Source organism: Humulus lupulus, chromosome 9, assembly GCF_963169125.1.
Source record: "Humulus lupulus chromosome 9, drHumLupu1.1, whole genome shotgun sequence".
Lineage (NCBI taxonomy): Eukaryota > Viridiplantae > Streptophyta > Magnoliopsida > Rosales > Cannabaceae > Humulus > Humulus lupulus.
The window spans coordinates 145,548,215-145,620,303 of record NC_084801.1 but is presented as its reverse complement, the minus strand read 5'-3'; the positions used below and the strand labels follow the sequence as shown (position 1 = coordinate 145,620,303).

General features: G+C 38.9%; 4 protein-coding genes across 7 annotated transcripts; 3 read left to right on the top strand and 1 right to left on the bottom strand.

Annotated features, from left to right (window-relative positions):
• Window positions 1–27,316: 27,316 nt before the first annotated feature.
• Window positions 27,317–34,201, top strand: LOC133800518 (D-amino-acid transaminase, chloroplastic-like). Of its 4 annotated transcripts, none has more exons than XM_062238499.1 (5): window positions 27,317–27,379; window positions 31,420–31,482; window positions 31,956–32,131; window positions 32,550–33,223; window positions 33,864–34,201. In XM_062238499.1, the coding sequence occupies exons 1-5, from the start codon at window positions 27,323–27,325 to the stop codon at window positions 33,962–33,964; spliced, it is 1,071 nt and encodes a 356-aa protein (XP_062094483.1). In that variant the 5' UTR covers window positions 27,317–27,322; the 3' UTR covers window positions 33,965–34,201. The 4 variants fall into 4 exon arrangements, with proteins under 4 accessions (XP_062094483.1, XP_062094486.1, XP_062094484.1 ...); XM_062238502.1 differs by lacking the exon at window positions 27,317–27,379 and adding an exon at window positions 31,173–31,306; XM_062238500.1 differs by lacking the exon at window positions 27,317–27,379 and adding an exon at window positions 31,182–31,306 and having other exon boundaries at window positions 31,424–31,482.
• A 6,231-nt stretch (window positions 34,202–40,432) lies between these two features.
• Window positions 40,433–41,776, top strand: LOC133800137 (uncharacterized). Its single transcript, XM_062238102.1, has one exon. The coding sequence runs from the start codon at window positions 40,433–40,435 to the stop codon at window positions 41,774–41,776; it is 1,344 nt and encodes a 447-aa protein (XP_062094086.1).
• Window positions 41,777–42,855: 1,079 nt separating this feature from the next.
• Window positions 42,856–46,279, top strand: LOC133800136 (uncharacterized). Its single transcript, XM_062238101.1, has 2 exons — window positions 42,856–45,879; window positions 46,199–46,279. The coding sequence occupies exons 1-2, from the start codon at window positions 42,856–42,858 to the stop codon at window positions 46,277–46,279; spliced, it is 3,105 nt and encodes a 1,034-aa protein (XP_062094085.1).
• A 1,069-nt stretch (window positions 46,280–47,348) lies between these two features.
• Window positions 47,349–48,156, bottom strand: LOC133802116 (uncharacterized). The gene is made up of 2 exons (XM_062240365.1): window positions 48,011–48,156; window positions 47,349–47,918 (listed from the first exon to the last, which is right to left on the bottom strand). Exons 1-2 carry the CDS (start codon window positions 48,017–48,019, stop codon window positions 47,490–47,492), a joined length of 438 nt encoding a protein of 145 aa, XP_062096349.1. The 5' UTR covers window positions 48,020–48,156; the 3' UTR covers window positions 47,349–47,489.
• Between the last annotated feature and the right edge of the window lie 23,933 nt (window positions 48,157–72,089).

Sequence of the window (72,089 nt, the reverse complement as noted above, 5' to 3'; positions counted from 1 at the left end):
TCAGATTATTATCTCCCACTTAAATAAAGATATTTAATTAATTCTACTAATTAATTAAAACCAATATAAATTTCAAAATTAAATATTTAATTTATTATAATTTTGAAAATTATAATTAATTAATTATTTAATATAATTTCAAAATTAATTTAATTATTTAATATAATTTTGAAAATTACATATTAATTAATTTTGTTAATTAAAACTAATTTGTAATTAATTAATTAATCACTATTATCACATAATTGCATATTTTGCCCGAAGAACAAATTTCTTCTTAAATATGTCTTTTAACCATTTTTCCCTTTATATCAACTCTTGCATTGAATAGTATTGATAGAGCCGTTGTGGAGACCTATGGACATATAATTTCAAGCTCCAATAAATTTGAGATTATTAATTAAACTCTTTAATTAAATAATATTAATTTATTAATCTCATGATTACTCAACTATAAATATGAGACTGCACTCTTGTAATTATAGACATTTCATTTACTGAGTACTTTATAATGATAAAGCGTCCATTGATATAATCATTGCATACAAATTAACCCTCTAATAATGGTTCATAATTAATCGGGAATAAAATTACCGTTTTACCCTTTTAATTATATCTTGTTTCCTTAAGTACTATTGACTTTACTAGTGAAGGTTAATTCATAACTAAATTATGAATTTGAGCTCAATAACCTTTTCAGTCCCAAAAATCAACCCTTAAGAGAACCATTATTCAATATCTTATGAGAAGGTATAGATTCCATATCTATATACTATGTCCCCAACCATTTACATTAATGACTTCCCAAAACAAAAGTTTCTAGCCTGATCATTCTGACAGACCCTAACGAGTGTATCAAAGAACTCATATAACATAAACAGGAGTTCATAGTAACTTCAGGTTTAAGAACTATTTGTATATGATCATCAGTTGATATATTTAATTAATATTTCGAAATGGTATTTAACTAAGTATTAATAAACATATCTAGTCCAATTCTATATATTCTCTAATATATAAAGCACATCCACTAAAATGTCCTACTACACTAGTGATATGGATCTAGATCACATGTATTCATAATATTAGTGGATTGTACTTGCAGTAATTAATCTAAAGATTCCATAACTTTATTTTACTGCGAACTATTCAAGTTCATTTATCTCAAACACAATCCTCCCATACCAATACATGTTTGAGATCACATATATGAACTTAGGAATTTTTCTGATATTTACATAATATAATCACAGAATAATATAGTCCATAAAATATATGCATAAAAAATTCAATTTATTTATTTCTTTCTTAAAACAATGTCTACTACATATGCTTTCAGGGCACAATTCCCAAAAATGCTTATTATGGTTTGATAATGTATTATTAACTGCTTATGAGCATGTTTAAGTTTTCTTGCTTGGCCTTGGCTCACGGGTGCTATGTGGTGCGGGCAAAGGGAAAGAAAAGTTGGACCAACCATGAGTTGGAGAGCTTGGGTGGCGATGTGTACATATGCGGCTGCTTGACCACCACGACCAAGATTTCTCAAAGGAACTAGGGTTAATCCCCTTTTTTTTGCCACTTAAGTTAGCGGGTTGTAATTTTGAGTTATAATGACCTTTTTTTGGAACTGTAAACAACTTTGTAAACGTTTATTATGGGATCTCATGTACAGCTTAACATTTTATTGAAATATCCATTCCTTTTGAATGAAATTTTTAACCCTGAACCATTAATCACATTTAGATGTACGTTTATGGCCTAATGACTCATTTAACGAGTTAAGTCCTATTTAAATTACACAGTGTAATGGTCTTGGCTAACCAGGACGTTATAGTAACAGTTCTAAAATCTGTTGGGATCCCATGTATTGCACTCAAACTCTTTTAATGAAATTGTTGACTTTTGACCGAAACTTTTAGTACCTAAACCTGCGGTTAGTTTCAATTACACGTTTTAAGTCCAAATGACTTGTTTAGCAAGTTAATCATTGTTTAATTACACAGTGTAACAGTCTTGGATTAGGAGAACATAACATGTTGTGTCAAATGTTGAAAACTTTTTTCATTTTGGGAAAACTTTACAGTAGTTTGGCATGGGTCCACTGGTGTCTTTTACTACGCACCCTGAATTACAAACTTTTTGCATTGTGTATGCATGACAAAGCCTATCTTTTTTACATTGTAATACCACTCGTTTATGATAGTTTTAATTTAACCTATTTTCCCTACAAAGAATGTGGTAGTTTTTCATATGTTTCAATCAATATTTATTTAATATTGAATAAAAAGAAAATTAGAATATTTGAAACAAATATCTAATTTGCTTCCCATTCTAGTATATGGAACTAACTCTTTTTAATTATGCATCTTCTAAAGATTTCGTCCATCCACTCGAGCACTTCAAGCATTCGCCGGTGTTCATCATGCCCTATTCACATATCTTGTATGCATTCTACTTGTGAGCACTTCTGTGGAACTTTGATTCTTGGACTAGTCATATGTTTTCTCGAGCGAGTGGTGTCTTTCTCCCAGATGAATCATGCTCACCTTTCTTGTGCTTGCAGTCCTAGTCTCCTAGAAAAACCACTTGTCATTTTGGGCGTGCAAAAACTACGCCCAACACAAATAAACTCTCACCTCACATATATTAAGCCTTACACTAGTATCAGCTCTTAAGAACAATTGGAAGATATTTTTTTAATTTCTTTCATTATTAGGATAACATCTTTTGGCGAAAAAGTATTACACATTTTTTGACCAATTTTAAGATTTCAATCTTGCTTTATCCGAAGCTTCAATTCAAGTCCCCAAATTCTACATAGGATTAACTTTCTGCAGGCATTGTTGCAACTGCTTCATTGTTGCAACTGCATTATTAGCATTTGAAGTAAAAGTTTGGTGTATAAGTTAGTGTGTCCTTAGTAAGGACTTGAAAACAAGTAAAAGAACAATAGAAGTGAGTGAGAGATTTAATAATAATGTGTAAACTAATAAGGCATTGGATATGTCTTATGTTTTGTCACTATTTACCTAAATAAGTGTGACCTACCTATATGCTCTACTTTATTGTTAGTATCCACAAAATAATGAAACTTCAAGTTAAAAATAATGGTGACAAATGCTAAGATCCACATGCGCTCAAAGAATGGGGAATATTTTGTTATTATCATTATGCAAAATTATTTATTTTTCTTTTCTTTAGTCCTTCACCTAAAATTTTGTGTATTATTGTCACCACCATATAAGTCAAAACCGGACTCCCCTTCTCACTGTCTTCAACCCAAAAATTTTAAAATAATAAGTTTAAATAAAATATTTATATTTATATGAAGAACAATTAGTGGATTTGTTCTCCAATTTTTGTTAGTAATACAAGACTTTTGACATAGTATTTTTTTGCCCTCTAAATAGCAAGGTCAATATTTTTTTTTACCCCTTAGCTTTTGACACACTATTTTTTCCCCATAAATGACAAAATAATTATTCTTTTACCCCTTAAGTTTAACACCATTTATAAAATATTAGTTACTAAGGGATATAATGATATTTTTCAAGATTTATTATATAGCAATTTTTTTAGCAAAATAATTATGTATACAAGATTGATTATATAGCTATTTTTTTTACCAAAATAATTATGTATACAAGATTTATTATATGACAATTTGCATACAATTATCAACCCATTACAAAATACACAATACTTTTAATATATATTTTAACAAATTAATATTATATAAATATGACTACACCTTAATGTCATGAAATATATTGGTAAAATATAAGTAAAATATTAGTTTTTAACCCATCATATGTAAAATTATTATATTTTAACTCATTTTATTTTGTTAAAAAAATAAATAAATCATATCACCAAAAATAAAAAATTATGTTACCAAAATTATTGACCACGATTTTGGCTAACTGCGAGTAGACAGGACAAATTACGATAAACCTTGAACAGAAGATAAGTGACACAAGTAATTTTATAGTGGTTCAGCTCCAATTCGTTGGTAATATCCTATTTCACTCAGAGTAGTAATATATTTGGCCTACACTTCAGATTAGATGAGCCTGAGTCAACTGAGTTTCTCAAGTACAAGTGAAAAGATACAATTTTTCTCTCTCTAAACTTTCAGTAAAAATACTCCTAGAATCCCATCCCCTCAAATGATGACATGAGCCATTTATTTATAGGCTCATTGATCGTACATGAGAAATATCCCGCTTTGACGGGGTCCTTGATTGTTTCGACAACTTTAATTAATGAATAAGAAACAAATTACATCAATATAACAATTATTCCGGGATGTTTTAGATATTCATGCGGCAGTTGCGAATGATTCGGATTGAAGTTGTTACTGAGGCCTTACCGAAGAGTCACTTAGATGATAACTTCATAGATAACTGGTCAGCTAAGACAATGCCAAACATACCACCGGTCGTGATAAAGAACATCACTAATCGGCATGGAACATTGTGGTCGGCATGGGCACAGAGTTGAGCATGGAACACTCTAGTCGGCATGGGCACAGAGTTGAGCATGGAACACTCTGGTCGGCATGGGCATAGAGTTAAGCATGGAACACTCTGGTCGGCTAAGGCAAACATACCTCTGGTCGGCCATGTTTCATCCCTAGTCATGCATGACACATTTCTGGTCTCAACCTTTCTCATTTCCTTAGTCAACACATTGATAAAAGTGTGTTATCAACTGGCATGTATCTATCCAATTGCCACATCACTAAATACAAATATTTGGGGATAACATTTGCCCCCCAAGTTTATTATATGATTTTCTCATATCATAAACTTTTCCTACTCTTAGCAAGGATCCGTAGTAAATTTAGCAATTACTATGTTCCAAATCTCCCAAAATAACCTTTGACATTCTCCTACCTTTTTTAAATAATAAAACGTCTCAGTCATGAAAATGCCAGTTACTTGCTTTAAATCGCGGGAGAGAGAATACCAAGGGTTTTCAGGTGAGTAGAATACCAAAGGTTATTAGGTGTGTGAGGAGTCTCCCTTCTCCTCCTTTAAATAGACCCACGGTTTGATCAAGACTCCACAAACAAAACAAAAAACAAAAATTCCTTCATCTTCTTCTTGGCCGAAACCTCCTCCTTCTTCCAAGGTGTGTCAACTTCCTCAAGCAACTTTAGGCATTCTCAAGGAATCAAAGGCTTTTCAATATTGGGTAAGCCTCCTCTGCTTCATCTTTATATTCAAGCTTTGTAAACTTTTTTTTAAAAACAAATTTACACAAAAACTTGACTAAAAAGCTCAATGCCGAAACCCCATTGTGAAACACATTCTTGGATTTTTCATGATGAGTCTTGGTAGGATAAAGACTTTGTGGCTAATATAGTGTAGTTTAGGCTTTGGGTTAGTCAATTTTTCTTTCAATTTCATGAAATTTTGCAAGAAAAATGATTTCCCACTACACATTTTAACTCTAGGTTTATGGGTTTAAGAAGAACATATGAAATTCCTATGAGACTTGTTGAACTCTTAGAATTCCACTTTTTGATCTTTTTTGCATAGTCTAAGATTAGGAAAATATGTTTATGGACCATACTCCTTAACCTCTATCCCATCAACCCGTGGCCTTAATTACCCCTAGCTGATCAGACACTTATTCGGTCTTCGGGACCAAAAAATTTCTGAGTGCTTTGTTTCTTGCAGCTTGGATGCCCGCCTTGCTCCTCAGGAATGCCCTCTCCGTTTGGGGTACACAATCTCCTCGGATAGCATCCCTCGGCATGCTGGTTCCTCAACATCAGGGCGAAGCTCCTCAGATGTGCACCTACCAGCTCCTCGGATGCGCACCTGCCAGCTCCTCGGATGCACGGCAGCAGCTCCTCGGATGCATTCAAGCAGCTCCTCGGACGCACCTGCAGTAGCTCCTCGAATGTGCACCTGAATCCTCGGACACACACAAATCTCCTCGGACACATGGCTCCTCGGACGCATGACACATACACTCGGATGCACGCCCCCTCGGTTTTCTTGGCTCCTCAGACACACACAGAGCTCCTCGGACACCTAGCTCTCCTAATCCCTCGAATATGTAGCACAGCTGCTCGGGCCTGCAGCTCATTTGCTTGGATAGATGGCATAGCCACTCAGGGGCACGCGGCACAACTGCTCGGGTATGCCTAAACCTTATGCTCTGAATACTTTGTTTAAATCTCTCAATAGTATTTTTCTTCCCTAAATGTTTTTCTTTGGGGAAAAATGATTCCTCTTCTCAAAAAAATTATTTTCGTAGTGCATATATTTTTTGTTTTCATTCATTCTCTATTTAGCTTACTCACCTCCCCTTATTTTTTTGTAGATGAATCGCTTCGGCTATAGGGGAGGTGACAACCAGACAGATTCTGACACCTCAGCTCCCACTTCAAAGGACACTCTTTCAAGCAATGATTCTTCCTCCAAATCTCCTAGCAGATGAACTCCTGAGGACCGCCTTCGTCGCCTTAAGAAAATCCTCCCACGGTCGGCTTTGTATTTTCTTAATGAAGATCAGTTTCTTAAGCAACAACACAAGCACCAACCAATGAGGGTAAAGAAATCTAATCGGCTCCCTCAAGAACAAGATCCTCAGGTTGCTCGTAGAGCAACACAAAAGGTGGTAGACAGCACACCTCATGTGGGAGAAAATTTACTAGGAGAAGCCAAAACTGAAGCCTCTTCAAGACCTGCGCAAGCTCAAAAAACTGGAAAATCCAGGAGAAAAGATACCCAAACATTCACCACGGAAATTCAACAGACCGCATCACGTAGGCTGAGGAACAAAGAAAACGCTGCGCCTTTCTAGTTTGTAGCTAAACCTTCTAAGCTACACTCTAAAATGTTCAATAAACATATCGAAGCTTTGGGTCTGGAAGGAGTGAATGCGATATGCCCACGCCCGAACCAAAGAGCCAATAATCATGGTGGAGCCTATTGCGCCTGGTCTAAGTATCATATATATGCAGGAGCTACAATCCCTTTGCATCCTTTCTTCAGATCAATAGCAGATTATTTCAATGTGTCCCCCTTTCAGATTGCTCCGAATGGGATACAAGCCTTGTCTGCTCTATACATTCTCTTCCACTTCCAGGGTTGGAACCCGCCTAGTCTTCATGAGGTACACTATTTGTTTGATTTTAGGACTAACCCTAGCCATAAGAACACAGGTTTTTTCCACCTCTTTCACAGGAAAAAAGGGGTTAAATACCTCCATGGTATAGCCCATAAATCAAATCCTGGAAAGTATTATATAGAATACTTCCTTACTACAGACATTAAAGCCAACAATCTGGCTTTCACACATGTCAGTCCTTTCGATCACCCTCTCCCAACCAGAGAAATGCACGCTCGAGCAGAAGAACTTGCTAACATGCCTCTAAATGAAAAGGATGTCGAACAATTAGTCTCCTTGGAGAGTCTCCGGCTAGTGGGGTTGTTACCAAACAGTCAAGATGTCGCTGTGGGTAGCACAACTAATGAAACAGAGACAACTGATCAGTCCAATGCCGACACTGAAGTAGTGACCGACCAGTTTTCTCCTATTCCATCCCCTCATCCACGCCGACCAGGTGGTCCTCTTATTAGAGAGCCTCCTTGTGAACACCCTCGCCAACCCGCCTTCCCTGTCAGGCCAGGCAAAGGCAAAAGTATTGAGTCTGATAGAGAGGACAGCTCATCGTCAAAAGATGAAGACGAGTTTCTTAACAAAATTCTGAACTCAGGTCTTGCTGATAGTAATCATAATTGGATTTTGGGTTGAATATGCAAAGTTTTACTTTCCTCATGCATTCACTTGTTGCCTCTACTAACTCACTTTATGCTTTTCTTTTATGCAGATCCACAATGTTTAAGCAATTCAACACCCCCGCTCAAAAGAGGAAGACTGGAGAAGGTAGCAACTCAACTCCTCCAAGCAAGGCTATAAAGACCACGCCACACATCCAGGGAAATCCATCCAACCAGCCAGTCGTACGTTTGGCTCCTTCGTCACTTCCCCTTAAGTGAGCCTCTTCGCGTTGTTGGTGAATGCGACAAAGAGTTATTGGACCATACCCTTCACCATGCAACTACAACTCAGACATTCGAGACTTTACCCCAACAGAGCGTCGAAGTCTTCCTCCGTAAAGGCCTCGCTCAGATTATGAGTGTAAGTATCTTATCAAAAACATTTACCTTCTCATTGATCATTCTTATTTTAATATGTTTTGGCTATTTATTTCAGGGTCTTGTCACTGTCAGTCATGCCCAACGTCGAGCAGTTGACTATAAGGAGTTTATCAAAGTCTTGAATGATCAATTGGTAGAAGCCCAAGTGAATCTTTAACCACATCTAAAGAGGATCTTCGATCCAAGGTCGAGCAGGCGGGGAAGACCATTGCCGAGCGGGATGGATCTCTAAGAGAGTTGGCCGATGAGAACAAGAAACAAATCCAAACCAACAAGATGTTGAATGATCAGTTGGAGAAAATAACTCACGAGAATGAGGAACTGAAATGAGAAAAGGAAGCTGATCTTGCTCGTTATGAGGAGATTTGTTTCAACCGCTTCTACCAGATATGGAAGTTGAACAAGCCCCTCAACCTCGACTTTCTCTCAAAGGAGACTAGGGCATAAGAGCTTGCCAAATGCGAGGCAAAGGTCGCTGAGGAGGCAGCCAATCTATCTGGGGTCATGCTTGCTTCTCCTGCTTTATCATTCCGGCTGGAGGATGTCCCCAACGCCGAGGACGGTGTTGATCAACTTGGTAGCAGTTTTCTTTACTAGTGACCATGATTTAGCCAACTAGATAGTCTTGTATCCGACCAACATAAACTTATCTCTAGCCCACAATTTAATTATTTTACTTATACTTTTGCGAAGACATTTTACTATGCAATAGTTATTATATTTTGCTCGTACGGCCGATTTGTTGGCATTTATACTTTACTTTTCTTTGCTAACATTCTAAGCCTTTTTAAACTTAAAACACTATAAGTTTTTTGTGAATAGTAAAGTCACTCTGATATATGCCTTATATTTTCGCATGAGTACATAGTTTTCTAACTTAGAAATTCTAGACATTTCGTAAGTCCCTACTAAGTATACTTTCTCGCACTCGTATTGCTCTAACATTTTATGAGCTTAATGTTTTATTTCACATGAATATTTTCTTTTTAACTTGGTGATATTTTAAAATATTCCAAGTTACTTAAGCTTTGATAAAAAAGTTAGCTTAATGGCCCTTTCTGACTTCAGAAACTTACAAGTCAGCCTAAAAACAAATATCTTAATTCATGCTCTCATTGCATGTCTTGAATTAATTACCAGTATACCCCATGTGCCCCCCAAGTGATCGAGGGTTGTAAGATCCTTGGTCATTTGATACTTGACCGGATCTATTTGAGCAGTTACTGCTCGTGAACCACATTGAATATAAAGAAAATATCCAAGCAGTTGAACACTGTTTGAACATACCGAGCAGTTGAACACTGCCCGATTTTGCTGATCAGTTAAACATTGTTCGAAAAATTAACACATAAGCATATTTGTAGCAAGAATCAACTATGCTGCGCATAGTCTCTTTTATTTACTCATCAATTTGAAAAATGACAAAATGTGTCTAGTAATGAGTCTCAAACAAACAAAAACTGTTTAAAAACAAACGACTGGTCAGCAAATAACCACCCCATAAACATACTTAAATAACAAGTAAAGCACTTGAAAATAAGCTACCACTATGCAACTAATATTTATTGATAATATTTCCTAAGGTGCTCGCCATTCCAGTAGTTTCTGATCAGTTCACCATTTAGCCTGGAAAGTTTGTAAGTGCCTGGCAGCAAGACTTGCTTGATCTGATACGGCCCTTCCCAATTTGGTCCCAGCACTCCAGCTCCTGAGTCTTTGATGAACACTCTTCTGAGAACCAAATCTCCAACCTGGAACTTTCAATCTTTAACTCTGGAATTGAAATAACGGGCCACCTTTTGTTGATGAGCAGCAACCCTTATGTTCGCCATTTCTCGCCTTTCCTCAATAAAATCCAAAGATTCAGCCAGTAATTGATTGTCTTCGTCCTGGTTGTAAGTGCTTCTTCGATGGGACAGAGGGTCGGTCTCGACTGGTATCATAGCTTCATAACCATATGCCAAGGAAAAAGGAGTATGGCCCGTCGCTGTCTAAGCAGTGGTTCTATACGACCAAAGAACTTCTGGTAACTCTTCCGCCCAACATCCTTTAGCTTGTTCGAGACGTTTCTTAAGGGTATCTTTTAATGTTTTATTCACAGCTTCCACCTGTCCATTTGCTTGTGGGTGAGCCACCGAGGAGAAGCTCTTCGTAATACCATGCCTAGCACAAAAATCGGTAAATAGATCACTATCAAATTGTGTACCATTGTCAGATACTATCTTTTTCGGTAGTCCATAGCGACATATGATATTCTTCACCACAAAATCTAACACTTTCTTTGACGTGATTGTGGCTAATGGTTCAGCTTCAGTCCACTTAGTACAATAATTTGCGAGATGCAAGCACCAAACAATACGCTAGCTTCTCGATCATAGGGTACCTTGACTCTGCCCCTACTAACCGTTTCCTGACGTAGTAGACCGGATGCTGCACTTTATCTTCCTCTCGTATTAGAGCAGCACTGACAGCATGCCCTGTGACTGCTAAATAAACGAAAAGGTCTTCTCCATCAATGGGCTTTGATAAAACTGGAGGTTGAGCCAAATGTCTTTCTACGGCTTGGAATGCCTACTCGCATTCTTCTGTCCAATCAAACTTCTTGCTTCCTCTTAGTAGGTTAAAAAACAGTACACACTTATCCGTTGATTTGGAAACAAACCTACTTAGAGCAGCAATCTGCCCAGTCAAGCTCTGTACATCTTTGGTTCTGGTTGGAGACTTCATTTCCATGAGTGCCTTAATCTTCTCAGGATTGGCTTCTATCCCTCGCGAGTTAACTATAAATCCTAGAAACTTTCCAAAACTTACTCCAAACGAGCATTTGAGGAGGTTCAGCTTCATGCGGTACTTTCTAAGTACTACAAAGCATTCCTCCAAATCTCGTACATTCCCTTCAGCTTCCTTTGACTTGACCAGCATATCATCTACGTACACCTCCATGTTTTTGCCGATTAAGTCGCGGAACATGCCATTCACTAAACGCTGGTAGGTGGCCCTCTTCAAGCCGAATGGTATAACCTTATAACAATACAATCCTACGTCTGTTTGGAAGCTGGTATGCTCCTCGTCGGGAGGGTGCATACTTATCTGACTATAGCCCGAGTAACCGTCGATGAAGGACAAAGTTTCATGACTAGAAGTTGCATCAACCAACTGGTCTATCCTCGGCAAGGGAAAACAGTCCTTGGGACATGCTTTATTCATATCGGGGAAGTCCACACAAGTCCTCCACTTCCCATTGGACTTGGGCACTAATATTGGGTTAGAAACCCAGGCGGGGTAATAAGCCTCCCTTATGAACACGTTTTCCTTCAGTTGCTCGACTTCTTCTTTCAGAGCCTTCGCTCGTTCCTTGTCAAGCAATCTTCTCTTCTGCTGCACTGCTGGGTAGCTTTCATCCACATTGAGCACGTGGCTAATCATAGTTGGTGAGATACCCACCATATCCTTGTGAGACAAGACGAAGACATCTTTATTCCTTTGCAAAAATTCTACCAGTTGTGCTCTCACTTCTAACTTTAACTTCTTCCCAACTTTGACCACTCTGGTCGGTTTGTTTTCATCTATTGGGACCTCCTCTCAGTCCTCCATTGGTCCTACTTCACTCTCCAAATCCCCAAAGCAAGGATCAATGTCCATTCCCTCTCTTTGGGAAACACCCTATTTGGTGACATCATCACCGGATGGGGTATGTTGCTCATTGAAACCAAGAGTACTTTCTTGGTTGGTAACTTTTAAAAATTTCTCCTGGTCAGCTAAATTCACAATGCTATGTTGGTCGATATCCATCTCATCTACTACTTCTTCTCTGTCTACACACACAATCATATTATTCTCCTTAGCTCCCTTTCGTGCCTTAACTACCGAAGCATTATAACACTCTCTAGCTTCTTTTTGGTCTCCCTGGACACAACCTAGTCCTGCACTGGTCAGGAACTTCATGGAAAGGTGCCATATAGAAACTGCCGCATGTAAGGCCGTGAGTAGTGATCAACCAATCACCACATTGTAAGCCGACGAACAATTTACTATCGAAAACTCTATCATGACTGTCTCGTGCCTAGGAGCATCTCCTGTTGTGACCAGCAATTTGATTGTTCTGGCCGGTGACAATCCTTCTCCAGTAAATCCGTAAATAACTTGAGAGCATGGCTTCAAGTCATTAATGGATAATTTCATCTTTTTGAAAGACAACTTGTAAATAATATCCATAGAACTTACCAGACATCTCTTCACCTTCATGTTTGCAATTTGGACTGTAATGATGAGCGGGTCATTATGAGGATACCTTACATGTCGAGTGTCATCCTCAGTAAAAGTGAGAGACTCACTTTCGTACCGTGGATTCTTTGGAGGTTGTTCCTCTATAGTCATGACCTCTGATGTTGATGTTGCATCCAACTCATGTCGAAGTGTCAGGGCATATCTTTCCCTCGCTTTGTTACTATCCCCAGCCAAATGTGGTCCCCCGCATATAATGTCTAAAGTGAAGTCCACAGGCTCAGGTTGCAAGGGTGGAAACCGTTGTCGCTTGAACCCAAGATTGTTGTCGCTTCCTTCTTCTTGGGTTTTCTCTGCTCGATACTTTTTTAACTTTCCCGACCGGAGAAGAAACTCTATCTCGTCTTTGAGATGATTGCATTCATTTGTGTCGTGACCATAGTATCCATGGAAATGACAGAACTTATTCATGTCTCTTTTACTCATCTCCTTCCTAATGGGTGGGGGTTTCCGGTAGGGAACCTCTTGATGACTTGCGAGATATATTTCTGCCCAGCTGGCCAAAAGAGTGGTATAATTGGTGAACCGAGGTTCATACTTGGTTGGCTTTGTTTGTTTAAATTGATCAAATCAGAGATTATGCGCAGCGGAACAACAATCAAATTGTCAGATTAATCCCATAAGATTTCTAGATCTACTTCTTCACACTCATATATATATTGAATCAAGGACAAGAATAGAAACATTACCTCAGGTCCTTCCTTGCTGCTATCTTTTCGTATTGCTGAATCCTTGAGATCTCACACCAAGATCTTCCAAAATGTTCTCAGTCACACAAAGAACGAGTGTGGGCTCGCTATACAAATAATAGGCAATAACTATTTATCAGATATTCTCAACACATGAGATCTGATAAAGTTTTGACCTAGGTTTTGTGAAGAACAATGACATTTGTTTTTGTCACTGATCTTTTTCTTTGAGAGAATCCTAGATATTTTTCTATCCCTGAAAACTTACGTTCTGTGAAAACTGATATCCAATATTTAATAATATCCAATATATTAAAATATTTGTTATTTTAAACAAATTCAAAATAACTGATCAGTTATCAGATTTTTGTTTAAATAATAATATTTTAATCATATTAAAATATCTCATTATTTATTTAATATTTAAATAACTAAAATTGTGGAATCAAGAGACTCAGTCCATCTCTTATGCGTGTAGCACAGTGCCTGTGCACTGTGCCTGTGCACTGTGCCACACGTGTACCACATGCATGTGCAGGCATGTGATTTTTCCCAATTTTATTATTATTTAAATACCAAAAATCCCAAAAATAAATTAATTCAAAATTAATTATATTTTTGTTAAATCAAATAATTAATTAATTAATTACACATAATTAAACAATAATTATGTGTGATACGTAGAAAAATATTTTACTTATCACATAAGTCCTTTTTGCCCAAGTTTTTGTATTTGCCTTTGACTGTGATTGTTTGAGCCATTTTGGGGACCATGGACCTATAACATTAAGCTCCAATAAATTGAAACTAAATAATTAAACTCTTTAATTATAATAGTTAATTTATTAATTCTGATATTACTCCACTATAAATTCAGAATTGCACTCTTTATGTTATAGATATACTTTTACAGAAATCTTTTTCTTAAGTCGTCCATTGATATAACCATCTTACAATAGTTCAACCCTCTAATTAATTAGTTCATAAATTAGAATGGAAGAATTACTATTTAACCTTTCTAATTTACTTCTTATTCCTTAAGTACCATTAATTCACTAGTGAATAATTAATCTATAATCTAATTATAGATTTGAGCTCAAAATCATTCAGTTCCAGAATTAACCCTTAAGGGAACTAATATACGATCCGTTAGGAAAGATTAGATTCCGTATTGTTGATACATGTTCCCAGCCATCCATGATATTAAATCTCCAAAACAAAAGTCATTAGCCTCATTCTTTGAAGAGACCTTAACGAATGAATCAAAAGATTTAATAAACATGAACAGGAGTTCATGAACACTCAGGATTAAGGTTGATCTATAAATGATCATCAGTTTTGATATGAATTACAAGTCTTTATTGTTAAATGGTTTTTGGATAAAGACTTTAATTCACATCGGTCCATGTCATATATAATCATATTATATAAAGCACCTTTACCGAGATGTCTTTCCACATCAATAATCTGAATCTAGATTATTTGTATCATAATGATACTCAGTAAACCGTACTTACAACTCCAATTAAAGAATTCCATAACTTTAATTTGTTGTTGTTGAGTATTTTTATTCATTCATGTGATCTTAATTCTCTCGTACTAATACAAGATCACATCCTCAATAATGAATATGGAATTTTTCTGATATTTACAAAATTATTCAAACAATGATTTAACAATCTAAATATAACAATAAGAATTAAACCATTGTATTTATTTATTCACAGAAAAAACAAATGTCTTTACATGCTTTTAGGACACACTCCTAACAATCTCCCACTTGTACTTAAAGCAAGTGAGACATTTTTCTCAATCCCATATTACATACATGACCCTCGAATTGCTTTCCTGGAAGCGTCTTTGTGAACGGGTCTGCGAGGTTGTGTTCTGATACGACTTCAGAATGGACACATCTCCTCTATGTACGATTTCTTTAACTAACTGGTATTTGCGCTCTATATGCTTTCCCCTCTTGTGGCTTCTTGGTTCTTTAGAATTGGCCACTGCCCCACTGCTGTCACAGTAAAGAACAAGTGGTTTCTCCAATTCTGGAACAACTTTCAGATCAGAGTAGAACCTTTTGAGTCACAGAGCCTCTATAGCTGCTTCACAAGCCGCTATATACTCGGCTTCCATGGTGGAGTCTGCAATGTTGGTTTGCTTAATGCTTCTCCAGACTAATGCTCCTCCTCCAACAATAAACACTGATCCAGAAGTCAATTTCTGACTATCTCTTTCTGATTGAAAATCAGAATCAGTGTAACCAGTGGGGTTCAGGTCTCCACCTGAATATACAAGCATATAATCTCTAGTATTTCTAAGATACTTGAGAATATTCTTCACTGCAATCCAATGACTCAATCCAGGATTGGATTGATAATGGCTGACTATCCCTACTGCATAACAAATGTCAGGTCTTGTACACTACATGGCGTACATTAGACTGCCTACTGCTGAGGCATAGGGATACTGTCTCATGTCTTCCTTTTCCTGAGGTGTCTTGGGACACTGCTCCTTGGAAAGGAATACTCCAGAATGGGTTGGCATATCACCCTTTTTGGAGTTTTTCTTATTAAAGCATTCAAGCACCTTATCAAAATAAGTTGCTTGAGACAGTGCCAAAGTTTTGTTCTGTTTATCTCTAAGAATCTTAATGCCCAGAACATACTTGGCTTCTCCCAAATCTTGCATTTGGAATTGTTCAACTAACCAGTTCTTTACATTTGATAATGTCTCTACATCATTCCCAATGAGTAGGATATCATCAACATAAAGAACGAGGAATACTACTATACCATCTTTGATTTGTTTATTGACACAAGGATCATCAACATTTTTGTTCAACAACCAAAAGTTTTTCTTGTGTCATCAAATCTAAGATTCCAAGATCTAGAAGCTTGTTTGAGTCCATGAATGGACCTAAGAAGCTTGCAAACCTTTTGCTCTTGATCTTTTAATTCGAACCCTTCTGGTTGAGACATGTAAATGGTTTCGTCAAGGTAGCCATTCAGAAAAGCTGCTTTGACATCCATTTGCCAGATCTCGTAATCCATGCACGCGGCTATGGACAAGAGTATACCAATGGATTTTAGCATGGCTAATGGAGAAAAGGTTTCTTCATAGTCAACCCCTTCTTACAGGAGAAAAGGTTTCTTCATAGTCAACCCCTTCTTTCTGTGTGTAACCTTTTGGCTACAAGCCTTGCTTTGAAAGTCTCTACTTTCCCATTCGCTCCTCTTTTCTTCTTGAGTATCCACTTGCAACCAATGGATTTGATATTCTCAGGTGGATCTTCAAGAACCCAGAAAGAATTGGAATACATCGATTCCATTTCTTGGTTCATGGCTTCTTGCCATTTTTCCTTGTCAGAATGATTCATTGCATCTTCCAATGTCAATGGATCGTCTTTGTTTGTGTCAAACACAAGCATTTGAACCTCGTGTTCACAGTACGTGGGTTACTTACTAACCCTCCCACTATGATGAAGTTCTCTACTATTCTGACTAGAACTAGCAGTTTCCTCTTGCCGTTTTTCATTGGTTATTACTGTGACTTTGCGACTTTATTTGAAACCATCTCCTCCAGTACAATCTTACTGCGAGGTTTGTGGTTATTAACATAGCCATATTCAAGAAAAGTAGCATTTGTCAATACAAATGTTTTATTTTCTTTTGGACTATTGAAAATTCCACCTCTAGTCTCTTTGGAATATCCCACAAACATACACACTTCAGAGCGCGTTTCCAACTTCCCGATCTTCCTTTTAAGCACGTATGCACGACACCTCCAAAATCTAAAATGGTGTAAACTAAGTTTACAACCATTCCACAATTCTATGGATGTCTTTTGGATAGACTTAGGTGGAACATCATTCAATGTGTATAGAACACATTGAATCGTATAGCCCCTGAATGACGGTGGTAATGATGAGAAACTCATCATTTATCTAACCATATCTAATAACATTCTATTCCGACTTTCTGAAACATCATTTTACTGTGTTTTTTCAGGTGTAGTAAGTTGGAATTGAATGCCATGCTCACGTTGATGGTTCTTGAATTCACAGTCCAAGTATTCTCTTCCTCGATCAGATCGAAGTGCTTTTTAGTGATTTACCTAATTGCTTTTCAGCCTCTGCTTGAAATTCTTTGAACTTTCCAAAAGTCTCAGATTTTCTTTGCATTAAGTATAGGTAACCATATCTTGAATAATCGTCAATAAAAGTGACGAAATATTCACAACCTCCTCTTGCTTGTACATTAAGTGGATTGCTAACATCCATGTGTACTAGCTGAAGTGGTTATGTGGCTCTTGAACCTTTTAGCAAAGAAAGGTCTCTTGGTCATTTTGTTTTCTAGACAAGATTCATAAATAGGGAGAGATCCAATTAAATGGTTCTCTTAAAGGACTATCCTTTACAAGCCTATTTATTCTGTCTATACCAATATGGTCCAATCTCAAGTGTCACAGATATGTTTCACTATCGGAATTAGTTTAATAGATGTAGGTTTTAGTTGTTTTTAAATAATTCAAAATTATAAAAATTTGTCATTCATTATAAGTATGTAAACTTTGTTTATCCCAACGCATTTGCATAACAAGTAAATAGATAATTTCTTTAAATAATAACTACTTTATTAATAAAAGAAATAAATGTTATGCAAAAATAGAAATAAGTTTCCAAACATTAATAATCAAAATTATTAACAATAAACTAAATTTCTAGACTGTAGTTTTCTTTGTTTAAAGAAATCTAAAATTTCTAAAACAAAATAAAGAAATTTAAATTGTTCAACTAACAATAAAATAACTAAATAAAAACTACTGCTTTCCAACTACTCCAGCTCCTTACTTGCTACCAAAATCCTCATCAGTCTCTTCCTCCTTTTCAGGGTTCTGATTCTGCAAAAGGAAAGACAAAAGAAAAATAGTTTAGTGGCATATATTTTTGAATCTACTATCCAAAAATTTTGAATCTGATATTCATAGTATTTGAATCTAGTATTCAAAGTTGAAAAAATATATGTGAATCTTATTCACCTTTTTCGTTTGAGATAAACGATGACACTGAGCATAGACTTCCTTTGTCATTGCTCGCCACATCTCATGAGCTGAGTCATAGTGTATATATTTTTCCTTTGTTTCGTCAGGCATGGTGGAAAGCATGCAATAACGTGCCATACGATCGGATTTCATCCAATCTGCATATTTTTCTTCTGCTTCATAGCTAGTAGCCAGAGGTGGTTCTGTTGGAGGTTTTTCACAGACTGTTGACATCATCTTCTTATAAGAAAAAATAGTCAACATGCCTCGAAACCAGTATTTCATATTTCCAGGTTCAAAAACCAAGGATTTGAGAAAGGCATCGGTGTGTAATTCACCAATAGACATTTTTCTGGTAATAAATAAGTACAAATAAATATTATTATTATATTTAGAAAAATAAATATCAAAGTTTTGGAAATTAAACGTGATGCAAGAGCACAATTAAAACACATAAAATAAAGATTAATTTCCACGATAAAATTTTCTAACAATTAAAGTGCCGCCTTAGGGTCGGTCAAATTAATTTTAGAGAATTTATAAGACATTCTTATCTTTATTGTTTAATACTTAAAATAACTCTTTATTTTCTCTTTTAAACATTAAAGTACCGCTTAGTTTGGTCAAGTTATGATTATCCACTCTCAAGCTTAATCATAACTTTGTGAGTGTAACCCATTATTTCGGAGTTCATGACTTAACTTAGGACATGCCGCCTTAGGGTCGGTCAAGCCTAAAATACATCATTAGTTCCTATCTATGTAAGAAATATAACCTTGCTATTGATATGTCCAGACACCTTCCTTAGGGGGGACGAAAACAAAGCCGTCGCGAGGCACTATTCATATCTCATGGTGTCATATTAATAATGGAGACCATGGGTTATGTTTGAGATATCAACCCTCTCCCACTCACTATTTTGAAATAAGTGTTTTTAACCTAATTAATTCCAAATTAATTATAGTTTCTTTAAACTTTATGAACACAATTAAAATTGGAAAGAAAGCGAATTTCTAGGTCCATGTCCAATTTTAAATTACCAATCATGTTCATCTAAACTTTACTAAAAAAACACTTTTTAAAATAAAGTTGGTTTAAAGAAATTAAGTCATAAAGACTTAAAAAAAATTGATGTGATATTTTACAAAGTTTTCAAAATAAAACTAAGTAATTTACATGCAATTGGTTTCACAAAACAATTCATATAAACATATAGGACAATCCTAATAATCATGTTTCTACTAATGAGATGCATGATTATAACTGTGTGGGTTTTTATGTATGGCAAACAATGCATGAACATGTTATCAATCACATTAATCACATGAATATAATTATTTAAATAAATAAATAAACAATAAATGTTGAACCGGGTGCTTTTTGGGTATTTCTAATTTTACAACCACTTTATAAAATTAAAATAAATAAAATAAAACTACCTTGATCTCCATCGGGCTTCTTTACTTTACTGTCGGTAGGATTTGTGGCATTGTTGGTCCAGAACAATAATGAGAAAACAATTTTCAAATTATTTTTTATTAATTAAAACAAACTTTTAAATAATCATTCTTTTTATTTTTCTTTTTAATTAAAACAACTTTTAATTAAAACTGAGATGAATTTAAATCTGTTATTTTGAAAAAATAAATTTTAAATAAGATATTCAAAAAAGTTTGTTAAGAAAACAAAATATCTCATTGTTTAAATATCAAATTTCAAAAATAGGATATTTAAACATTTTAAAATTTAAAAAAATAACAGATTAATTTCAGGAAAAAAAAAATTCTGGACTGTCAAGCGGGGCCACACGGCGTCAAAACGGGGCTGCCGGGGCCAGACCGTACGGACATGTCCGTACATCCGTCCGTACGGTGTCCGTACGACGTCCGTACGACGTCGGGCAGTGGCTCGGAGGTTGGCCTCGGAGGTGCGGTGGCTGATTTCTGAATTCCGGGCTCCGTTCAGACTTTTGTGTGATCAAAATTATAATTTTATGGTATCGAAAACCAAATAAAATTACATAAATCATATGCCCTTTAATGGCTGACACAATGATCTAATCATAAACAAATCCTAACCCAAAAACACCATACAATTAACGATTCAACATTCCCACGCATTCAATCACATTAAGCCATCCATTCATAAATAAATGCATAAAATTAAACCCACACAGATTCAATACATATATATGTGAAGATGGCTCTGGTACCATTTGTTGGTTTAAATTGATCAAATCAGAGATTATGCGCAGCGGAACAACAATCAAATTGTCAGATTAATCCCATAAGATTTCTAGATCTACTTCTTCACACTCATATATATATTGAATCAAGGACAAGAATAGAAACATTACCTCAGGTCCTTCCTTGCTGCTATCTTTTCGTATGGCTGAATCCTTGAGATCTCACACCAAGATCTTCCAAAATGTTCTCAGTCACACAAAGAACGAGTGTGGGCTCGCTATACAAATAATAGGCAATAACTATTTATCAGATATTCTCAACACATGAGATCTGATAAAGTTTTGACCTAGGTTTTGTGAAGAACAATGACATTTGTTTTTGTCACTGATCTTTTTCTCTGAGAGAATCCTAGATATTTTTCTATCCCTGAAAACTTACGTTCTGTGAAAACTGATATCCAATATTTAATAATATCCAATATATTAAAATATTTGTTATTTTAAACAAATTCAAAATAACTGATCAGTTATCAGATTTTTGTTTAAATAATAATATTTTAATCATATTAAAATATCTCATTATTTATTTAATATTTAAATAACTAAAATTGTGGAATCAAGAGACTCAGTCCATCTCTTATGTGTGTAGCACAGTGCCTGTGCACTGTGCATGTGCACTGTGCCACACGTGTACCACATGCATGTGCAGGCATGTGATTTTTCCCAATTTTATTATTATTTAAATACCAAAAATCCCAAAAATAAATTAATTCAAAATTAATTATATTTTTGTTAAATCAAATAATTAATTACACATAATTAAACAATAATTATGTTTGATACATAGAAAAATATTTTACTTATCACATAAGTCCTTTTTGCCCAATTTTTTGTATTTGCCTTTGACTGTGATTGTTTGAGCCATTTTGGGGACCATGGACCTATAACATTAAGCTCCAATAAATTGAAACTAAATAATTAAACTCTTTAATTATAATAGTTAATTTATTAATTCTGATATTACTCCACTATAAATTCAGAATTGCACTCTTTATGTTATAGATATACTTTTACAGAAATCTTTTTCTTAAGTCGTCCATTGATATAACCATCTTACAATAGTTCAACCCTCTAATTAATTAGTTCATAAATTAGAATGGAAGAATTACTATTTAACCTTTCTAATTTACTTCTTATTCCTTAAGTACCATTAATTCACTAGTGAATAATTAATCTATAATCTAATTATAGATTTGAGCTCAAAATCATTCAGTTCCAGAATTAACCCTTAAGGGAACTAATATACGATCCGTTAGGAAAGATTAGATTCCGTATTGTTGATACATGTTCCCAGCCATCCATGATATTAAATCTCCAAAACAAAAGTCATTAGCCTCATTCTTTGAAGAGACCTTAACGAATGAATCAAAAGATTTAATAAACATGAACAGGAGTTCATGAACACTCAGGATTAAGGTTGATCTATAAATGATCATCAGTTTTGATATGAATTACAAGTCTTTATTGTTAAATGGTTTTTGGATAAAGACTTTAATTCACATCGGTCCATGTCATATATAATCATATTATATAAAGCACCTTTACCGAGATGTCTTTCCACATCAATAATCCGAATCTAGATTATTTGTATCATAATGATACTCAGTAAACCGTACTTACAACTCCAATTAAAGAATTCCATAACTTTAATTTGTTGTTGTTGACTATTTTTATTCATTCATGTGATCTTAATTCTCTCGTACTAATACAAGATCACATCCTCAATAATGAATATGGAACTTTTCTGATATTTACAAAATTATTCAAACAATAATTTAACAATCTAAATATAACAATAAGAATTAAACCATTGTATTTATTTATTCACAGAAAAAACAAATGTCTTTACATGCTTTTAGGACACACTCCTAACAGGCTTATCGTTCGGACCCGAATTAGCCTTCTTTTCTTCATGGTGGCTAGACCCGTTATTGCCACGTTTCTTTCCACCATTTTGACCATTTCCTCCATTCTTAGGAGGATCAGTTGATCCGCCCAGATTGTTTATGTCTTTCTCCTCTTTCTCAATCGCGTCATCCAATTTCATATATTTTGTCTGCTCGGTCCAGAAATTGTTGGAGTGTTGAAATTGGATTGCGATGTATACTATCCCACACAAGGGCTCCCATAAGTTATCCCAGAGGATATGGCAACCATCTTCCCCTTGTCTCCAACAGCAGTTGCTCGGTTGGCCTCTCTCATGAATCTCTGTACATAATTCTTTAGGGATTCATCCTTGCCTTGTTTGATGTCAGCCAAGTGGTTGGCTTAAACTGGAGGAGTCCAATCAGCATTAAACTATCTACAGAACTCTTTCCTGAAATTTTCCCAAGAGGTAATGGAATTTGGCTTGAATTTTCAATACCATTCATGGGTAGTATCAGACAACATAGTAGGGAAAACTCTACAACGATAATCGTCACTCACCCCGAGCAGCTCCATTTGGTCTTCAAATTTCCCAACATGCCTTATGGGATCTGCATTTTCTGTATATATTGGCAGCACTGGTGCTTTATACTTTGTCGGTGGCTGGGCTGCTCTGATTCGAGCACAAAATGGACTGCCACTCCTGTGGTCTACCAGATCCATTGTGGAAGGTCGTTTTGACAAACCTTGAACTGCAGCCATTAGCGCATCAAGTTGGGCTTGGATGGCTGGGGTGACCGTCGTGGGCTCAAGGTCTTAACCACCTGGTCGGGCATTCCTATCTAGCGCACTGTCGTTAAGTATTTCTACTTGACTGGCAGGGCCATTCAGATCTCGCCCTTCGACCAGGACGGTCCTTCTCTTGTCACTGATGACATCCCTTAAATCATTCCGAGAAGTGTGTCCTCCTAACCAATCAAACACTATGCTCTTAGGCTTTTCAGAAGGCTTACTGCGCGAGACTTACTCTCTCCCACTATGCTGCTGGTCAGGATGTAGTGGAGGCTTTTCGGTACCCAGGCAGTCTTTTCCTCCTTATGGGTTGTTTCCTTCTTTATCCTTTGACCAATCAGTATGATGGCTATTTTCCTCATCATGACCATGTCCATCTTTAAACTGCGAAGTCTTCTTATCTCGAGGAATCATGTTCTGATCCTGCCTGGGTGGAGTCTTCTTACTGTCCGACTGGTGACTTCCTGATATAGAAGTTTCTGATTGGTGGCTTCTAGAAGGAGTTCTAGAGTTCTCCCTTTGTGTTGAGGCAGTTCCTGAGCGGACCCCATCATCCTCCCGACCAGGGGGGTTACTCCTACTTCTGTCCGGTCCCCGAGAATTGGCTCTACCAGCGATCCTCCGTCCCGCATTATTATTCCTTGCTCCCTATGTGGTTGTTCCCTGTGCTGCGATCTGGGAATTGGCCTGGGTCAACTGAGTGGCCGCTTCAAGAGCAAGTGCAGCCTCACAATGTCGCCGATCAGCCTCCTCCTTTCGTTGCCTAATCTCTTCACTCCTGGCCTCTATCTCATGTTTTTGCTACTCGAATGCAGCCTTCTGCCTAATCATTTCCTCGGCAAAAGACTCATGCCGAGCATTGAATTGCATCATCTCCTCTTGGAAAGCGCCTATTGCTTCCTGGAGTTGTTCTACTTCCGGAGTGGTCTCCTCGAGAAAGACCCTGGGCTCAGTCTCAAGGTTATGAGGTCCAAGACCTTCTGCTCTAGCAGGCTCTTTTGACGTACTTTGCTTTTTGGAGGCCATACTGGTATTCTTGGGAGCCATATTGGTAGGGTCGCAGTGTATTTCTTTTATTCAGGCTCTCAATGAAAGCACCAAAAATGTTGGCCACGATTTTGGTCAACTGTGAGTAGACGCAACAAATTACGATAAACCTTGAACAGAAGACAAGTGACACAAGTAATTTTATAGTGGTTCAGCCCCAATTCATCAATAATAGCCTAATCCACTCAGAGTAGTAATATATTTGGCCTACACTTCAGATCAGATGAGCCTGAATCAACTGAGTTTCTCAAGTGCAAGTGAAAAGATACAATTTTTCTCTCTCTAAACTTTCAGTAAAAATACTCTCAGAATCCCATCCCCCCAAATGATGTCATGAGCCATTTATTATAGGCTCATGGATCGTACATGAGAAATATCCTGCTTTGACAGGGTCCTTGATTGTTTCAACAACTTTAATTAATGAATAATAAACAAATTACATCAATATAACTATTATTCCGAGATGCTTTAGATATTCCCGCGGCAGTTGTGAATAATTCGGGTTGAAGCTGTTACTGAGGCCTTACCGAAGAGTCACCTAGATGATAACTTCTGAGATAACTGGTCAACTAAGACAACGCCAAACATACCACCACCGGTCGTGACAAAGAACATCACTAATCGACATAGAACATTGTGGTCGGCATGGTCACAGAGTTGAGCATGGAACACTCTAGTCGGCATGGGCACAGAGTTAAGCATGGAACACTCTAGTCGGCTAAGGCAAACATACCTCTGGTCAGCCATGTTTCATCCCTGGTCATGTATGACACATTTCTGGTCTCAACCTTTCTCATTTCCTTAGTCAACACATTGATAAAAGTGTGTTATCAACTGACACGTATCTATCTAATTGCCACGTTACTAAATACAAATATTTGGGGATAACAAAAATATTTCATCACATTAAAGTATTATTATATATTAACTTATGTTATTCTTTCTATATATTAATTTTTTAAAAATATTATCTTTTTTGTAATAGGTTGATAATTGTATGTAAATATTCATATCATAAATCTTCTATATAGATAGTTATTTTTTTGGAAAAATATATACATAGTTATTTTGGTATAAAAAAATATTAGTTTAATAAATCATGTAAAAGATCATTATGTCCTTAATTAACTAATAATTTGCAAATTGTGTTAAACTTAGGGGTAAGCGAATACTTATTTTGCCATTTTAGCGGCAAAAAAATATTGTGTCAAAAGTTAGGAAATAAAATAATACTTTGCTATTTAGGGGGCAAAATAATACTATGTCAAAAGTCAAGGAGTAAAATTAGGGATGTTCATTGGATCATATCAAATATTTTTAGGCCAATCTGATCCGATCCAATTATCCATTAGATGTTGGATTTTTACAATTGGTCTAATTCAATTAACTTGTCTCAACCAATCCGATCAAATCCAGTTATCCATTAGATTTGATCGGTTCTATCATTGGGTGTGCCCCCTACTTATGTATTTGATTGAATTGGATCCATGTGATAATTTTGAGCCATTTATTTAGCTAAATTTGTTCAAAAAGTACATAATATTATAAATAGAAATACTAATTTGTTCAAAATGATACACATCATACAAATACAACATAAATCATAAGCATAATCTTAAATAAATATATATTTTAAAATACATATATACAATTGGAACGGTTCTATTGTATTGGATTTTCGCATATATCATCCAACAACTGTCCGATTTAATTTGGATTTTCAAAATCCGATCCAATCATAATTGGATATACAAAATTTAGTGGTCAATTGTAATTGGATTAGATAATTTTTGCACATCCCTAATTAAAATTATATTAGGGTAATTGCGGTATAAATACCTAATATTTTCAGTTTTATACACTTATATACCTAATCTTTTTTTTTCCGTTGTTTTCCCACTTTTGTAACTACGAGTTTCATTAAATAAATCTAGAACTGATTAAGTTGTCACGTATGTCCACCTCATAATTTTCAATTAAAATATTATTAATTGATTTTAAAATAATAAATAATAAAAAATAAAATTTTAAAAAGTTATCTTTTTTCTTTATTTTTTTCTTTCTCTCCCGCTCCCTCGCCTTCTTCTTTTCGATACATCTAACCCATATTTTTTTCCTCTTTTTCTCAAAATCAAGCAACTCCTACTCAAGCATTCAAGCAAGCCAAGAACAAATCTAGATCCAAACTCAAGCATTCAAAATCCATAATCCCAAATCAATTCAAAAATAGAATTTACAAACAAAATCTAAAAATCTGACTCTTCCATCACAGGCAACCTCCATTGACGAACCACCCCCAACACTTTGAAGGTGTCACACCTCATGGCCTCTTGCCCAGATCTGGATTTTGGTCATAGTTCGTCGATTTGGTGGAGGAATCGTTCGCCTGACTTTTTGACCCAAATATTTGAGTGGGTTTCGTGAACAGATGAAGAAGAAAGTTCGTGGGAGAAGAAGATTCACACGTCCTCACCTGAAGCCTATATTCACTTCTAAATTTGCCTTAAGCTCCGCCCAACTCCGATATAGGAGAGCAAAAGAAGAAGAACAGAGAATAAATGAGAAGAGAGGAGAGAACGATAGAAGAAAAAAGTTTAAAATTTATTTATATATTTTAAATTTTGTTTTGTTTCATCTTTATTATTTTTTATTACATTTATTTTTAAAATTTGATTTATCTGGTTTTAAAATCAAATAATAAGACTTTCTAAATAAATTTATGAGTTGAACCACTAACACACTAACACGTGACATCTTAGTTACCTCAAAGAGTATTTAATAGAGTTGTTAGTTACGGAAGTGGGAAAAGCCTAAATTTCCATATTTTTGCATGCTGATAAAAAAATTAGATATATAAAGGTATAAAACCAAAAATATTAGTATTTTTTGCCGCAAATAACCAAATTATATTACTCACAAAAGTTTGGGGCAAATCCCCCAATTGTTCTTATATAAATAGTTACACAAAAGTTTCACACATCATTTGAGACCCTGCATTTCAACTTCCTCTCTACCTTGAATTCTGCAGCTCATCAGAATTTTCTTTTTTCGGTAACCTTAGATTCTAATTGTGTGTTTTTAAGCAAGTGGGAGTGAATTGTGAAGACCCATATCCTTGATCAATTTAATTATTCTTTTACTTATTTTCTGTTGTTGTTTTGAAGGAAGCCATGGTGGTTGACAATGGCAGTGAGCTTGAAGTTCATGTGTTTCATTCATCATCTGAGGTGAGAATACAAAAACCTAACTTCCATTATCAGTTCTCTTTAGGGTTACTGAAAGTACTCAAATGTATAGATATAAATATATATATTGTTTGTCTCTATGTGAATGTTTTTGTTGAATGGTCACTTTTTTCTGGAGAACACTTTATGGTGTTTTTTTTTTTGCTATTCCTGAAACAAAAGTAAAAACAGGATTTTTGGGGATCTTATATGATTGGTTTATTAATGGATCATAAATATCAGTAGAGAGAGAGAGAGAGCAATATACCAATGGTTCAATAAACTTTCTGTTTGGCTCCGTAGATTATCTCATATTAATTTTTGTGGATAGGACTTAAAATGAAGAAGTTGTATGAGGTAGTTGCTGGAGACATTTTTATGAGCAGCTTCTTTAATTTTCTTAAGGGATTCTCTATTTTGCAGCAATTGTTGGGACTGCACTTAGATTATATTAGATGAGAATAAAATAAAATAAAATACAAGAAAAGACTAAAAAAATGTTCAATATGTAAAGATAATAGTGTATTGATTTTTCACTAATTATTCGTAGTATTATTATTGATAAAATTATTTTTAATACGATTGACCCAAATTTTCCCATTATAAGGGGTAGTTTGGTAACACTTAAAAAATAGTTTTTTATTTAATTAATTAAAAATTTAAAAATTAAACATAAAATGTGTTTGATAACTCTATTTTTATTTATTATTTTTTTAAATTTTAACTAAAATTTATTAAATTTTGAAAATAAAAAATTTTCACTTTCAAAATTTTTTTAAATAGTTTTTTATTCTCTTCTTCAAATCAACACATTATATTGTTAAACAAAAAATAAAAATAAAAGTTATCAAACACGTTTATTATTTTTTGTTTTTAAAAACAAAAATAGTTACCAAACATATTTTTATTTTTTTAAAATAAAAAAACAAAAATAAAATAATATTTTCATTTTTGTGTTTAAAAAATTCAAAAACAAAAATTTTACCAAACACAACCAAAGTGCATGAGTTCTTTTTTCTTTTTCTTCATCTTTTTATTTTTTTTAAAAATGGGTTTATTAAGACATGCACTTTTATTAAATAATGGGGAAATCTAGGTCTTGTCAAACAAACTAATTGACATAGTTCTTGATACCACAAAGTGGCGGTGCTGTCGTCCACTCAACCCATATCTAGGGAAGACTTAGTGAGGTGGTTGGTACTGCGTTTTGAAGTCCAGAACATGAGAAGTTCATTGAGGGTGGTGGTAAAGTCATATGCGGTAGTAAAATACCCCAACGTTGATGATGAGACTTAAACCTCCAACTATCTTCTTCAAGCAATTTGTGCAATCTAGACGGTGTTTCAAGTTCAGGGTTTTGGAAGGCTCCTCATAGCGGCGTGAGACATCATCTATCCATGGATTGCAAAACGCCATAAAGTGGCTGGGGCAAACCACCATTGAAGTCAACAAAGAGAGAGAGAGGCAAAAGAGGAGATGAGAAGAAGAGGAAGCAGGAGAGGGGGTAAAGGAAAGATAATTTTTTCTTATTTTTTCTTATTTAATTTGAATACATTTTTTATTTTTATTAATTGAAGTATAATTTAATTTTCTTAATTGTAAAGTTTTTATTTTTAAAAAAATTGTACGTTGGTCCAATTACATTATGTCAAAATATTTTAATATGATATTTTATGACTTAATTATTTATAAAAGAGAACAATTTGTTCATATTAAAAAATGTATTAACAAAATTTATTAACAAATAAACTCTCACCTCACATATATTAAGCCTCACACTAGTATCAGCTCTCAAGAACAATTGGAAGATATTTTTTTTTTAATTTCTTTCATCATTAGGATAACATCTTTTGGCGAAAAAGTATTACACAGTTTTTGACCAATTTTAAGATTTCAATCTTGCTTTATCCAAAGCTTCAATTCAAGTCCCCAAATTCTACATAGGATTAACTTTCTGCAGGCATTATTGCAACTGCATTATTAGCATTTGAAGTAAAAGTTTGGTGTATAAGTTAGTGTGTCCTTAGTAAGGACTTGAAAACAAGTAAAAGAATAATAGAAGTGAGTGAGACATTTAATAATAATGTGTAAACTAATGAGGCATTGGGTATGTCTTATGTTTTGTCACTATTTACCTAAATAAGTGTGACCTGCCTATATGCTCTACTTTATTGTTAGTATCCACAAAATAATGAAACTTCAAGTTAAAAAAGATGGTGACAAATGCTAAGATCCACATGCGCTCAAAGAATGGGGGAATATTTTGTTATTATCATTATGAAAAAATTATTTATTTTTCTTTTCTTTAGTCCTTCACCTAAAATTTTGTGTATTATTGTCACCATATAAGTCAAAACCGAACTCACCTTCTCACTGTCTTCAACCAAAAATTTATAAAATAATAAGTTTAAATAAAATATTTATATTTATATTTTATATGAAGAACAATTAGTGGATTTGTTCCCCAATTTTTGTTAGCAATACAAGATTTTTGACATAGTATTTTTTTGCCCTCTAAAAAGCGGATAATTCTTCTATAGGACTTCACTTTATGCCCTATCGGTAGGGCTTTCAATGTTTCTCGACCCTTGAACAGTTTTCGGCGCGACTTTTTTTTATGATTGTGTATATTGTAGCTATTTAGAGCATCCTGCAAATTTTTAGAAAATTCCGAATAATTTATAGTACCGAAAACTAGGTTCAAACATGTTGTTTTACACGCGCATAAAAAAAATTAATCACGCGTGCAACAACATGTTTGAACCTAGTTTTCGATACTGTAAACTATTCGGAATTTTCTAAAAATTTGCAGAATGCTCTAAATAGCTACAATATACACGGTCATAAAAAAAAATCGTGCCAAAAACTGTTCACGGGTTGTAAACACTGAGAGCCCTACCGGTAGGAGTTAAGTTTTTACCCCCCTTTGCTTTTTACACACTATTTTTTTGCCTCATAGATGACAAAATAATTATTCTTTTACCCCTTAAGTTTAACACCATCTATAAAATATTAGTTACTAAGGGATATAATGATATTTTTCAAGATTTATTATATAGCTATTTTTTTAGCAAAATAATTATTTATATTTATTATATAACTATTTTTTTTTACCAAAATAATTATGTATACAAGATTTATTATATGACAATTTTGTTTAAAATTTATTTATTTATTTTAAATTTGTTTTGTTTTATCTTTATTCTTTTTAATTACATTTATTTTTAAAATTTGATTTACCTGGTTTTAAAATCAAATAATAAGACTTTTAAAATAAATTTATGAGTTGAACTGCTAACTAAGTAACACGTGACATCTTAGTTACCTCAAAGAGTATTTAATAGAGTTGTTAGTTACGGAAGTAGGAAAAGCCCAATTTTCCATATTTTTGCTCATAAAAAAAATTAAGTATATAAATGTATAAAGAAGGCTTCTCAATGGTTACTATCTATAGATGAGTATTAACAATTATGATGATCTGACAACATAGTAACTTAGTATAGCAAGTCACGTAAAAAAAAATTTCTACATTAATTTCGAATTTTGTTATTTTTTTGTCATAATTAATGTTGTTTCCAACCAATGAAAAATACTAACTATATTTAGAAATTGACATACATTTGAAAAATGAAAAGTTTACAATATTATATTTTCATAATAAATAAATTTTTTTTTATCAGATAACCCTTCCAACAATTTAAAAAAATCAAAATTTATTTTTAAAAATATTAATTAACAACTACAAATAAAAAATCATTCCGTAAATAACCAAATTATATTACTCATATATTACTCACAAAAGTTTGGGGCAAATCCCCCAATTGTTCTTATATAAATAGTTACACAAAAGTTTCACACATCATTTGAGACCCTGCATTTCAACTTCCTCTCTACCTTGAAATCTGCATTGATCTGAATTTTCTTTTTTTGGTAACCTTAGATTCTAATTGTGTGTATTTAAGCAAGTGGGAGTGAATTGTGATGACCCATATCCTTGATCAATTTAATTATGCTTCTACTTATTTTCTTTAGTTGTTTTGAAGGAAGCCATGGAGGTTGACAGTGGCAGTGACCTTGAAGTTCATGTGTTTCAGTCATCATCTGAGGTGAGAATACAAAAACCTAACTTCCTTTATCGGTTCTCTTTAGGGTCACTGAAAGTACTCAAATGTATAGATATAAATATATATTGTTTGTCTCTATGTAAATGTTTTTGTTGAAGGGTCACTTTTTTCTGGAGAACACTTGATGGTGTATTTTGTTGCTAAACAAAAGTAAAAACAGGATTTTTGGGGAACTTATATGATTGGTTTATTAATGGATCACGAATATCAGTAGAGAGAGAGAGAGCAATATACCAATGGTTCAGGAAACTTTCTGTTTGGCTCCAGAGATTATCTCATATTAATTTTTGTGCATAGGACTTATCAGACTTGATATTTTTGGACATATAAATTACTCATCATGGAACCACAAAAGGACTCTAATATCAGATATGTTGATCATCTCAAAATTGTATTGAAAAAAAATTGCATTTGTTACTGAAGGCTATCTTTTTTCTTTCTTAAAATTCAATTAGTTACTTGCAAAACTACATGAAAAGTGGAGCCCAGTGAAGAAGCAACCTTACCCTGCTATGTACTCCAGTATTTTTGGTGGAATCATTCTGGATCCTGCCATGATGATGATTCCAATAGATGATCACATGGTTCATAGAGGCCATGGAGTGTTTGATACAGCCATTTTGTTAAATGGGTAAGCCCTAGCCTCACTTGTTTCTTACATACCAATTAAAGTTCAGCACTTCAAAAAAGTTACGAACTGTTTGATAAATGTGATCTTTTTCTTACATTTCAAAACTAGTTGGTGTCCTTTTTCCTGATATTAAACATCTATTGCCTAACTTTTGGGAGACATCTCTATTGCCTAATATTGGTTGCAATGATAACAAATAATTTAGTACTTAAAAAAGTTACAAACTATTTGATCAATATAATCTTTTTCTTACAAGGCAAAATGAGTTGGGTATCATTTTTTCTGATATTAAAGCTCTATTGATAACAAAGTAACTCATTAATTAGCTAAGCATGTTCTTAGGCTAGACATTGAGTTTGTTTGGATGGAAGAAATTCCTTCACTAATCTATCATGTTTTTCCTTTTTCTTTCTTTCAGACACTTGTATGAACTTGACAACCATCTTGACCGCTTCCTAAGATCAGCTTCAAAAGCCGAAGTCTCCTCGCCGTTCCCTCAATCAACTCTTCGAAGCATTCTCTTGCAACTAGCAGCAGCATCAAAGCATAAGAAAGGAACATTGAGATATTGGTTGAGTGCAGGTCCTGGAAACTTTTTGCTCTCATCTGCAGGGTGTCCAACACCAGCATTCTATGCAGTAGTCATTAATGAAGACTTTTCCCAATGTAAGGAAGGTGTTAAAGTGATAACCTCAACCATACCAATGAAGTCGCCACAATTTGCAACAATGAAGAATGTGAATTATCTCCCAAATGTACTTTCAAAGATGGAAGCTGAGGAGAAAGGAGCATTTGCTTCCATTTGGGTTGATGAGGAAGGCTACATTGCAGAAGGTCCAAATGTGAATGTTGCTTTTATCACAAGTGAAAAGGAGCTTGTTGTCCCCTTCTTTGATAAGATCCTGAGTGGCTGCACTGTTAAAAGACTTATTGAATTGGCCCCAAAGTTGGTTGAGAAAGGGCTTTTGAAAGGTGTTAAACTTGCTAATATTGCAGTGGAAGAAGCCAAAGGAGCCACTGAAATGATGTTTGTGGGGAGCACACTGCCTGTGTTGCCCATTATCACGTGGGATGAGCAACCCATTGGAGATGGTAACAACTTTATATACATACATATATATCAAGTTCTTGACAAAATAGCTTCTATTATTTTTTACACACTGCACAATATTTCACATATACATTTATATATATATATATACAGCAAAATGACGGTCCACACACATTTGACACTTAGTCTAGCACACTTGATACATTGTCGAAAATACTCGACACCCAATTTAGAAGGTCATTTTGCAAAATATTATCAAAATAGTACTATTTTACAAAGTGGCAGTAAAAAAGAAGTTATATTAACCAATTACTCTATATTGAGTGCTTGGCAAAATAATTTTTTATTTATTTATAGTCACTTTTACATTGTAGTTTCTTTTTATTATAATTGCTTGACAAAATAGTTTTTTATTATTATTTGGACCAATTACAAATACATTCGTCATCCTATCTAACACGTCCGAAATTGTATCAAAAATACTTGATACCTTGTCACGAAAAACATTTTGCAAATATTCTTAAAAGAATGTCATTTTGCAAAGTGATATTTAAAAAATTAATAAATGACCATTTTTTTTAATTATTCTATTTTCACCGGTTATTATTTGTCTTAAAGATTGAATTAAAGTAACAAAGTTGTTCTTACAAAGGATTATTTTGGTTTGTTTTATGGTGACAGGAATAGTTGGAGAGTTGACAATGAAGTTGTCAGATCTTCTTTGGGATGATATGGAGGCAGGGCCTGAGACACATAGGACTCCTGTTCCATACAAGGACTGAAAAATATGCTGATTTGCGAAAAACAAAAAGATGCTTGAAGGAATGGTTCCCTTTTATTTGCATTAGATGCCTCATTACTCATTATTCCTTCTTGATGTTTATTATGTTAAATAGTACTTGAATGTTTCATCTTTGGTTTTCTTGTTTATTATCATTATGAAATCTTTTGAGGCTTTTTTTTTTTTCTGAATAAGAAATCAATGAATCTTATAAAATGTTCTTGTTAGTTAGAGGCCATCACTAATGCATTCTTATTCCAAATGGCTTCTTGCTTAGTGAGTCACCTAGGTTCGGAAAGAGAAGGATTCTTAGAGCACTCACAATAGGGTTTTTATTCTATTTTTCAAAATACAACGCTAAATCTCATTTTCATTATTTTACATCAAATTTTTATATTACATTATTTATATTTTTTTTTACATCATTTAAATATTGTTTATTCTTTTTTTTAAAGAAAAGAAAGAAAAAAAATTAAAAATCTTGAAAAGAAGAAAAGTAAGGTAGAAACAATAAAATATTAATTAATTTTTTTAAAGGAGCTATTTTCTTAGTGCTGATTTGAAGAATACATTTCATTATTTAAAATGAAGAAGTTGTATGAGGTAGTTGCTGTAGACATTTTTATGAGTAGCCTCTTTAATTTTTTTAAGGGATTCTCTATTTTGCAGCAATTGTTGGGACTGCACTTAGATTATATTAGATGAGAATAAAATAAAATAAAATACAAGAAAAGACTAAAAAAATGTTCAATATGTAAAGATAATAGTGTATTGATTTTTCACTAATTATTCATAGTATTATTATTGATAAAATTATTTTTAATACGATTGACCCAAATTTTCCCATTATAAAGTGCATGGCTTCTTTTTTCTTTCTCCTTCATCTTTTTATTTTTTTTTTAAAATGGGTTCATTAAGACATGCACTTTTATTAAATAATGGGCAAATCTAGATCTTGTCAAACAAACTAATTGACATAGTTCTTGATACCACAAAGTGGCAGCGCTGTCGTCCACTCAACCTATATTTAGGGAAGACTTAGTGAGGTGGGTGGTACTACGTTTTGAAGCCTAGAACATGAGGAGTTCATTGAGGGTGGCGGTAAAGTCATATGCGGTAGTAAAGTACCCTGACGTTGATGATGAGACTTAAATCTCCAACCATCTTCTTCAAGAAATTTGTGCAATCTAGACAGTGTTTCAAGTAAAAGAGGAGATGAGAAGAAGAGGAAGGAGGAGAGGGGTAAAGGAAATATAATTTTTTATTATTTAATTTGAATACATTTTTTATTTTTATTAATTAAAGTATAATTTAATTTTCTTAACTTTAAAGTTTTTATTTTCAAAAAAATTGTACGTTGGTCCAATTACATTATGTCAAAATATTTTAATGACTTAATTATTTATAAAAGAGAACAATTTGTTCATATTAAAAAACTTATTAACTAAATTTATTAACAAATAAACTCTCACCTCACATATATTAAGCCTCACACTAGTATCAGTTCTCAAGAACAATTGGAAGATATTTTTTTTTAATTTCTTTCATCATTAGGATAACATCTTTTGGCGAAAAAGTATTACACAGTTTTTGACCAATTTTAAGATTTCAATCTTGCTTTATCCAAAGCTTCAATTCAAGTCCCCAAATTCTACATAGGATTAACTTTCTGCAGGCATTATTGCAACTGCATTATTAGCATTTGAAGTAAAAGTTTGGTGTATAAGTTAGTGTGTCCTTAGTAAGGACTTGAAAACAAGTAAAAGAATAATAGAAGTGAGTGAGACATTTAATAATAATGTGTAAACTAATGAGGCATTGGATATGTCTTATGTTTTGTCACTATTTAACTAAATAAGTGTGACCTACCTATATGCTCTACTTTATTGTTAGTATCCACAAAATAATGAAACTTCAAGTTAAAAAAGATGGTGACAAATGCTAAGATCCACATGCGCTCAAAGAATGGGGGAATATTTTGTTATTATCATTATGGAAAATTATTTATTTTTCTTTTCTTTAGTCCTTCACCTAAAATTTTGTGTATTATTGCACCATATAAGTCAAAACCGGACTCCCCTTCTCACTGTCTTCAACCAAAAATTTATAAAATAATAAGTTTAAATAAAATATTTATATTTATATGAAGAACAATTAGTGGATTTGTTTCCCAATTTTTGTTAGCAATACAAGACTTTTGACATAATATTTTTTTGCCCCCCTAAATAGCAAGGTCGGTATTTTTTTACCCCCCTTAGCTTTTGACTCACTATTTTTTTGCCCCATACATGACAAAATAATTATTTTACCCCTTAAGTTTAACACCATCTATAAAATATTAGTTATTAAGGGATATAATGATATTTTTTTAAGATTTATTATATAGCTATTTTTTAGCAAAATAATTATATATACAAGATTTATTATATAGCTATTTTTTTTTACCAAAATAATTATGTATACAAGATTTATTATATGACAATTTCGTTTAAAATTTATTTATTTATTTTAAATATTGTTTTGTTTTATCTTTATTATTTTTAATTACATTTATTTTTAAAATTTGATTTATCTGGTTTTAAAATCAAATAATAAGACTTTTTAAATAAATTTATGAGTTGAACCACTAACACACTAACACTTGACATCTTAACTACCTCAAAGAGTATTTAATAGAGTTGTTAGTTACGGAAGTGGGAAAAGCCCAATTTTCATATCTTTGCTGATAAAAAAAATTAGGTATATAAATGTATGAGGAAGACTTCTCAATAGTTACTATTTATAGAAGGGTATTAACAATTATGATGATGTGGCAACATAGTGATTTGGTATAGCAAGTCACCAACAGGTAAATATTTTTTTCTACATTAATTTCGAATTTAGTTATTTTTTTACCATAATTAATGTTGTTTCTAACCAATGAGAGATACTAGCTATATTTAGAAATCGACATGCATTTAAAAAGTGAAAAGTTTACAATATTATATTTTCATAATAAATAAACATTTTTTATCAGGTAACCCTTCCACTTTTATGAATAAGAAATCAATGAATCTTATAAAATGTTCTTGTTAGTTAGAGGCCATCACTAATGCATTCTTATTCCTATTGGCCTCTTGCTTAGGGAGTCACCTAGGTTCGGAAAGAGAAGAATTCTTAGAGCACTCACAATAGAGTCTCTATTCTATTTTTCAAAATACAACGCTAAATCTCATTTTCATTATTTTACATCAAATTTTTGTATTACCCCATATATCAGATTATTTGTATTTTTTTTTTTACATCATTTAAATATATTTTTTTAAAATATTGTTTTTTTTTTAAAAGAAAGAAAAAAAATTAAAAATCTTGAAAAGAGAGAAAAGTAAGGTAGAAACAACAAAATATTAATTAATTTTTTAAAGGAGCTCTTTTCTTACCCTACATGAAGAGCTAATTTGAAGAATACATTTTATTATTTAAACTAGAAAATATAACCGCGCTCTGCGCAGTCTTTTGTAATTATTAAAACATATATATTTTAAAATATTTTTTGGGAGACTGTGGGATGGTGATTCATTTTGACCATACTCGTACAACATGTTCTTTATATAGACATGTGAAGACATCTTGACCATAATTTTTTATTTCATGATGGTGTTCACTGTTATTGTATAGCGAACCTCCTGTAGATTTTTGCAAAATTCTGACAAATTTTAAAGTACTGAAAACAAAGTTCAAAAAGCTTGTTGTACATTTACTTTTATTTATTATTATTATACGCTTTGCGTAGTTCTTTTTATAAAAAGTCTAAATTATGTATAAGAAAATTTATATTTTGTGTAAGATTTATTTTGGCCAATTACCTGTTTAAAGTCTTTATTTATAAAAATTAACTTTTAGATCTCGTGTTTTGTCAAAATAATAAAAATTGGAATTGATAGATTGATTATTTGAACATTGTATTTTTGCTCATTACCCGTTTTGACCCTATGTTTTTTAAAATGAACCTTTGGACCATGTATTTATTTAAAATGTTCAAACTTCTTATGAAAATTAAATTATATATTTATATAATTTTTATTTTCTGTAAAGGTTCACACTATTTTGAACCTTATATTGTAGTCGATCACCCATTAGAACTTTTATTTTTACAAATTAACTTGTAGACCTCAAGTTTTGTCAAAATATTAAAATAGAAATAGATAAATCTATTATTTGAACACTATATTTTGACCAATTACTCATTTTGATTGTTTATTTTTAAAAATTAACCTGTGGATCATATATTTATTCAAAAGGTTAAAAATTATTTATAAAAAGTAAATTATATAAATATATATAATTTATGTTTTCTATAAGGGTTTACACCATTTTGAACCTTGTATTTTAGTTGTTTACCAATTTTGACCATTAATTTTTTTTTAAATTAACTTGTGGACCTTGTGTTTTGTCAAAAATTAAAAAATAGGAATGTAAAGATAGATTATTTGAACCACGTATAATTTGGTTGATTACCACCCGTTTGAATATTTTATTGTTAAAAGTTAACATTTGGATCCTGTATTTTGTCAAAAAGTTAAAATATAAATAGATAGATTTTATTATTATTAATATTATTATTATATGTAGATATTTTTATCTATTATAATTTTTATTAAAATAAAAATGAGAAAAAAGAGAACAGACAAAATAGATAAAAAAAAATTCCTTAATAAATTAATAGCTATAAATTAAAAAAGTAATATAAAAAATGAGAAAAAAATATTGTTTACTTATATTTATAATTTAAATAAATAGTTGTTGTAATGAAATATCTAATCAAATTTAAATTCAAAATATACATCGTTGAAATAAATCAAATTTAAATTAAATTATACATGTTGTTAATATATATTTTTGTAAAACTATTACATTTAAATTAAAAAAAACATAAATAATTTAAATAAACATTTATTATTTTTGTTGTTGTGCATTATTTTATTTTTAGTAATATTATTTTTCATTCATAATGTGTTCCTTATTTCTAAAAAGAATTTTTCGTGTTTCACATCAACCTTCGCATCTTTTGTTGCTGCGGGAATGTCCACTAAAATTACAATCTATAAAATATTTATTTATTATAATAAAAACAAATCACAAATCCAAATAATGTCATTAGTAATATCTTATTTTCACAAGTAAAATATCAAATAAGAGAAAAATACAATTATAAATATTGATGATTGATGATAATAATTATAATATTTTATAAAACTATTCACTTTTGAATAAAAAACATAATTATAATATAATCAGAAAAATAGATATATAGAGAATCGAAAACTATTATGTAATTTTTAATTAATTTTTTTTAGTATTTTTCAATGATTAAGTAGTTAAGATATTTAAGCAAATTAAATTAATATGTATATATATATTAATATTTTTAATTGTTAAGATATTTTAGAAAATAGAAAATGAATAAAAATTAGATTAAATGAGAAAATAGAAAGAGTGCTTTGAATAAGTTTTAGAGTCTCACATAATCTCATCGAAACTCTCATTTATATATATAGATATAGATATAGATATAAAGATATAGATTTAATATTTACTGAATTACATAGCGAAAAGAAAAATTGAAAATTTGGTACGTGGGTTCTTTAAAATTCATATATACAGTGTAAATCGATATACTCAGAGTTTACTTTCTTTAGTGAAAATAATAATAATTAGAATTTTAAATAAAAATGACAGCATCAAGCGATTCAACACCCGATAATAAATTTTAATTCTCATTAATAATCAGGTATTATATGTTCTTACCAATATCAATGTAGTTCTCTTTCTAAGGAAGGGAACTGCCTGCAAAAGCAACATATTATTTTGTAACGACATACTTTTATGGGTTAAAACTGAAAAAATTAATAAAATATTGTTGGGCGCAAAATGTTCAGCCCGAAAACACTTACCTCATTTATCAAATATTCAAAACGGAGCGTTTTGACAAAGAGAGGTTCCGAAGGCAGAAGCTGTGGGTCAGAGGCAATCCGCGCCTCTAACCCCTGAGCGAGACATTCTAAAAGTCGGTATTTTTGGAGGGAAATTCAATTATTCTCTTTCCCCCTTTCCAGGGTTCGCTTGAACCAACTAACTGCTTTGTATATTTCATCCTATAAATATGAGATTTTGAGAGGAGAAAGGGATCGAATTTTGAACTGACTTAAGCATCTGAGTGTCTTTCTTACAGGTGATCCCGACGAGTCAAAGGCAGATTTTATCACCGGAGTAGAAGCAAGTTATCATTCATCGTTGGGTTTTTACTTCCAGATATAGAAAGACAAATTGTTGCCCCAACAATTGGCGTCGTCTGTGGGAACGACAAACATATCGGCCTTAGTCACGTCGTCGAACCAAGAAATCAAGATCCACTACGAACCCAGAAATCATGCCACCAAAAGGCAACGGAGTTTCGGGCCCAGTCGCATAAAGCGTCCCTCCGACGGACATGAGCGACCAGATCGAAAGGATGTGTCGTCTATTGGAGGCGAGCCAACAGCGGTCCGACGAAGCAATCAAGACACTGACCGAAGCCCAAGCTAGGCTCGAAGCCGAGATTGCTGAGCTGCGCAGGTCCGCTGACACGACTCGCAACACCCAAGCCCACGAGAATCTTGATTCTAGCAGATCTGACGTTCTAATCGACCGCGTTAATTCCCCACATCAAAACATGAACCCAGGTAACAGGCAATTCCAAGGCATCCCGCCATCCTCCGGGGCCGAAGAGCGACAAGCCCCAACCTCTGACACGCATGGGCGGGCAGAAGCAGAACCCACTGGACCCGCTCAGCCAGCAGCCGAAGTCCGGCCTCAACGCACCACACCTCAAGTCGCGCACGATTCTCCCTCTGAAGGTCGCGTTCCCTCGATCTGTTTCTTGGACAGCTGGAAAGAAGACATGATGAGGGAAATGATGCAGAAGTTCTCAGATGGGCGATCCACCTACGCCACCGAACATTTGGATCTAGTATCAAGAACCATTGAGAAATCGCCTTTCTCGGAATGGATTCTGAATGAGCCAAAGCCTCGGGACTTCGTCATCCCTTCCCTGCCTGCATTCAATGGAAAGGGAGACCCTCTAAACCACCTATTTCAATTTCAACAGAAGATGGCATTAGAAGCTAATAACGAAGCCATACAATGCAAAGTCTTTTCAACGACTTTCTCTGGGCCAACTCTGTTATGGTTCCGACAATTAAAGCCCGGGTCACTCAACAGTTTTAGTGATCTCCGACGGTCCTTCTTACAGCAGTACAGCGCGAACCGAGAGGCGCCTAGAACAATGGTCGATCTCTATCGGATTGAACAGGGGGAGAATGAACATCCGAAAGCATACTTACAGCGTTTCATTGACCTCGTGCATCAAATCCACGACGTCGACCCACTCACCGCAGACAATCTCTTCGTCAAAAGCCTGCAGGTGGGATCACTCTTACATGAGAATCTCACCATGACACCACCATACGACATGGCAGACGTGCAGACCCGAGCCGAGGGCGTCTTCAGGGTATTAGAATTTCGAGAGCGTGCACAGAAGAAGACTGCCCTCATCTCTGCTCCGCCAACAAATAATCCTCCACCACCTGCCAGGGATGACAAGAGGAAACAGAACCAAACAGATCATACGAAGGAAGGAAAAAGGCCAAGACAGGATCGAAAGCCATCACGATACCCATCCTTCGAATACACCATCCCGCAGGAAGTCATTTATGAAGAAAATAAAGACAGACCTATCTGGCGAGAGCCCTACAAAATTACCACTCCATCTGACAGAAGGGATAAAAGCAGATAATGTCTCTTCCACAAAGATCACAGTCACACGATCGCTGAATGCCACAATTTGAACAATCAAATCCAAGCCCTCATGAGGAGCGGGAGGCTTACCCAATACATCAAGGAGACAGGCAGACCAGGCGCCTCGCGGCAGAACCCAGCTTTTGCCCCCGCTCCGCAGGCGTCAGACCCCGTGCACACAGCCTCTGACAGCACCCAGGAGCCTCTTAAGCAAGTCCCTATGATCCACGGGATCGTAGAACCCACTGATAATCAAGAGCATGCAACTAAAATCCATAAAAGGATGGAAGAACAAGTGAAGCGATACAAATCATTAGGCCACGTGGTCAATCTCGTCACTTTAGAAGACAGAGGCTACCCAGCCTCTGCTATCACCTTCACCGATGATGACCTGAAGGGCATCCACCTACCCCATGATGATCCACTCGTCATTTCCCTACAAGTTGACCACTGTCAGCTGGGCAGAGTTCTGATCGACGGGGGCAGTGGGGTCGACATCCTCTTCTGGGAAGCCTTCCAGAAAATGGGGCTGGAGGAGAATCAGATCGGCCCTCCACCATGCCCATTTTGGGATTCAATAGCCAAAGAGTCTATCCAAGAGGCGTCGTTCGATTAACTATGGTAGCTGCAGAACGCGCCCTGCCAGTAGACTTTCTCATTATAGACTCCACCACAAGTTACAACGCCATCATGGGGAGAAATTGGATCCACCGGATGCAGGGGGTAGTCTCAACTCTACATCAGGTGATGCGGTGTCAATCACTCAACGGGCGATACATCGTCGACATCAAAGGCTGCCAGAAGCAGGCCAAAAAGTGCTTCCTTACCTTAAAAGAAATAAATAGCTCTGGCTCTGCTTCCCATGACAACTCCCCTGACAAATAGCAATTACAGCAGGACCTACCAACGTGCCTAAAAGGAATCAATCTAGAAGAAGACCAAGAAAAACCCCAAGTTACACTTGATACCTTAGAACAAGTGGGTCTAGACGACGTTGACCCCTCTAAAATGGTCCTGGTAAGTACCAAGCTCTCTGGAGATGAGAGGTAGACCCTCATACGATTTCTCAAGACCAGAATGAGAACTTTTGCCTGGACTCCACATGACATGCCCGGAATAGACCCTTCCGTCATGAGTCACAGCCTGAATATCTCCAACAACTTCCCACCCGTCAAGCAGAAGCAGAGGAGGTTCGCTCCAGAGGTGAATCAAGTCATACAAGAGGAGGTCCAACGGCTCCTGAGCACGGGGGCAATCGAAGAATGCTTATACCCCAGTTGGCTTGCCAACCCCGTCGTGATCCCAAAGAAGAATGGGAAAAAGAGAGTATGCATAGACTACACAAATTTAAACAAAGCGTGTCCCAAGGATAGCTACCCTCTACCAAAGATCGATCAGATGATAGACGCCACGACAGGATATGAAAGAATGAGCTTCCTTGACGCTTACTTTGGATACAATCAGATCCCCATGAAATCAGAGGATCGGATTCACACGACTTTCATAACAGAGGGTGGTTTATATTCCTACAAAGTTGTGCCCTTCGGTTTAAAGAATGCAGGCGCAACATACCAGAGGCTGATGCACAAGCTGTTTTCCTCATTACTCGGGAGAAATATGGAGGTTTATATTGACGACATGGTCATCAAGTCCAAACAAAGCTCTACACATATAGACGACTTGACTGAGTGCTTTGACGTCCTTGATGCTTATAAAATGAAATTAAACCCCTTTAAGTGCGTCTTTGGGGTGTCCTCTGGACAGTTCTTGGGATACGCCGTCAGTCAGAGGGGCATCGAGGCAAACCCAGCACAGATTGCATCCCTCTCAGAAGTCAAAGAGCCCCGAACCATCCGTGACATACATGCTCTGACCGGCAAAGTAGTAGCATTAAGTCGATTCATATCACGAATGTCTGACCGTTGCCAACCCTTCTTACAATGCATAAAGAAATCTACCAACACCACCTGGGGACCAGAGCAGAAAAAAGCATTAGAAGAACTGAAAACTTATTTGAGCTTTCCTCCTATATTGAGCTCCCCCATTGCTAATGAAGATTTATTCCTATATTTGTCTGTCTCACAATTCGTTGTAAGTTCTGTCCTCTTTCGAGAAGAAGCCAATCGTCAGAGGCCAGTGTTCTACTGCAGCAAGATGCTTTTGGACGCTGAAACCCGATACAGTATGATGGAAAAGTTGGCACTCGCACTCCTTACGGCAAAGAAGAAGTTACGACAATATTTTGAAAGCCACACCATCATTGTATATACAGACTATCCATTAAAGCAGGTATTGAGTAAGCCCGACCTCTCTGGGAGGTTATCTAAATGGGCCATTGAACTAGGGATGTACGATATTCAGTTTTCGCCACGAAAATCTAAAAAAGGACAGGTACTCGCCGACTTCCTGGTTGAAATTCAGTCGTTCATCCCTGACGCTCTGCCAGAATTGTTAGAATCAGAAGATCAATGGGTGTGGACGATGTACACTGACGGAGCATCCAACTCCCAAGGGGCTGGTATTGGCGTCGTATTAGAAGCTCCCTCGGGCCTCAAAATTGAAGAAGCCATTCGTTTAGAGCAATCCACGACGAACAATGAAGCAGAATATGAGGCACTAATCTATGGTTTAGAACTCGCACGAGAAATGGGCATCCAACGTCTGAATGTCAGAGGCGACTCGCAGCTTATGATAGAGCAAGTGGCTGGAAATTTCGATACCAAAGCACCCCATCTGGCTAGCCTTCTACAAAAGGTAACTGAATTACGATCGCATTTTCGCCAGTTCGAACTCATACAAGTACCTAGGGAGCAAAATCAGAAGGTCGATGCCCTTGCCAAGTTAGCTTCTGCGGGAGGATGCACACGCCAGTCCTCCATATCTATAAGTCAATCAAGCAAAGACATGGAAGTCTATTCAACCTCATCAGAACCTGAATGCTGGATATATTCGATCATAAAATACTTGACCACCTCCGAGCTCCCACCTAATACAAAATATGCAAAGCTTCTGCGCCTTCGGGCACAACGCTATTCCATGATTCATGGGACGTTGTACCGAAAATCCTTCAACGGCCCATACCTACGGTGTTTGCGCCCATCAGAAGCTAAAAAATTATTAGAGGAAATATATGAGGGGACATGTGGAAATCACACAGGGGGACGGAGCTTGGCACACAAGGCACTTACAACAGGGTATTACTGGCCATACATGATGACAGAAGCGCGGGATTATGCCAAAAAATGCGACAAATGCCAACGATTTGCACCCACCATCCATCAACCTGCTCAAACCTTACACTCCATCGTTGCACCTTGGTCTTTTGCAAATTGGGGTATGGATGTAGTAGGTGAACTACCTAAGGCTGCTGGTGGAAGGCGGTATGCTCTTGTAGCCACTGATTACTTCACAAAATGGGTTGTGGCAGAGGCGTACGTCACGGTCAGCAAAACAGACACTATGTCCTTCATCTGGAAGCATATTATATGTCAATTTGGGATACCGTGGGAGATAGTCGTGGACAATGGAACTCCGTTCCAAAATGCGAAGGTACAAGAGCTATGCGACACGTACAAGATCAAGCTAAGCTTCGCCTCTGTCACTTACCCACAGGGCAATGGTCAAGCAAAGGCTTCCAACAAAGTCATCTTTGCCAACATTAAGAAGAATTTGGAAGACAAAAAAGGAGCGTGGGTAGAAGAATTACCGAAAGTATTATGGGCTTATAGGACAACAAAAAGATCCTCCACGGGGGAATCTCCCTACGCCATGGTATATGGAACAGAGGCCGTCATCCCAACAGAAGTCGGTCTACCTACACTTCGGACAGAGATCGCATCTGACCCAACAACAAACAACATTAAATTGCTGCACAACCTGGACCTTCTAGAAGAAGCTCGTACCATGGAACAATTACGACTAGAGAATTATCAAAAGGTCACAGAACGCTACTACAACAAAAGGGTCCACTCACGCACATTTCGAGAAGGTGATTGGGTTCTGCGTAAGGTCACAGGCAACAAGAAGAAGCTAGAGCCTAATTGGGAAGGGCCTTTCCAAATCATTAAAGTACTAGGCAGAGGGTCTTACACTCTAAAGAATGTACGTAGTGGGAAAATTGTACCACGTACTTGGAATTCAATGTCTTTGAAGCAATATTATTGCTAATAGTTGTACTGTGCAATTCAAAAGTAATACAACAACTTTCCATTTTTTCACATTCTTTTAAATTTCTCTTGTATATTCAATTCCTTGGCATTATTATCAACCATATTTCACCAATTCAGACACGTGACAATTAAATTTTTACTCAAAAGGGTTCCTCAATTATATCCTCTCCTAACTTTGTAACATTATTCACGTGTACTCAAAAACCACCTACCACAATTGCTATAAATAAACAATTATCTAATGCTTGAAGTTGCCAACATCCCCTAGCAATACACCATATGTCTTTAATCTCAATACATACACCTACACTTCAATAAACAAAGAGCAATAATAATGCACAGTAATATACACCAACTGGTTTGGCAATCCAAGGCTGGGAGGAACTTTTCCCGCAGTCGCACCCATATCCTACACAATGGGTGCCTCTGTCAGGATACGCGGCAGCCCAAACGACCCCTCACCACACTACACGGTATGGGTGCATTGGAAAGATACCTGCCTCGCAATTTTCACCTCTTTGCATCTGCCTCGACATTCGGTCTGGATCACATTAACCCCTCTGACCTCATGGGAAAGTTTCCATCTCCAAAGACCGAGCCCGTTCCGATCAAGACCACTACAACAACTCCCTACGAGTAAGAAGGTCTGCCACCCAACAATAATGGCAACATCGCAGGAGTACGACACACTTATCACTATAACTTAAATTGGCAGATGCCAAGTATGGGCACACATATTTACTCAACTCCTTTCTCAATAAATAAAAACGAATATTTGTACAGTAACTTAAATTGGCAGATGCTAAGCATGAAATCAGAAGGCGATGTATACTCAAAAATAGCAATAAATCAAAAGTTGTTATTTATAAGTTATATTACATTAACGACAATATTAACTCCGGATTTCATAATTGATCTATTTTCTATGAACAACTATTTTCTTGCCCATACTTAATCCCACTCAATATGACGCATGTACTCTGCCATCGCACTCTCTAGCTTCGGATGGCCTAACCCATAGCGTTCACACGATATGTAGTACGGGATGCCACTTCTGATAAGCTCTTCCATAGCCCATGTTGAGTAAAGCCACTGTGGGTTGTCAAAGATTCTCCTCAAAAAGGGAACCTTCGTCCACTCACGGTGCTCACCTGCAACAACAATATTGTCAGCTCCAACCCTTCATCAAAACACCAAGACAGATCACTCACACAAACACTTAACTGGGCATCCTCTCCCACCATCTGTATAACCTTTCGCTGTATTTCGCACGCAATGGCCTAAAGGGTCTATGAAGCTTCTGATCTGAGTAAATCGTACGACTCACACCTGTCATCACGCTGTCGATTAAGTCCTAAACAGCAACACACACATACAGTACACACACCAATACAACCAACAGGAAACGAAGTTCTATTTGTATTGATAATTTGCTCTATTACAATCAACTACATACTAGTGGCCTAATGAGCCCAAAGAATGTATATACAGAAATTAATTCACAGCAAAACATGACAAAAGTTAACAAAACAATAGTGTCATTCATTCTACGGCACCTCTTTCACCCTCTGGCTTGCCCTCTGCTACAGACGCAGATCCTGATGCCTTCTGATCAGATGCCACAATGGCAACACTATCTTCAATGGCTTCCCCATTGACATTATACATCGACCCCAGCGCGTCGCCCCTCAGCTTCAACTTCTCTAGATGGCACGGTGGATAGGAAATCTGCAAATCCCCAAGTTCATTCAAATACTTGTCGACGTCATACTCTCCTATTTTTACATCAACGCTCTTATAATACATCTCCAGTTTTGCCCATTTCTCCTCTGGGGTCTGCTTCTTATTACGCAATGCCAGATCCAGGTACTTCGCAGTATCTACCTCAGCCACCCTCACAAGCTTGCGTTCGGTGATCTCCCGATCTCGAATACGCTGCCTAGTGGCTTCAAGCGCTGCCTCTGCTGCCCTCTGCAAAAGCAAAAACATTACGGAATCAACACACGTGTTTTATGTGCCAATTTATTTTCTAATTCATCAGTAACAAAAGAAGAGTCGCATACCTCTGCCATCTCCTCCAACTGCTTCTTGGCTTAGGCTACCGCCTCTTCTGCTTCCTTCAACTTCTTCCCCAAAAGAAGTTCAGCTTCCAGCTTCTGCTTCTTGGCGTCCGCTGCGTTGGCCTCAAGACTGTTTGCCCTTCGCTCCAGCTCTGTCTTCTCTTTGTCTAAGATCTCCTTATCGGTTTGCAACGACACAATACCTTCTTCAAGGTCGTTCATCATACTGCTAAGCTTCTCCATGCGGGCTTCATGCTGAACGCAGAATTGACTTTTTTCCATCCACATATTGGTCATATCCACCAAGTCAGCCTTCAGTTTGTTTCGCTCTACTTCGAGTCCAACAGTACTGACCAGCTTCTCCTCTGTGGTAGTCACCTTCTTTTTTGCCTCTGCCAGTTCTGCTTCTAACCTCTTGATGGCCTCCACAAGCACGTCCCGATTCGCCTCAGCCATCTTTCTCCCTGACCGCTCCTCTTCTAATTTCGCCATCTGCTCCGCCAGTTTGGAACCATTTTGCATAGCCGCCGCATATTCACGCCTTGCAACCGAAGCACATACATAGCTCTGTGACAAATCAATTATGCCCATTACACCTAATATTACACACATATCACGAAATGTAAAAATAGCCTAATTTTTTAATCAACTTACCATCCAGATATGGTCTGATACTTGTTGCAACAAATCACCTTGACCACTCAAAGATCCAATTGCTTCCGTAGGTAGATGGGGTCTGCTTATGCGTAGCATTTCCTCCATAACTTCATTAGACGCAGAGGGGCCATATTCCGACATTACTCCTGTTTTGTCACTTGTTTCTCCCCCTGCAGATGCAGCCGCAGAAGCAACGGGGGCAACTGGCTTCTCACCTTCTGTTAACATCAATACCATAATGCTATCAGACACCAACGCAACTGCCCCCGCGCCAGAAGAATATGTCTTCGAAGGGCGTTCAAATAAGATATCATCTTCACCCAAATCACTGGGGAGGTACACCGGCGTCTGCACGGCAGAAGACGTGAGCTGCTCCAAGAAAGCGCTAGGAGATTCAAAAGTGTTAGTACCCTTTGGGGACACAGCAATGACATCTCCTGGATGAGACTCAGAAGCGATAGGCGGTAATGAAGAAACGACAACACCAAGAGTGTCAACACCTGTTACTTTGACAACCCCTGATTCCTAGCACCCAGGGATAGTTTCAGACTCAACGGCCTTACTTGCCTCAACTGGCAGAGGAGTGGTATCCGCAGACTCAAAACCCTCTCCGAAGGCATCCTCTAGAAGCTTGTTTTTACGAGAAGCAGAGGAAGGGTGTCTCCCCTCTGAACCACGCTTATGGCCAATAGCAGACCCTTCAGACAAATCAGAAGCACGGGGCAATGCTTCTGACGGCTTCACGCAGACAGCAAGAGACTTCACTTCAAATGGTAAGCCACCCTGCACTCCATCTCCAATCGCTACTCCTGATAATTTGGACGGAGAAGAGGAAACGACCTCTGCATGAACCACCCCTTTTGAGCCTGCTGCCAAGGAAGACCCACCTGCATGTGAAGTAGGAGACGCCCGAGGTAAATGCCCAACGGGGGAAAATCCACGTGGCTTCTTGCACAATGAGAGGGCCTGACCTGTTGGTAATTTTCCTGGGGAAAGTCTGGGGATTGCATAGGCAGATCCTTGAGTGGTGGGGACAGAACCTTTTGGGATCCAAAGCTTGGACGAAATGCACTTCTCGTCATCCGAATCTTCTCCAGAGGACTCCTCACGCTTCTTTCTTTTTCCTAAGGCTTCTATGGGAAAAGACACTTGTTGAAGAGGCTGAATTGGCAGAACATCAGAAGGCGTGGACGATCGCCCTTGGATGTGAGAAGACCTGCGCGATAAACCGCACTTGTCAGGGGAAGACTCTGCAGCCAGGCCAGAACCCTCCTTCTTTTTACCCTCTGGGACCCCTTGACGCTTGGCACACGCAGCGTAGGCTTCAGAACACGCCCTTTCGAACTCATCCTTCGTCAGCGACAGAGTTGAAGGAGTAGGAGGGGATTTCTTTAGGAAAGCTCCTAGCTACTTCGTGCATGATGTGGTAATCTTGATTAGGGTCATGTCACCCTTCTGCGATCTAACTCGCACAGCTCCAGGGTTGACTCGATCCACGAAACAAAGCCGAGTCATAATCTGCATACAGTAGAGGTTCAATACACCCCTGATACTAATGGCATTCTCCTTAGATTCATGTAGAAGCCCCTTCTCAGTCAGCTTGCTCTGTCCCTCAGAACTCATGCTAACCTGAGGCCAAGAAAAATCTGATACAAAGAACCGAGACAATAGTACAGAAAGTTAAACTAGTAGACAATCATCCATATATGATTAATTCACATTAAAGTTAATAAGAAACAGAATGAAAAAACGTGACTCACCTTTTATAAACACCCTGGCCAGAGGAAAAATTTCCTGAGGCACGAACTCAGGATACCACGCTCCTCCAACAGCGAAGAAGTATTTGTCCCAATTTCGATGGGAGCTATCGAAATCGGTGAAGATTGTCCGATCCTTTTTGGGAGAGAGGTAGAAATTTTTCCAAGGCTTTCCCTCTATCACCTTGTTCGTAGACTTGGTGAAGCACGCGTAAATGTCATCCAATTGAATATTGACGTTCCTGAGGCTCCCTATCATCTGAGCCCCGACTATAGACTGAATAGCATTTGGGAGAAATTGTGAAATGTGAGCCCCGGAGTTTGAAATTATCTGAACAAGCAGAGCCGGGAGAGGGAAGCGGAGCCATTCGATGTGTCTCAAACTCATGACTATCTCAGTAGGCTTCACCACGTCCTTAAATCGCCATTCTCGAAGCTCGGCCTCCGAGAGCATCCTCACTGTGACATTGTCTGGAATGTCGAACGACTTGCGCATGCATTCGAATGCATTTTTGTATCCATCACGATCCAAAGGTTCGGGAGATGAACGAGAAGACATTATCACACCGAATGAGATGATTGTCGAAGGTTTGAGCTGAAGGAAATATCTAGGGTTTCTTCGGAGCTTCTCTCTGGAAGTTGGAACAAAGTTTGGGAATTTGAATGAAAATTATTTTGAAATAAAAACTACTTAAATGAAAGGTAAAATTTTGAACCGAACGTTTTACTCGGTAACCATGTTTGCATTAAGTGTAACTTGTTAGGTAATCAAATAATCATGTACCTACGGATTACCTCGGTTTACGGAGAATGACGGCTCTAGGCGAACCTTTTGGTGTTGAAGAGTCGGCCCAAGATTCTAACAGATTAACATACCACACCTGTCCGAAGCTTGGGCCAGGGGGCATCTGTTGGGCCCAAAATGTTCGGCCCGAAAACACTTACCTCATTTATCAAATATTCAAAACGGAGCGTTTTGACAAGGAGAGGTTCCGAAGGCAGAAGTTGTGGGTCAGAGGCAATCCGCGCCTCTGACCCCTGAGCGAGACATTCTAAAAGTCGGTATTTTTGGAGGGAAATTCAGTTATTCTCTTTCCCCCTTTCCAGGGTTCGCTTGAACCAACTAACTGCTTTGTATATTTCATCCTATAAATATGAGATTTTGAGAGGAGAAAGGGATCGAATTTTGAACTGACTTAAGTATCGGAGTGTCTTTCTTGCAGGTGATCCCGACGAGTCAAAGGCAGATTTCATCACCAGAGTAGAAGCAAGTTATCATTCATCTTTGGGTTTTTACTTCCAGATATAGAAAGACAAATTATTGCCCCAACAAATATTAAAGAAAATAAAAAATTAGATACTTTAGATTGTAAAATGTTAATTATAAAATGATATAATAATATAATAAAATCTAATTGTGATAACTGTTTAGTTAAACCATATGTGACCATTCTCATTGATATCTTTTTCATGCTATTTGTACGCCCTGGTTTTCCCACGGGCTGTTTAGCAGGACGAGCCTCGGACTAAACATGATTTAGCCCGAGGCTCCCACAGGCCAGAGGCTCTATTTTCAGGACGGGCCCTTTCTAGCTCGAGGGGGTCCTGTTTCCAGCTCCCTCTTGTTACGCCAGGAGCTGGGAACAACATCCGGCGACCACTGACGGATCAGCTCGGGTTATGGATTGCTCCGGTAGCGAGCTTCTCAGGAAGCTCTGACCCTATGGGAAGTCAACACGCAAGATAAACGTGCATAATCCTGCCATCACGTGTCCGATATCCCCCTGACTTCTCGGACACGCAGCAGGAACGTGCGTATTCAGACACCCACGGACGGGTTGGGCCGTGCGGCCCATTATCTCCTTCCAGACTGATTAGACCACACTTGTGTGTCAGGTTTAGGAATTAATCATGAATATCACAGACTTGATATGACAAATGAAAAGGTCATGGGATGACCTCCCTACCAATTTCCAGGTGCCTTCTCCTATAAATATGGAGACCCTGGGAGTTGATAGGGGTTGGAAAAAATAGTCTTGTAAGAACTATATATTTGGTAAACCAATTACCCAGAAAAGATCAATAATATTGACTAGTGGAGTAAAAGGATTTTAACCTTCGAACCACTTAAAAACGTGTTTAGGGTCACCTAGTTCTTTCCACAAAGATTTCATATCTGCGACGGTTCTACTTTTAAGTACTAATCTCTTTCTCTTCTTCTCTTAATTATCTGTTGCCGAAGAACCGCGTCAACAGTTTGGTGCTTTCATTGAGAGCAAGTCCAATTAGTACTACCACAAACATACAACTATGGTGACCACTCGATCCAAACATGGCAACGAGACAGAACAGCATGATGGGCAGGAGGCCCGCCATGTTGCCCTCCCCGAGGAGCAAGTTCCTGAAGTCCAGCAAAGGCCAGGAAAGCAGCCGGCCGGCCAAGACGACACTAGTAGTTCGGCGCCCTGGCCGCCTAATCCGAATCCATGTTATTATACTGCGGTGGAGATGGAGAATGCTCAGCTGAGGAGCCAGCTAGCAGCAGCTGGTCAGCAAATCCAGGATATTCTGAGTCGACTACCCCCTCTCACAACCAACGGTAACGTTGGAGAGAGGCAAGGCGAGGCTCCTAAGTCTCGCCGGAGTAATCGATCCAGGCATAGCCGTTCGGGTAGACTCCCTGCAGCCAACTCCACCCCTTCATCACGCCGTCAAGAGGTGAACTTCAGGGAAATGCCTCAGACCGAACAGCAGCAGTACAGCCGTTCGGTTAGGACATCAACCCCTAGCTCTCAGCCTTCCTCGAGGACGCCCAGAAGAGATCGGGGAAATTCCCAAAGGAGGGCCGAGGGGATCCGGAGACGTCAGCCCGTCCCCGAAGAACGTCCAGTTCCTCGTCCAGATCGCCCAGCGCGAAACCATCAAGCTGGCAGGGCCGAGAGGCCCCCACCAAATTTAGTCCGTCCGGACGGCACTAGGATCGCCTCTCCGGTCAGGCATCCTCCTTCTCCCATCAGATATCCGTCTCCTCAGACCGTCTGAGACATCCCGACCTACGGAAATAGTAGGAGAGACCCGCCATCGGCCGGGCCTTCCCGGCGCAGCAGGGTGCCGGGGGAAGGAGCAGGTCGGAGCCGCCAAAGACGCACATCGAGCCTGTCCAGCAGGAGTCACTGGACCGGTAGTGCACGGAGTGATCTTTCGGGAGGAGACCTACGACAACGACTAAGTTCAGCACAAAGTCACCATAATTCCCATGGAGGCGACCTTCGAGATCGCCTCAACTCTCACAGAGAGGATCGAGTTAGGGATGGTAGCCAGGCCCGCTCAGTTGGGGTCCGATCCGAAGTACGTAATGGCGGGAATGCCCCAAATGACCTATCTCCAGATAGGAGGGGCAATAACCCGCCTAATATGTACAACGGGTCCGGAGCTGTTGAACAGCCCCGGAATAACCCAGGATCTCAGGACAAAACCCTAGAGCGCTTAACTCAAATGGAGGAGCTGATGAAGAAGCTCCTGTCGGAGAAAGAAAAAGACGAATATGATTCAGGGGATGAGATGGAGCTCTTCGCCCCCAACATAGCAGCAACGACATACCCTTCTGGCTTTCGTATGCCTCACTTGTCAAAGTTCAACGGGGATGGAGACCCATCTGATCACTTAGGGATGTTCAACACCCTAATGATGACTCATAACATCGGGCCAGAGCTTCGTTGCTTGATCTTTCCTTCCACCCTAACTGGACCTGCCAGGCAGTGGTTCAAACAAAGTAAAAGGCAGTCAATCAGCTCCTGGAAGACCTTTTCGGCTGACTTCAAGAGGGCATTCCGCGCCTCTCAGGCCGCCAGGGTCCAGGCCGACTCCCTAGCTAACGTGAGACAGCAACCTGGAGAAACGCTAAAAGCCTACTTGAGCAGATTTGCAAATGTCGCTGCTCGAGCCAGAGACGCCGACGACAGCTCCAAACTCATGGCTATGAGGACCGGGATCCTAGTAGGCGGAGATCTGTGGAAGGATATTCAAAGGAGGGGGGTAAGCTCAGTTAGTGAATTCCTTAACAGAGCCCAAGAATGGATAAACTTGGAAGAAGCTGAAGCTTCAGCCGCGGGGACTAGCCAGGTCCTCGAGAAGCCCGCTGGGACGGGAACAGAGATCGTAGTAGCGACTCCCGACGTCACGCAGAGTAACCAGCCCGGTGGCGGCAAAAGAAAAGGGAATGGTGAAAACATCCAGCACGGTCAAAAGAAGAATAAGTCCGTGGATAAATTCAAGCCCGTGTTCACAACGTATACCGAGCTCACCCAAACCAGAGAGAATATTTTCCTGGCCAACGCTACGCGAGTCCCCTGGAAAAGAACGGAGCCAATAAAGCACCCTAAGGGAAAGAGAGACGCTTCCAAATTCTGCCGTTTTCATAACAACGTCGGGCACAATACCGACGATTGCAGGCACCTCAAAGATGAAATCGAGACTCTCATCCGAGCAGGTCCGTTGGCGCAATACTCGCGGAACAGGGTCCCGACAGGTCGACCCGCTCTGGAGATCCCAGCCAATCAACCTGGACCTCGAGTAGATCAGGACGTCCCACCCCCCGTGGTCGAGGGAGAGATTTCCACCATCTCTGGAGGGCCACACATGGCTGGCACGAGCAGAGGCGCCCAGAAGAGGTACATAAATGAGTTGAAGGCCCACAATGGAGGGGAGTTCGCCCCGGAACAGCGTCAATCAAAACAACAAAGATTAGAGAAACAACCAGTCACTTTCACGGAGGAAGACGCGGGCCATGTCCAATTCCCTCATAACGATCCCTTGGTCGTAGCAGTCCAGCTCGCCAACCGGAGAGTAAGGAGGGTGTTAGTGGACAATGGGAGCTCGGTGAATCTCCTATTCCGTTCCACCTTAGAAAAAATGGGTCTAACCGTCTCCGAGCTGAAGGCAACCTCGATGATGCTATATGGTTTTTCAGGAGAAGGGTCAGCAGCGATAGGAACGATTGAGCTGGTGATCACCCTAGGCGACGAGTCCCGAACAGTGTCCAAACTGCTCGAATTCGTAGTCATTGACTGCTCCGCTGCCTACAATGCAATTTTGGGCCGACCAACGCTCGTTGCTTTCGAAGCTATCACGTCCGTCCGGCACCTTGCCATGAAGTTCCCTACTTCAACAGGGGTCTGCACTATCAAGGGCGATCAGCTCGCTGCCAGGGAATGCTACAGCATTTCCATGAAGGGAAAATCTAAACCCGGGCAGGTGACGATGGCCATTCAGGATGAAGAGGAATCGCAGGGACCCAAGGCGGCCCCTGAGATTGAAAAACCTCGGGTTTCCAAAGACGAAAAGCTCGCCTTAAGCGAGGACATTGACCCCCGAGTAGGCGAGGACAGGTCCGAACTCCAAGCTATTGAAGATCTCGAGGAGGTAGGCATCGATGAACAAAACCCGGCACGGACGGTTAAGCTCGGAAAGAACCTCTGCGATAGAAGAAAGGCGGAACTGATTGCGTTTCTGAAAAAGAACCTGGACGTATTCGCATGGTCGCACGAGGACATGATAGGGATCAGTCCGAGCGTAATCATGCACACGCTCCACCTAGACAAAAGCGTCCCTGCAAAGTCTCAAAAGCAGAGGCGTTTAGGGACAACCCGAGCCGAAGCCCTTGAAGAAGAAGTGGCCCGGCTCAAAAAATGTGGCTTTATCCGCGAAGCCAGATTTCCCATTTGGGTTGCCAATCCCGTGTTAGTTCCGAAGCCCAATGGGAAGTGGCGGACCTGTATCGACTTTTCCGACCTGAATAAAGCCTGCCCCAAGGATTGCTTTCCGTTGCCGAGGATCGATCAACTGGTGGATGCCACGGCAGGGCACGAGCTCATGTCCTTCATGGACGCGTACTCGGGCTACAATCAGATCGCGATGAATCCAGCAGACCAGGATCATACCAGCTTTATGACCCCGACTAATGTCTATTGCTATAAGGTCATGCCGTTCGGTCTTAAGAATGCCGGGGCTACCTACCAAAGGCTGGTAAATAGAATGTTCGCGGATCAGATTGGGAAAAACATGGAACTGTACGTCGATGATATGCTTGTCAAGTCAAAGACGGCCAGCAACCACGTTGCCGACCTGGAAGAATGTTTTAACATACTACGAGAATATGGCATGAGGCTCAATCCTCATAAATGCACTTTCGGTGTTGCATCGGGGAAGTTCTTGGGTTTCATAGTCAATACCCGAGGAATCGAGGCAAATCCCGACAAGATCAGGTCACTGCTCGAGCTTCCATCCCCCAGGTCGCGGAAAGATGTCCAAGGCCTCACAGGAAGGGTGGCAGCACTGAACCGGTTCATTTCCAAATCGACCGACAAGTGCCTGCCCTTCTACAACCTGCTCCGCGGAAACAAGAAGTTCGAATGGACAGTAGAATGCGAAGGCGCATTCCTCGACCTAAAAACGCACCTAGCTGAGCCACCTGTGCTATCAAAGCCCAGGGTAGGAGAACCTCTTTTCCTCTACATGGCCGTAACTGAGGACGCAGCTAGTGCCGTTCTGGTGCGAGAAGAGGACCAGGCTTAGAAACCGGTTTATTACATCAGCAAGAGACTCCTCGGAGCTGAGTCAAGGTACCCGTTGATGGAAAAACTGGCGTTCTGCCTAATCACGGCCTCGCGAAAACTCAGGCCATACTTCCAATCCCACTCTGTACACGTCATGACCGATCAGCCTCTAAGGCAGGTTTTGCAAAAGCCTGAAGCCTCGGGACGCTTGCTAAAGTGGGCGGTCGAACTCAGTCAGTTCGAGATTTTCTATACTCCTCGAACTACCATAAAAAGTCAAGCCTTGGCCGACTTTGTGGCAGAATGCGCGGGATTCCATGAGATCCCATCGGAAGACTCACATCAGCTCACCTCCTCAGGTTCATCGTGGAGGATCTTCGTTGATGGCTCATCTAACGAGAACGGCGCCGGGGCCGGAATCATTCTGATATCCCCAGAGGGGCATAGATTCCATTCGGCGCTGAGGTTCGGGTTCAAGGCGTCCAACAACGAGGTAGAGTACGAGGCCTTGTTAGCTGGACTTAGGATAGCTAGCGAGCTAAAGGCAAGCTCTGTCCAATGCTTCAGCGACTCCCAGCTCGTGGTTAATCAGGTCCTAGGCGAGTATCAAGCGCGGGGTCCCAAGATGGCCTCCTATTTGGCTAAGGTAAAATCCGAACTGTCTACGTTTGGGCAAGGGTCGATCGAGCAGATACCTCGGGAGCAGAACGCCAATGCAGATGCTCTCGCCAAGCTCGCCACCTCGGGGGAGGCAGAAACCCTGGGGTTGGTGCCAATTGAGTTCTTGGACAAACCAAGCATAGACGGAGATCGAGCAGATATTGGGATGATTGACATCAGGCCGACCTGGATGACTCCCATTGTTGAGTACCTCGTCGAGGGCAAGTTACCCGAAGGGCGCAACGACGTACGGCGAGTCCTTTATCAAGCTCCGAGATATACGCTGGTTGAGGGGGTGTTGTACCGACGTGGGCATTCATTACCTCTCCTCCGGTGCGTTCTTCCAAGTGAAGCGAGGGCCATCCTGCAAGAAGTTCATGACGGATTCTGCGGAGATCACACTGGGGGGCAAAGCCTGGCCTTGAAGATCCTTCGGCGGGGTTTTTACTGGCCGACTCTGTCCAAAGACTCGATCTCATATGTAAAAAAGTGCGACAAATGTCAGCGGTTCGCCGCGGTTGCACGAGCGCCCCCGACCGGGCTAAAAATGATATCGTCTCCCTGGCCCTTCGCCATTTGGGGCATAGATCTAATAGGCGCCCTGCCCACCGGAAAGGGCGGAGTCCGTTACGCCGTGGTAGCCATTGACTACTTCACCAAGTGGGCCGAAGCAGAGCCGTTGGCGACAATAACATCGAAAAAGGTGCTAGACTTCGTGGTTAAAAGCATCGTTTGTCGATTTGGCCTACCCAAAAAGATCGTCTCCGACAATGGCACTCAATTTGACAGCGACCTGTTCACCGAATTTTGCGAAAGGCACGGAATTGTGAAAAGCTTCTCGTCCGTGGCCTATCCCCAGGCGAACGGCCAGGTCGAGGCTGTCAATAAAACCCTGAAGGCAAGCCTCAAGAAGAGGCTAGATGAGGCAAAGGGGGTCTGGCCAGAACAGCTCCCCCAAGTTCTGTGGGCCTATAGGACCTCACATCGGACTCCCACGGGTCACACTCCTTTCTCCCTAACCTTTGGAAGTGAAACAGTCCTCCCCGTGGAGGTGAAGGTCCTGTCGCACAGGGTCCGGTCCTACGAACAAGACAAGAACCACGAGCTCCTATGCCACTCCTTAGACTTGATGGATGAAAGGCGAGAGGATTCACAACTCCAGCTCGCCCATTATCAACAGAAAATCACTCGCTACTTCAACACTATGGTCAAAAGACGTGCCTTTAGCGTCGGTGATTTGGTCTTGAGGAGAGTTTTCCTGGCCGGGAAAGATCCCAAAGATGGGGTTTTGGGACCAAGCTGGGAAGGACCATACCAGGTCATCGAAGTCATCAAAGAAGGAACTTATAAATTAGCTCGACTTGGTGGAGGGGCGGTCCCGCGGACTTGGAATGCAATCCACCTAAAGAAATATTATCAATGAACATTTGTAAGACCTAGAAGGTCACCTTCCATGTATAAATAAAAATCAAATGTTTCTCGTTATTTGCAAGTGTAATTTTAAAGTAACAACGAAAGGCCCTTTCCCAGTTACTTGGGGGGCATATGGTACCTGGATATATCCAGGTCTCCTTAATGACTTAGGTGTTAATTTTTATCTACGGATAAGAGTCATCACAAACTAAGTCCTATCCTGGTCTTAACCGGGTCATAAAACTTAGAAGTTAACAAAAATTTGTTGACCGTGGTTCTTCTTTAAAAGAGCCCGGGATACGGATAAAGGTTGACGCGATCTGAGTTTTTTCAAAATAAGTTCCTGGTCTTAACCGGGTCATAAAACTTAGAAGTTAACAAAAATTTGTTGACCGTGGTTCTTCTTTAAAAGAGCCCGGGATACAGATAAAAGTTGACGCGATCTGAGTTTTTTCAAAATAAGTTCCTGGTCTTAACCGGGTCATAAAACTTAGAAGTTAACAAAAATTTGTTGACCGTGGCTCTTCTTTAAAAGAGCCCGGGATACGGATAAAAGTTGACGCGATCTGAGTTTTTTCAAAATAAGTTCCTGGTCTTAACCAGGTCATAAAACTTAAAAGTTAACTAAAATTTGTTGAACGCGGATCTTCTTTAGAAAGCCCGGGACACGAATAATGTTAACTTGAACTAAGTCATAAAAATAAAAAGATAAATTGTGACCAAATGCATACAAATATATATATAAAACTGGCTGAGCAAAATGTCTCGAGGCGGAAACGCCCCACACAAAAAGAGAATTACAATAAAAAAGTGTTCAAAGTACGTAAACGAGGAGCATCCTAAGCCCCATCAGCTGGCCCTTTGGAGGTCGCGGTCTCGCCCTGTTCCGCCGCGGCAGAAGCCTCTCCAGTCTCCGACGGAGGAGCCTCCTTATTCAGGCGGGCTTGAAGCCGCGGCAACAAGAATGCCCAGAGGTCCGGCGGCATGAAGGAGAAGTCCGCGTCCGGATTGTGGGACCAGCAGTGATAGAATAGGTCCTGTAAGGACTGCTCCGACACGACCCGCTCGTCTTTCAGGGCGGCCTGGGAGGCCTGGACTTCGGCCTTCGCCACCTCAAGATCTGTCTGCGATGCGGCCAGGGAGTTTTTAAGCTCTAGGTTCTCGGAGCGAAGCTTCTCTAGCTCGGATGCGGCCAGGGAGCGTTTAAGCTCTTGGTTCTCCGAGCGGATCTTCTCTAGCTCGGCTTTAGAGGCCGCCAGAGCGTCTCTCGCCTCCTGAGATTCCTGGAGGGCGGTCTGGCGATCTGCTTCCAAACCCTCGAGCTGGGCCTTGGTCCTAACGATGCCTCTATAGGCGGCAGCCATGCCCTGCAAGAAAAGAATGATAAATTAGCAAACTGGAAGGAAAAAGGCGGCGGGTGAGTGTCAAAGCCTTAAAAGAAGGGGGCACTTTACCGTTAAAGTCATGTCCATAGCAGAATCTATAACTCGGATCGGGCTCGTTGTTTCGATGGCCCGGAGCTCCTTCTCCCTGATATTATAATAGTGGCTGACGGCGTAGCTGGCCGACTCATACACCGTACCCCGGAATGCTTCGGGCATCTTCTCCAGAGCCCGGGGGTCGACCGGGATACGCACGTCCGGGGCTGCCGCGGCCAGATTCCCGACCTCTATTACCCCGTCCTGGGCGGCCAGTGGAGATCGTTGGGGTGGCGGATGCATGAGTCCTGTCCTGGCGACAGGGAGGTTCGCCCCCGCGACCTGGGATGGCGGGTCTCTCTCCTTCTCCGTAGCTGGGGATTTGGTGGAGGCCCTGGCCGAGCTCTTGGACTCGCGAAGCCTCTTTAAGCTCGGCCCCGCTGGGGGATTCCCACCGAACACAACGCCCCGCAGACTATTCCCGGGCTGAGACATCTCTTCTGCCAAGGGCAAAAAACACGGTTATTAACAATCATACAGAAATAAAGACGAAAGGTCCAAAGGCAATAAGAAAGCAAATACTAAGGGAGCCCTACCCCCGAGCTGGAAGAGCCTAGGACGATTATCTCGCGAACTGGCGAAGGTTCTAGGTCCGGTTCTGAATCGGGGCTGGACTCTTCTACGTACTGCCTAATCCCCGGAGCATAGATGCCCCTCTGGAGCGCAGGCCACGTGCGTAAATTGGTCCCGTACTCCTCAAAAATGGCCGACCTAAAGGCTAGGGTATTATCTACTACTACGGTACCCTTAGGCCGACTCTCTTGGTTGTCCAGCACGAGCTGGTCAACGCAGTGGAGCAGGAGCGTGTCCAGGTCCGGATTCCTTGGGTGACGATGGACGAGCTGCCTAGGGTTGAACCTAACCAGCCGGGGGTCTGCAGTGGCCCTATCTACGTTCTTAAATAAGTAAGAGTTACCTTTACCGGAAGGACCCGCGGCTGCTCCGGATTGGGCCCTCTCCTCACTCATCCCCTGGGCGACCTCCAAGCTCCGCTTCCTGTTCCTCACCAGAGGAACTTCCTCGCCTTCGTCATCTGCGACCTCCTCCGCGACGATCGGCCTGTTGTCGCGAGCTGGTGGAGGCCCCCGGGGCCTTTTCAAATTCAAAGTCTGATTTGGGAAAATCAGCTTGCTGAATACCATCGTCTCGTCCGTCACGCGCACGCGGTAGTCTTTCTCACTGGGGGGCAAGTTCGCCAGTGTATCGTATTGACCCCCGAGAGTCACAGACTTTTCGGTCCTCGAGTAGATGGCTGCAAGGTTGGTTGAAATCAGAATTGGAATAAGGGACGAGCTAAAATAAGATAACCGTTAAAAGGCGAGCTAAATCAAGGATTACTTACGAGGGCGGTTGAAATAGTGATGATCGCAGTTTCGGAACCCAGTTGACATAAAAAACTGGTCTTTGAAGTCGTTTGGATGGCTCGGCAGCTCGATCACTGCTGCTGTGTTAGGGAAGCGGGTTAAGTAATAGAACCCGTCGCCTCGCCCCCGCTGGTCCGGGCTGGCTTTGAGGCAAAAGAAATATAGAATATCAGCTGGAGTGGGGACCTCCCACTCATGCTTTTGGAACAAATACCTCAGTCCCGCCAGCAGACGGTATGAATTGGGGGGGAGCTGAAATGGGGCCAACCCCACATAGTTCAGAAAATCAGCAAAATACTGATCCAGGGGGAGGAAGGCCCCTGCCTTGAAGTGTTCCCCGCTCCAGGCCGCGAACGACTCGTCGAGCGGCGTGCAGCTCCTCTCCCCATCCGCAGCAGGTCGGGCGATCACGGAGGTCTTCCCCAGAGGAATGTTGTGGTTAAGGAAGATTTTGGTGACCTTTGCCTGGCTGGTTATCTTCGAGACGATTCTCTCCGCCTCGAAAAACGCGTCAGGAGCCACCTCGGCTTGCTTCTCCACCGCCGGGCCAAAGTGAGGAATTGGTGAGCTGGTCACCACCGCCTTTCCTTTGTCCTGCTGGGAAGCCGAACTTCCCACATTCTTCTGTGGCAGATTTCTCTTTGGAGCCATCTGGTCGCCTATCGAACAAAAGAAAACACTTTAGAAAAGGCGACCCAAGCGGGAGAGTGAAGCAAGTATTAAGTACACGAGCTGGGGTAAGCCCAGCCCGGGGAGAGTGGTGCCACGCGTTCCAAGGAACACGCGCCTATGCCCTCAACAGATCCCAGATTACTCGGAATTCGTGTGTCAGAGGGCTCAGAGTAAAAAATTGCCTTGGGGGGAAAGTTTCAACAGGCAAGGCGTGGCAAAACCGCTTTTAAGGCGTATTCCCTAAGCTACCCGGTTTTGGCACCCAAAATTCCTAAGGATCCTACCCAGAAATTGTTCCTAAGAGAGAATCATGGAACCCATATTCTAAGGCGATGTCCCATGGCAAGTGTGCCCTAATCTAAGAAGGGCCATCACCCTCCATATCCGCGCGACCCAGAAAACCTCTGCATGTGGCTACAGTAAAAAAAAATTTACCTAGGCTACAGTGGCATGCTTTCAAAAATAAACAGGGACAGAAGACTTACAGTATATGGTTGGATGGTGAGCGAGGTTGCTGCGCTGGTAGGAGCTTCGTTGGCACAGTGGTCTCCAAGGCTTTGAAGGAACTCGCACGCTTAAGCTTCGTGAACGGAGAAGATGAGAGCAATGGAAATGAGGGTTTTGTTCTTCGGAAGGTCAAAGAGAAAAGAAGGAAATTTGAGAGGTTCTGAATGGTAAGGTGGCCCGTGCATGGGATGACCACCCCCTTTTATACAAGGGGGGATCACGTGTAAAAGGCTCCTGGGAGACCCTCCACTCGAAATGTGAAACGACGGCTGGACAGTAGGCTAGGCCATTTAATGCGGTTCTCGTAGAGTGTACCGTCGCCACCCACGGCGTTCCACGTATCAGACGCATGCGAAAAGCATGGAATGCGAAGGGTTGTGGGAGAAGTCTAAAAGCCCCTACTGTGGTCTCCCATATCTGACGTCATGGACCACGAGCAGGAGCTTGGGGGGCAGATGTACGCCCTGGTTTTCCCACGGGCTGTTTAGCAGGACGAGCCTCGGACTAAACATGATTTAGCCCGAGGCTCCCACAGGCCAGAGGCTCTATTTTCAGGACGGGCCCTTTCTAGCTCGAGGGGGTCTTGTTTCCAGCTCCCTCTTGTTACGCCAGGAGCTGGGAACAACATCCGGCGACCACTGACGGATCAGCTCGGGTTATGGATTGCTCCGGTAGCGAGCTTCTCAGGAAGCTCTGACCCTATGGGAAGTCAACACGCAAGATAAACGTGCATAATCCTGCCATCACGTGTCCGATATCCCCCTGACTTCTCGGACACGCAGCAGGAACGTGCGTATTCAGACACCCACGGACGGGTTGGGCCGTGCGGCCCATTATCTCCTTCCAGACTGATTAGACCACACTTGTGTGTCAGGTTTAGGAATTAATCATGAATATCACAGACTTGATATGACAAATGAAAAGGTCACGGGATGACCTCCCTACCAATTTCCAGGTGCCTTCTCCTATAAATATGGAGACCCTGGGAGTTGATAGGGGTTGGAAAAAATAGTCTTGTAAGAACTATATATTTGGTAAACCAATTACCCAGAAAAGATCAATAATATTGACTAGTGGAGTAGAAGGATTTTAACCTTCGAACCACTTAAAAACGTGTTTAGGGTCACCTAGTTCTTTCCACAAAGATTTCATATCTGCGACGGTTCTACTTTTAAGTACTAATCTCTTTCTCTTCTTCTCTTAATTATCTGTTGCTGAAGAACCGCGTCAACACTATTATTATCGGATAACTACTGTTACGTATAACTATATTAGAATCAATGTATTTATAAGTATGTGTATTAATTTGGTTAATTGAAAATTATTACGTAATTTTTAATTAATTTTTTTAGTATTTTTCAATAAATAAGTAGTTAAGATATTTAAACTAAATAAATTTTTAATCAAATTAATATGTATATATATTGATATTTTCAATTGTTAAGATATTTTAGAAAATAGAAAATGAATAAAAAAATTAGATTAAATGAGAAAAGAGAAAGAGTGACTTGAAGAGATTTTAGAGTGTCACATAATTTCCTTGAAGCTCTCATTTATATATATTAATTTTTAATTAATTTTTTTAGTATTTTTCAATAAATAAGTAGTTAAAATATTTAAACTAAATAAATTTTTAATCAAATTAATATGTATATATATTGATATTTTCAATTGTTAAGATATTTTAGAAAATAGAAAATGAATAAAAAAATTAGATTAAATGAGAAAATAGAAAAAGTGATTTGAAGGAATTTTAGAGTGCCACATAATATCCTTGAAGCTCTCCTTTATATATATATATATATATATATAGATTGAAGAAGTTGTATGAGGTAATTGTTGAGCTTCTTTTATTTTTGTAAGGGATTCTCTATTTTGCAGCAATTGTTGGGACTGCACTTAGATTATATTAGATGAGAATAAAATAAAATACAAGAAAAGACTCAAAAAAATGTTCAATATGTAAAGATAATAAAGTATTGATTTTTCACTAATTATTCATAATATTATTATTGATAAAATTATTTTTAAGAAGATTGACCCAAATTTTCCCATTATAAAGTGTATGGGTTCTTTTTTCTTTCTTCTTCATCTTTTTTTTAAAAAAAAAATCGTTTATTAAGACATGCACTTTTATTAAATGATGGGCAAATCTAGGTCTTGTCAAACAAACTAATTGACATGGTTCTTGATACCACAAAGTGGCGGCGCTGTCGTCCACTCAACCCATATCTAGAGAAGATTTAGTGAGGTGGGTGGTACTGCGTTTTGAAGCCTAGAACATGAGAAGTTCATTGAGGGTGGTGGTAAAGTCATATGCGATAGTAAAGTACCTCGACGTTGATGATGAGACTTAAACCTCCAACCATCTTCTTCAAGCAATTTGTGCAATCTAGACAGTATTTCAAGTTCGAGGTTTTGTAAGGCTGCTCATAGCAGCGTGAGACATCATCTATCTATGGAGTGCAACACGCTATAAAGTGGCTGGGGTAAACCACCATTGAAGTCAACAAAGAGAGAGAGGCAAAAGAGGAGATGAGAAGAAGAGGAAGGAGGAGAGGGGGTAAAAGAAAGATAAATTTTTATTATTTAATTTGAATACATTTTTTATTTGGGAAATTTTAATTTATATGCTTGATAAAAGTTATAATTACAAAAAAATGCTAGGCATATTAAAATTTACAAAATAATGCTATTTTTTTGCACTTTACCCAAAATGTCCTTTCCACTTCTTCCTCACTTCTCTCTTCTCTCTTCCCTCTCTCTCTCTCTTATTTCACTCTCTCTCATCTCACATCACCACCACCACACTAAATATTATATTTCGAACAGATTTGGACATGATTTTTGCGTTTTTTTTGCGATTTTTTTCAGATCTGAAACTCTGAAATCTGCAAAAAATCGACCTTGCTCGATGGTGGTTCGATGGTGCTCGATGCCAGCTCGATGAGACCTTCAAAATCATGATTTTTCATGAAAAAATGACTTTGCTCGATGGTGGTTCGATGGTAGTTCGATAGTGGCTCAATGGAGCTCGATGCCAACTCGATGAGACCTTCAAAATCATGATTTTTCATGAAAAAATGACTTAGCTCGATGGTAGCTCGATAGTGGTTCGATGGTGCTCGATGTAATTCTTGTAAGAGACATAATTTTTCACTCGGGTGTCCGTTTAGGGTGATTTTTTTTTTGGGTATTTTTTCACGATCTACACGTTTGACATGTTAATATACACATTTGTGAAGTGTAACACTTGTAAAAAATACAAAAGTGCAAACATACCTCATGTTTAAGACATCTTTTGGTATATTTTTAAGTTTTAAACTTCCCAAATGTACATATAAGCATGTCAAACGTGTAGATCTTGAAAAAATACCCAAAATAAAAAAAAAAATCACCCCAAACGGACACCCGAGTGAAAAATTATGTCTCTTGCAAGAATTGCATCAAGCACCATCGAGCCATTATCGAGCTACCATCGAACCACCATCGAGCTAAGTAATTTTTTCATGAAAATCTTGATCTTGAAGGCCCCAGCGAATGGTGGCTCGATGGTGCTCGATGCCAGCTCGATGAGACCTTCAAAATCATGATTTTTCATGAAAAAATGACTTAGCTCGATGGTGGTTCGATGGTAGCTCGATAGTGGCTCGATGGTGCTCGATGCAATTCTTGTAAGAGACATAATTTTTCACTCGGATGTCCGTTTGGGGTGATTTTTTTTTATTTTAGGTATTTTTTCAAGATCTACACGTTTGACATGTTAATATGCACATTTGGGAAGTTTAAAACTTAAAAATATACCAAAAGATGTCTTAAACATGAGGTATGTTTGCACTTTTGTATTTTTTACAAGTGTTACACTTCACAAATGTGAATATTAACATGTCAAACGTGTAGATCTTGAAAAAATATCCAAAATAAAAAAAATCACCCCAAACGGACACCCGAGTGAAAAATTATGTCTCTTACAAGAATTGCATCGAGCACCATCGAACCACTATCTCACTACCATCGAACCACCATCGAGCTAAGTCATTTTTTCATGAAAAATCATGATTTTGAAGGTCTCATCGAGCTCGCATCGAGCACCATCGAGCCACTATCGAACTACCATCGAACCACCATCGAGCAAAGTCATTTTTTCATGAAAAATCATGATTTTGAAGGTCTCATCGAACTGGCATCGAGCACCATTGAACCACCATCGAGCAAGGTTGATTTTTTGCAGATTTCAGAGTTTCAGATCTGAAAAAAATCGCAAAAAAAACCCAAAAATCATGTCCAAATCTGTTCGAAATATAATATTTAGTGTGGTGGTAATGTTGTGAGGTGAGAGAGAGTGAAATAAGAGAGAGAGAGGGGGAAGAGAGAAATGAGAAGTGAGGAAGAAGTGGAAATGACATTTTGGGTAAAGTGCCAAAAAATAGCATTATTTTGTAATTTTTAATATGCATAGCATTTTTTTGTAATTATAAAAATGATCAAGCATACAAATTAAAATTTCCCTTTTATTTTTATTAATTAAAGTATAATTTAATTTTCTTAACTTTAAAGTTTTTATTTTTAAAAAATTGTAAGTTGGTCCAATTACATTATGTCAAAATATTTTAATATGATATTTTAATGACTTAATTATTTATAAAAGAGACCAATTTGTTCATATTAAAAAATTTATTAACTAAATTTGAGTAATGTATCATTTTTATACTAATTTTAAAATTGCATTTTACCACATGAACATTATTCATAATATAAGGTATAAAATTTAGGGAAATTCTCCTATAGGGGCTTCACTTTAAGCCCTACCAGTAAGGCTCTCAATGTTCTCGACCCGTGAACAGTTTTCAGTGTGGTTTTTTTTATGACCGTGTATATTGTAGCTATTTAGAGCATCTTGCAAATTTTTAGAAAATTATGAATAGTTTACAGTACCGAAAACTAAGTTCAAACATGTTGTTGCACGCGTGACTAAATTTTTTATGCGCGTGGAAAGCAACATGTTTGAACCTAGTTTTCGGTACTGTAAACTATTCGAAATTTTCTGAAAATTTGCAGGATGCTCTAAATAGCTACAATATACACGGTTATGAAAAAAAATCGCGCCGAAAACTGTTCACAGGTCGAGAACACTAAGAGCCCCACCAATATGGCTTAAAGTGAAGCCCCTATAGGAGAATTTCCTATAAAATTTATACATAAAAGGTACCCTATACACATTATTCATAATAGAAGGTTACCAAAGTTATAAATACAGAATAACAAAGGGAAATTTCACTATTTATGCATAATAGTAGGTATAATTACTAAATAATACCAGCACTAATAAATTTTTCAAATTGGTGCTAAACTTTCAACAAGTACCAAAAATACCCCTCTCATTTTTTTTCCACTCAAATTTTTTCCCACACAAACTCTCTCATTCTCTCAATCCCGAAACCTCTCTCATTTTTTCCCAAACCCAATCCGTAGAAACTCTCTCATTTTTTCCCAAACCCAATCCGAAGGAAACCCAAAAACCCCCAAAAACGAAGGAAACCGTCGATCTCAGGCTCCATTTTATTTTCTCCGGCATCGGTTGTCGAACCCATCAAGCCAACGGCGACAAAGAAGCTCGAAACCCACGTCGTCGAACCGGTCGAACCCATAAATCGAACCCATTTCTCATTAAGGTATATTCTTGAACCCTCGTGATTACTTTTGTTGTTTTGATTCCTTTGAATCTGGTGGTATGGAATGGGTATGATAGTTCTTTGGTCTGGGTTTTTCTGTAGTTTTTTCTGGGTTTGAACCAGTAGCTCGATAGGTTCGATGAAGGTTCGATAGAAGCTCGATGTTATCCATGGTAATATATGAAACTAGCTCGATAGGCTCGATTATGGTTCGATAGTAGGCTCGATAGGGTAGTTTGAATGGTTCGATGGTGGATCGATACGAGCTCTATGGATATGTGGTATTAGGTTAAAATGGTTCGATAGGTTCGATAAGGTTCGATAGAAGCTCGATGTTATCCATGAGTAATATATGAAACTAGCTCGATAGGCTTGATTATGGTTCGATAGTGGGCTCGATAGGGTAGTTTGAATGGTTCGATGGTGGATCAATAAGAGCTCGATGGATCTGTGGTATTATGTTAAAAGGGCTTGATAGGTTCGATAAGGGTTCGACAGTAGGCTCGATAGATCTGTGGTATTAATAAACAGGGCTCGATAGGTTCGATAATTGGCTCGATGATTATTTATGTAGACATATTTTGCTTAGCTCGATAGGCTCGACACTGGCTCGATAGTGTATGTTTCAGCTTGATTATAGCTCGATGACAGCTTATTTCAGTTTTTTGATGAAATTATTTTGAATTTTTCCTGATTATGTTTAACATTCTGTTTTCTTACCAAATTTTTTTCATGTGTTGTTGCAGATGCCTAAGTTGCTTGTTTCGTTCAGTGATCACTTTCCTGGTCGAGTGACATATCGGGGTAGTAGTACTTTAAATCACATTAAGACCAGGTTTTTGGAGCTCGGGCTGCTTGAAAGGGCTAAGGAATCCCCTTTCAAGTAGTTCTTTTTGGCTTCAGAGTTTAATTTCTCCAGAGTCTTGGTGCATCAACTGTTGCTGAGGAAAATCGCCAGCAACAACGAAGATGAGGTGCATTTTTTCTTGGGGTCGAAGTCTTGTAGATTCGGCATGGGAGAGTTTGCCCTAGTGACGAGGCTGGATTTCAGTACCTTCCCATCACCAGAAGAGTTGGAAGGGCGTAATCTCAGCGACCGGTTGATAAAGGAGTATTTCAACGATGCTGAGAAAGTAAAGCTCTCACAAGTGGACCATGCTTTCAAGACTTGTACGGTTGTGAAAGATGTGTACAAGCTTGGTCTATGTTTATTTTTTGAGGGGGTTCTGAATGCCATTGAGGGCAAGTTGCACATTTGGCGAGATATTCTAAAAATTGTTGAGAATGTAGAGTACTTCTTCAGCTATCCATGGGGGAAGTACTCTTATAGGAGGCTATTGCATTCTTGTAAGAAGGACATGGTGAAGCAAATGGCCAACTATGATGCCAAGAAGGATGCCAAGATGCAGCAAGAGTCCAAGTACAGTATGTATGGTTATGCCCCGGCCTTACAGTACTGGGCATATGAGGATATCCAGCAGCTTGCAGTGGAGCTTGTTGTGAGCTCGGGAAACATGTTCCCGAGGATGCTTAGTTGGTTGCATCGGAGGAACAAGGATTTCACCAAGTCTGTTATCGCACCGATATTATTGAAGAAGAATGTAAGTTACGTTTTTCTTTTATCTATATGCTTATCTTTTATCATTATTTGAGTTAACCAAATGTTTTATGTTGTTTGCAGTTGATTGTTCTTCCGATGTTGAAGCCTCGGCCAGCAGAAAAAGACTATTACTTGTCTTTGACTGAGGGAGATCTTCCCCTTTATCCTGGGCTTGGCCAGGATCCCTAGGAGATTAATGAGGAGGAGGATGCGACTTTTGAGAAAATCGCGGAGATAGTTTCTCAGGCAGCCGAGGCAGCCAAGATATTTGTTGATGCTGCCCCGGGGGAGGAGGTTGCAGGTCCCACCCCTCCTATTGCCCCAAGCTCAGCCTCAGCCCCAGCCTCAGCCTTTGCCCCAACATCAGCCCCAGCCTCAGCGTCAGCCCCAACACCAACCCCAACACCAGCCTAAGCCTCAGCCCCTGAGCTCGCCGACTTGATTGAGCGGCTGGACAGAGTCGAGGGTCGACAGGAGACCCTTCTGAAGAACCAGTCAGTGATCTTGGACATAGTCAGTCAGATCCTGACATGTATAAGGAGAAACCGAGGGGCTCCAATGAAGATTCAGACTCAGAGTCATTGGATATTCCTCTAGACTATGTTGATGATCCAACCATGCCTCCTACCATCATTGTGACACCTGATGCTGGGACTCCGGGAGTCGTTATTGTCAACCCTGATGATGTTGCTGGGGTTCAGTTTCAGAGGGCCAGACGCCAAAGATGCAAGCCAGATAGTTTGAGGACTACACCGATCCCACGAGGAAAAGACCTCGCACTGATGCAGCTACACAAGAGGCTACACAGGTGCTGGATCCTCTCAAGAAGCCAGATCCCAAACAGTATAGGACAATGTGCAAGTGGCTACTTAGAGACATGCCCAACAAGACCCCGCGGGATGTAAAGACTAGGAGTCACGGTCCAGCGTGGTTTCTGACGTTGAAGACACCCCAGTCGTGGCTCAATGATGGGGTAAGCCATTTATACCTAATGACTCGATAGTGGTAGAAATTATGGACTGTTTTCAATTTTACATGTTTTGTTTTTACTGACTCGATATGAGTTCGATAGGAGTTTGATGGGAGTTTACAGGATCGATGTGAGCTTGATGGAGCTTGATAGGAGTTTGATAGGGATGTTAAAATAGGGTTGTTCTTTACTGTTTCAGATTGGCTCGATGTGAGCTCGATGGAGCTCGATAGTAGTTCGATAGTGGAGTTAAAATAAGGTTGTTCTTTACTGTTTCAGATTGGCTCGATGTGAGCTCGATAGTGGAGTTAAAAAATAGGGTTGTTCTTTACTGTTTGAGATTAGCTTAATGTGAGCTCGATGGAGCTCGATAGTAGTTCGATAGTGGAGTTAAAATATGGTTGTTATTTACTGTTTGAGATTAGCTCGATGTAAGCTCGATGGAGCTCGATAGTAGTTCAATAGTGGAGTTAAAATAGGGTTGTTCTTTACTGTTTGAGATTAGCTCAATGTGAGCTCGATGGAGCTCGATAGTAGTTCGATAATGGAGTTAAAATAGGGTTGTTCTTTACTGTTTGAGATTAGCTCGATGTGAGCTCGATAGTAGTTTGATAGTGGAGTTAAAATAGGGTTGTTATTTACTGTTTGAGATTAGCTCGATGTGAGTGTTGGAAATATGCCCTGAAAGCATATGTAGTAGACATTGTTTTTTGAAATAAATAAATAAATTGAATTTGTTATGCATATATTTTATGGACTATATTATTCTATGATAATA

Excerpts from the sequence above, each read along its gene's own strand:
- LOC133800518 (XM_062238499.1), top strand. The coding sequence starts at position 27,323 with ATGGTGGTTGACAATGGCAGTGAGCTTGAAGTTCATGTGTTTCATTCA. Across the intron at positions 31,483-31,955 it reads TGTTTCAGTCATCATCTGAG|TTACTTGCAAAACTACATGA; the intron begins GTGAGAATACAA and ends AAATTCAATTAG. Across the intron at positions 32,132-32,549 it reads ACAGCCATTTTGTTAAATGG|ACACTTGTATGAACTTGACA; the intron begins GTAAGCCCTAGC and ends TCTTTCTTTCAG.
- LOC133800137 (XM_062238102.1), top strand. The coding sequence starts at position 40,433 with ATGAGCGACCAGATCGAAAGGATGTGTCGTCTATTGGAGGCGAGCCAA.
- LOC133800136 (XM_062238101.1), top strand. The coding sequence starts at position 42,856 with ATGAGAACTTTTGCCTGGACTCCACATGACATGCCCGGAATAGACCCT. Across the intron at positions 45,880-46,198 it reads GGTCTTACACTCTAAAGAAT|TTGCCAACATCCCCTAGCAA; the intron begins GTACGTAGTGGG and ends TAATGCTTGAAG.